Source organism: Lycium ferocissimum, chromosome 8 (genome assembly GCF_029784015.1).
Source record: "Lycium ferocissimum isolate CSIRO_LF1 chromosome 8, AGI_CSIRO_Lferr_CH_V1, whole genome shotgun sequence".
NCBI lineage: Eukaryota > Viridiplantae > Streptophyta > Magnoliopsida > Solanales > Solanaceae > Lycium > Lycium ferocissimum.
The window spans coordinates 51,427,974-51,500,062 of record NC_081349.1 but is presented as its reverse complement, the minus strand read 5'-3'; the positions used below and the strand labels follow the sequence as shown (position 1 = coordinate 51,500,062).

At 38.6% G+C, this 72,089-nt stretch overlaps 2 protein-coding genes across 3 annotated transcripts; both read left to right on the top strand.

The window, feature by feature from the left end:
* The first annotated feature begins 19,642 nt into the window (after positions 1–19,642).
* Positions 19,643–56,366, top strand: LOC132068722 (WD repeat-containing protein 26 homolog). 2 transcript variants are annotated; one of them, XM_059462403.1, is made up of 7 exons: positions 19,643–19,845; positions 22,216–22,317; positions 22,465–23,349; positions 37,173–37,274; positions 38,779–39,408; positions 40,022–40,260; positions 56,101–56,366. In XM_059462403.1, the coding sequence occupies exons 3-6, from the start codon at positions 22,561–22,563 to the stop codon at positions 40,235–40,237; spliced, it is 1,737 nt and encodes a 578-aa protein (XP_059318386.1). In that variant the 5' UTR covers positions 19,643–19,845; positions 22,216–22,317; positions 22,465–22,560; the 3' UTR covers positions 40,238–40,260; positions 56,101–56,366. The 2 variants fall into 2 exon arrangements, with proteins under 2 accessions (XP_059318386.1, XP_059318385.1); XM_059462402.1 differs by lacking the exon at positions 56,101–56,366 and having other exon boundaries at positions 40,022–40,415.
* LOC132066467 (uncharacterized) lies at positions 48,938–49,628 on the top strand. Its single transcript, XM_059459775.1, has one exon. It carries the CDS (start codon positions 48,938–48,940, stop codon positions 49,610–49,612), a length of 675 nt encoding a protein of 224 aa, XP_059315758.1. The 3' UTR covers positions 49,613–49,628.
* Positions 56,367–72,089: the final 15,723 nt, after the last annotated feature.

Below are 72,089 nucleotides of genomic sequence, written 5' to 3'. Positions count from 1 at the left end.
TTTAGATTGTTAATTCTTCATGAGGTTAGGGGATCTTTTCATGGGTGATAGACCTACCAAGTTATAATTCATGATCCACAAGTTATACAATACTCCCAATTTTCATAACGTATTTTTGTTCATGGAGTCATGTTTCTCGACGACTAACAATTCTTAGATTTGTAAAATTTCATTTGTGAATAGATAAAAAAACTCACATTTAAAAATTAGAATTCGTCATTGATTGAAGGTACAAGGAAAGTTAGAGTATGAAAATCCATGATTGTCACATTTTCATGGAAACTTTAATTTTTATTGAGTTTTGCGGCTTGCATGAAACAATATGAAAACCATGGTAGAGATAAGTGCGTTCTTTAAAGATTTGTGTTCTAACACATCGAGAGAAGAGAATCTAGTTCAGATGAATCACAATATTCCTATTATCACTAATTACCTGGAGAAAAAAAAATTCCATGCTGGTTTTTAGTATTAGGGTTTGTCCTGAATTACCTACCTTATTTGAATTTTACCATAATTATGTTTTACTTTAAAAAGATTTTTTGCTGGAAAAAGTTTTCTTTTGTGGAAAAGGATTCTACCATATTTATTCCTTTTCTTGCAAGAGACGTTTTAGACTTTTATAAATAGAATATTTCTCCTTTTCATTCAATAACACAGTAGTATCCATAATGTAATCGTTTAGAGAGTTTTGTATAGGGAGAGATTTTTCTTTCAACAGTTGTTAAGCTTTTATATTTGTTTTTCATATGTAGATCAATTGATCAAACATATTAGATTATTATCTCTTTTAGTATGTTTTTCTTTGTTGTCCGATTTATCGTCGTTCGAGGTTTGCAATTATTAGCTTTTGCATGTCGCCCTGATTATTTCGATCCCAACAAGTGGTATTTGAGCCGATGGTTCAACCAATGATTTAGTGGGTTGAAGACAGATTCAAGACGTGTTCAAATCAAGCTGCTATCAATTTCACGATAATGAAGATTTTGTTCAGAGTACTACATGTGGAGATGAATTTTCAACTATATTTTCAGCATCTCTGCTGCTGAAGTAAAGCAAAATATTTTTAAAGCAATTCTTAAACCATAATGTTTTTAACCATGGCAAGCAGTAGTGAAGAATATTATGTGAAGATGGAAAATCAAGATTGTTTTGCTAGAAAATTCAAGCCAAGGGGAGATTTGTTAGGGTTTGCCCTGAATTTCCTACCTTATTTGAATGTTACCATAATTGTGTTTTACTTAAGGTTTCTTCATGGAAAAAGTTTTCTTTGTGGAAAAGGATTCTACCATATTTATTCCTTTTCTTGCAGGAGAAGTTTTAGACTTCTATAAATAAAAGATTTGTTCTTTGTTCTTCTCATTCAATGACACAGTAGTATCCATAATGTAGTCGTTTAGAGAGTTTTGTTTAGGAAGAGATTTTTCTCTCAACAATTTTTAAGCTTTTATATTAATTTTTCATATGTAGATCAATTGATCAAACCATATTAGATTATTATATCCCTTTTAGTATGTTTTTCTTTGTTGTCCGATTTATCGTCGTTCGAAGTTTGCAATTATTAGTTTCCTATGATGCCCTGATTATTTCGATCCCAACATTTAGATGTGCGGAACATCTCCAATTCACCTCGTACACGATGCACGATTTGGAGGCCCGGTTCAATATAGGTGGATGGATCCTTTCGCGAGTTAATGACCCTAAATCATTAGTTAATTCTTAAAAAAAAAAAATTAAATTCATGTCTAACATGATTATTCAAGACTGTTGAAAATGTAAATTGTTTGCTAAGCAGAGGGCTAAGATTGATGAAGAATCTATATGTGAAGCCTATCTAACTAAGTAAATCACTTAATTATATTCTTATTACTCAAAGAATCTTGTGCCATGTTTGAGAAATAGACCCAATCAACAGATTACGAAGGTGAGAGTGGTTCTTTGACCCCACTAATTTATATCTTTAATAAATCATGTTGAGGTTCTAGAAAACACACAAAAAAGCCTGAACGATATGGAGAAAAAGTCAGTTCTGACACATGTGTTGCTGAATTACCCGAAATTTCAACCATTTCTTAAGTAAGTGTTGAATTATATTATTGACTTACATGGAGGTGTCTTGTGGTTCAAAAACTACCACCTAGTTATTGCTTCATTCTTTGCGCATTCACTAAAAATGTATGTACTCCATATTGGGCCTTTAGCTCTACCGCTCCAGATGGAGTAACACTTACCAATATAAAAGGCAGACCATTTAGATTTTAGCTTTTTAGGGAAAAGCTTCAGTCTTGGGTTAAACAGGAGCATCAATTAGCCTGGATTGATGTGGTGCTTTTGTATACGCTTAGTCGCTTATCGTGTCATCTTTTCATTTTCTCGTTGTACAATTTGGCATTCACATACACGTGCAGCTTGAACTCATCTGCAGCTTGAACTCATCTATCTTATTCAACTGCAACTGCCTCTTTTCTCCAGTAGCTTCCATGTCAACATTCAGTTTCTTCACGCCCAGTATGCTCTATGCTCTAGATATACAGGCAAGTGACATGTCTTCCCATAAATTAATTAGCAGGGAAAGGCACCTATGGACATTTTGTATGCAGTTCTATATGCCTACAAGGCATCATCTAACCTCACAGCCCAATCTTTCTTGTTGCATTGATTGTCTTCTCCAAAATCTACTTTATTCCACTTTTCGACACCTCCGCGTGAATACTAGACTGTGGATGATATGTCATGGACATCTTGTGTCTGACACCATATTAGGAAAGTAATTAGCCATCAAAAATGCATACCTCTATCACTAATCAAGGCTCTCGGAGTTTCGAAATGGGTGAAGATATTTTTCTTTATGAGTTTGATCACCACTTTCGCATCATTATTGGGAACAACCACTACCTCCACCCACTTAGATATGTTGTCAACAGCAACTAGAATGTACCTCTACTTTAATGAGTGAAGGAATGGACCCATAAAGTCATCTCCCACATATCAAAAGATCTCTGCCCGTAGAAAGCTTTTTTGTGGGATATTTTGCTTCCATGTGATGGACCATGTTCTCTGATATTTGTCACAACCTCTTACAGAAGAACCCCTATTGGAGTACGATAGCAGCAGCCTTGCCACCTCCATGGTGACTATCATAGGGTGACGCATGTCATACATAAAGAACTGCCCTAGTCTCATCATCTGGAATGCACCATCTTATCAGCTGATATGCACATTGTTTGAACAGGAAAGGCTCATTCTATTAGTAAAAATGCATGTTATGATAGAACTTGCGCTTTGCATTGTAGGAAAAGTCTCAAACGGTACCCCACTCACAATAAAATTCTCATAGCCAGCATACCATGAGGCTGCTTGTCCAATCATAACAAACAACTGCTCATATGGAAATGTTTTGTTGATAGCCACTTCCTCATCCATGTGATCCATGTTCTCCAATCTGGATAGGTGATCAACAACTTGATTTTTTGTACCTTTACACTCTCAATTCTATATGTCAAGCTCCTGCAACAAAAGAATCTACCGTATCAATCAAGGTTTATCATTTTTCTTATCAAATAAATACCTAATAGCTGTGTGATCTGTATAGGCCACCACTTTAGTTCCCACAAGGTACGCTCGAAGCTTGCCGAACGCCCACACTACTGTGAGCAATTCTTTCTCAAAAACTGTATAGTTCATCTGTGCGAGATTATTAGTAGATAGACTAAAAGACTTTGTTCCTCCTTTGGTCTAGGATTACGTCAACTGTGACATTTCTTACATCACACATAAGCTTAAACAACTCATTTCAATAGGGAGTCACAATAACGGGTATAGTCACTTTCTTGCTTTTCAATTCCTCAGGAGAAGAAATCTTTAAAAAATGTTTGATAAATCACCTATAAGAACCTATATGTCCTAGGAATCGTCGGACTCCTTTTACAGATATAGATGGTGGAAACTTTTCAATTGCCTCCACCTTTTATTTATCAACACCGAATCCCTTCTTGGATCCCCTGTGCCTTAGGACTATACCTTCTCATACCATGGAATGACATTTTTCTCAATTCAAGATCAGATTCGTCTCTTCACATCAGGCCAACACTCTATCCAAATTAATCAAATAATAATTAAAGGATGGCCCAAACACAAAGAAATCATCCACGAAGACCAGAATGAATCGCTCCACCATATCGATGAAATCAACCATCACACATCTATAAAAATATTACACCTCGTAGTTTCATGTTAGAATGTGTCGTAAGTGAATCAATATGAGATGTATAGGTTAAGGACCTTTACAAAGATAACGATATGTTAAAATAAATGTTAAGGAAGCATCGTGAAGGTTAGAGGTTAAGCGAATCGAAGATGTTAGAACCCGTACTTTCAGGGGTAAAACTAGGAGTGCTTAATATTCTAATAAGGTTGTAAATTAAGGTTTTTAAGTTATGTTTTGAAGTCAAGCGAGTTGTAAAACAAATGTCGGCAAAAGTTGTTGCAAGTTACATTCATAAATTAACTTAAATTTGGGTCTGATGTGACTAAGCGTTTCTCCCAATATACTTGGATTTACGGGGAGATCCACCCACCAAATTGAAGGTCTACGAGTCTAGTTTCCAATGCATTAACCGTTCAACGATACGACGTCGAAGTAGAGAGATATTCGCGTTTTCGCGAGACTGCGCAGGCAACCAGTTTAGGACCCACTTGAGGCGGTGCAACTTTTAAAAGATGTATGTATTTAGTGGCTTTAAATTTTAACTTCAATTCTCTCATTTTACAAATCCTAAACACTATTAAACCCTCTCCCAAAGTTCCTATATCACCCAATAGAAAAAACTAAGGCAAACAATGGGAATCAAACGTGGGAATCTCGTGATCCTAGTTCTTTATTTGTTCTTCTTCTTGTTGTTGAATTGAAGATTCCTTGAAGTGGAAGTAAGATGTATCAAGACTAAATCTCTCTGGTTGAGGTAATATTTCTCATCTCTCATAGGTATTTGAGTTAATTCAAGGATAGATTACGTAAATCTTATGCCGATAAGCCCATGGTGCTTGTAGAACACAAGTTCTATTCTTGTGGTTGATTTAGAGGTTTCCTCCTATGAAGTAACCTCAGATTTGAATGGATGCTTGTTGTTTGAGGTAATATTTAACTTCTTCTTCATGTATTTAAGATTTTAGGAGTTATTACTAGCTCATATGATTCCAAACCCATAAGATAAAGGTCGGAAATCGTAGTTTTTTGTCTTTGTTTGTTAAACTGTTTTGAAGACCCCATTATGGTATTTTTTTTTTTTGTCTGGAAATTCATAGAATGAACTAAGTATGTTGTGGTTGCTGTTGTTAACAAGTTCTGGAAGGAAAAGGGAGTTTAAAGTTATAGTTTTGTTAATTGTAAACCGAGCTTGCCGCTCGTCATATTGTTGTGTAAATTAAGGAGCTTGTTATAGGGTTATTAATCATTTGGGTCTGATATGAACTTGAGGGAAGTTAAAGAAATAGGAGAGATGCTGCCCGTTTTGTTATAGAATAAGTTTGTCGTTTGGAATAAGATACATTAGTTATACCGCTTGTAATGTGATGATAGCGTCATTTCATTATTGTAGATTAAGGTACAGCGATTTGAGCTTATCATGGTCGTTGGACATATTATTTCACAAAGATATGTAAATGTTATTCCCTTTCTTGGCATGATTCTAGTTTCGGAGAGGATCCGAACAAGCTTATCAAAAGAAGAACTGAAATCTCTATTCAAGCATTAGTATATCACTAATAGCACTTCATTGTGTGTCCCTTGTTGGGAGTATATTTTAGCCTATATATCATTGTGATATGCTGTTGAGATAGAGAGTACATGCAAATTAGAGTAGTTGCCTTCGAGGCTATATTACTCTTGCCTTCATTCATCATCATATACATTTGCCTTTGGGGCTATACATCCATCATCATATACATATGCCTCTCTGGTTATATAGATATGCGCATTGCCTTTGGGGATATACAAAGATACAGCTTTGTTTCGTGATACATAATCATTATGTATATTTCGCTTGCATTACAGAGATACGCGCATCGCTCTTCTGGGTTATGCATTTGCCTTCGGGGGCTATACATTTTCCTTCTTTGTATATACATATATATGCACACGGGCTATACAGATATATAGTTTGCGTTCGGGGCTATTTACATTTGCCTTCTGGGCTATTTTATAGTTTAGCTATGTACATGCCATACCTAGATAAGGCCGGCTGCTTTTATATTGTTTTACATGTTGTAGGAGTCACAAAAGGGTGGGTTATGCCCAGATTATCCTTGACTCCTCAACTTACTTTCAGTATTACAGCTTTCAGTTATATTATGTTGCCTGACATGCTCGATACACTATTATGTTGCCTGCAAGTTCCGATAGATAGCCGTGCAAGGACCCTTCAAGAGGCGTGCGGCCGACCGGTAAAAGCTCCATTTCATCCGGAGTTGCCATGTTCAGAGTTGGAGTCGTGGTGTATGTACAAACAGCATAGGTAGGCCGGGGCCCTGTCCCGACCACAGTATAGTTGTATTCTCCCTAGAGGCTTGTAGACATGTCTTATGAGTATTGTATGTCAGTATAGAGGCCTTGTCGGCCCTTGGTATATTGTTTTGGGTTTTGCTTCTTACAGATGTACAGATTGGCCTTGCTGGCTTGATTTACTTATTAGGGATATTGAGAGCTATAGAGTGGTACGCTCGGGCAAGTAAGGCACCGAGTGCCGGCCACGCCTCCCAGATTTAGAGCTTGACATAAAAGTTACAAGTGCATTACATAATCTGAAGGGCATCCTCTTGAATGCAAAAGTGTCATACAAACATGTGAATGTGGTTTTCTCTTGATCCTCTGGGATGATAGTAATATGATTGTTGTCAAAGTAACCATCAAGGTAATAATCATGTCCGCCTAGTCTGTCTAACATTTGATCAATGAAGGGAAATAGGGTAATTATAACGACCCGTTAGGTCGTGTTAGTTCTTTTCCTATTTTTTCCTATTTTTCCCTCGTGGACCAGCCCTTTTTCTTATTTTGGGGTGTTTTGTAGTGGGCGTGGTTGGCACAATTCCCGAGGTAGTCAAAATATCTTAAGCATAAAATTTGCTAAGTTGAAGAATCTTTCAGTGTTAGGTTGACTTTAGGCATCATCGGGGCTATTTGTGTCATTTTGATAATTTCTTCAGTTCCATTAGCTCCGAAAAGTCGATTATAGGCTGGGTATATTTTTGGTTCGGCTCCCGACTGAATCGAGGGCATTTTGGTTGTTTTGTTGAAAAATTGATTTTTGACCGTTCGGGGTTGACTCGGTCAATGAGACCTCTTTTGGGAATTCCGAGTGCGCGAGTGAGTTTGTAGCGCGTTTTTACATATGTCTGCATATTTGGTTTGTATCGAGGAGGTTCCGGGAGAGTCTCGTGATTTCGGGGTATGAGAGTCAAAGACCAGATTTTGCTGTTTCTGGTGTATTCTCATCGGGAAGAGGGCCCCGCCTCAGAGAACGCCCCGCCGAAAGGAAGCTCCCGCAGTAAGCGATCGTTTCGTGACCCGGTTTCGCTCCCCTCGCCCCGCGAAGACATTTCCGCAGGAGTAATACCGCTGCGGCGAGTGAGGTTCTGCTGCTGCCGAAGCTTGAGAAATTTATTTAATTAGGTCTCGATGAGGTTTCTTTCGCTGAAGCAGGTGCGTAGGTGCGAGACCTAGTGCGTAAGACGAGACCTAGTGCGTAAGAGCGAGAAGCGCTGAACAGAATGTGCCTTTAGTGTCTTGCTTCCTTAGACAATTCATTTTAAACCCTTAAGTCTTGAGAGGGAATTTGGAGAAGATCAAGAGGATTTCTTTAGAGAAACCATTGGGTAAGTCTTCTAACTTGGTATTTTGATTGTTCCCATGATTTAGGTTCATAACCCATGCTTAGAATGTTTGGATTAAAGAGGAAATAGAAGGGTTTTGTAACCTAACCTAAGAATTGGGGGTTTTGGTAATTGAGCATGAATTAATGATTATTGATGGATGATTTTTGGTATATAAGTTATATTAAGTAGGCTTAAGTCATCGATAGACCCTTGAACTTGTCCGTAAAATTCATTTAGACCCCCAACTGAAACTCTTACCATTTGAACCCTCCAAAAAGACGTTTACTGCGACACATAGACACAAATTTGACAATTATATTGTGCATCTAAGTGTGTTGATGCTACTTGTTGTGACATGGAAACAAACCAATCAAAAAAATACACATCAACAAAGTAAAAAAAAAAAAAAGAGTAATATTTCAAAAAGAAAATGAAAAGCTTAATTTCCATATCCCACCCCTGCCCACCCAACCCTCCCTATTTCTTCTTTCTCCCTTCGATCCACCATTACTGTCCACTATCTTTTCTTCTTCCCCAAAGCCACTATCCATTCTCTTCCCAGATCCTCCCCTCTTCCCTTTATTCTTTCAGCCTTCATAATCCCTTTTATTCTTTCTCCACCTGAGGTCGTCTTTTTCCATTGAAAAAAGAGACTTGGATCCTTAAAAAAATTTCGGTCATCTCCATTTTTTTCGGCAATATGTTTCTTCGAGCAAAGAAATATTTTTTCATATTACGGTATATTGAAAGCTAGTATATTGGAAGAAGAGAAAAAAAAAAAGCATGTTCCAAGGCTGGAAAGAGAGCAAGACAGGGAAAATTCAAATCTAAATCCTTAAAATTTTTCCGGCCATCCCCATTTTTTCCGGCAAAAGATATTTATTTGAGCACAAACTCTTTTTGTCACACCCTAATTTAAATTTAGGGCGTGACACACGCACCCGACCCTTATTTAGGGCCGAGCGAACCGGCCGACTCACATAATACTCGTAAGCACGCCGGCTCTCAAATCATGACACAAATACATAACGAAAATCTTTCAAAGAATAACATGCTTTTTGCCTTTCTTGAATCAAAGAAAATCATAACATATAAAACTTTTAATACAATGCGTAATGATGCATCGGCTTACATAGCCGCTTACATAACTGACATCTTATACCCACGACACTGTCTGCAAAGTCTCTAACATGGAACATGAAACCATATCATAAAGCTCTAGCTCGGAGCACTCCGAGAAAATAGAGCTCGCCAATCCCGTCGGGGAACATCTTCTCTAATATCTTCAACTCATCCGGGTGTACTTCCGCGCGTACGAAACGCAGCCCCCCGAAGAAAGTTGTTGGTCACGACGAATATGTACTGAGTATGTAAACCATGAAATATATTAAGCGGGATCATACTGAAGTAATGAGTACAGAAAATCATAAAACTTGCCCTTAAAAAAAAACGTTTATCATGCATATCAAATCATATAATCATCATGTAAACATATAGCGTGTCCCGGCCCTCTAGTGAGGGACTCGTAGGTAAAATCATCATATACATATTCATATAACGTGCCCCGCCCTTTAACAAGGGACGCGGTAAGTAAAATCATATCATCATCATGCATGCATATACATATACATATACATACCGTACCCGTCCCTCTAGTGAGGGACTCGGTGAATAATAAGTGTCCCCGCCCCCGCTAGCAAGGGACTCCCAAGATGCCATCCGGCCACCATCTCCATATCAACACATCATCATCATATCATATATATATATATATAATACATGCCCTGGCCCGGGACGCAGTGAAGGACATATTGAGGCTGGCACGAGCGGAGTAGTGACAAACCATATGCATATAAAATCATACTCAGAGACTCAATGAAGTAGTCTAAGCGGAATGTCATTTGAAAATCGGACAATAGTTATATCAAATACCTTTCGGAAACATAACATACATCATACGTATTTACAAATCCATAAGGGTCATAGTCATATTCAAACCATAGGGATCGTGGTCATACGTCAAACCAATCCGAGTTCGCCCTCGGAAAGTTACAAACTTTATTCACTTTAGAACATTCTACTTAACAAATCGAAGCGATCCAAGCCTTTTCGAGAAAGTTACGAACGTTCGTAGTTTCGGATTCGTTTAGGAAACAAACTCTTTTTGAAAACAAACTTTTATGCAATCTTTGAAATCCATTCATGCGAAAAACATAAAAACCATAATTTGACTACATTAAGGATATGAGTATCAAGAAACAAATATGGATCATAAACATGCTCGGATCGCAAGAGTGGAATTACCTCGGGGTACGTATCATAACTTACTTTTCAACTAAGACATGCCAAGGAAAGAAGGGTTAAGCTTACATACCTCGATCGCTTCCTAAGCTAATCCAACTCAAGTCTCGACTCTCCAAGGTCTACACAACGTCAATGGATATCGAATATTAGTCATAAACATCGAAGAATCCAATTCCAAACCATTACTTTTTCTACAGAAATTTCGACAGCAATTCCCCTATAAATTGGACATCCCCGAGAATTTAACTCAGCCAAATCATTATCAACAATACCAACAAACATAGTAACAATATCAATAATCAATCCCGAACGCATTCTAACATTAACAACCTCCTTTCACATAATGCGACGACATTCACTTATATTCAATTCAACCGCATATAACCAAATTAATACCAACATTTACACGTTCAATTACTAATCCGAAACCACTCAAATAATATTCGAGGACACTCTAAACAATTCACACAAGACTTTTACCAATCCAACCAAGTTACCATGTCAACCGAAATCCCCCCAAATCCGAGAGCAACCACAACAACATATTCCTCTCCTTCCAATTTCATAAACTATACTAACAATCGACACATTAGCAACATTACACTTACAACACAATAAGCTATATTAGGATTACTTTAGCTCCAATTCAGCCCACATTCGGCCACACTATCAACTCCAATATTTCAGGAGTTTCATTCAATTCTACACATTACAACAACAACTAAATGCCAAGTAGATTTAATTCTTCATTCCTACACAACACTACACCCACACGGCCAAAACCACACATGCACGGTTTCACTCCAACATCCACATTTACATAAATTTCATTCATTTCCACATTCCACAACATGCACAACGATGCATAACATATAGAAATAAAGATTAAATCTCACCTTTTCTCTTCAACTTTTCCTCTCGGCTAGAATTGGTGAATTGCGACCACGAGCGACTTTCTTGTTCCAACAACTACTCCACGTTAAAGAGAGGACCTTCTACTTGGTTGAATTACTTGGAGGAATTATTTTTTTTTCATGAAAATTTTTGAGTTCATTTTTCTTTCCACCATGGCCGAATGCCTTGGTTTCCTTTTCTCCAAGCTTCTTGATTTTTCTTCTAACTTCTAGTGTTGAAGATGACTAATATAATAACTTAGTCATCTTTTTAATTACATATGGTAGCATCCATTTGGCCCTTATTTGCCACACCCATGTGGCCGGCCACATGGCATATTTTTCATGAAATTTCTAGTTTCCAAAACTCACATTTTAGCCCCAAATTTTCATGAAATGGTCCACTTTCCATAGTTCATTTTTGGTCCCATATTTCATGAAATATTAGTTTCCATAATTCCACTTTTAACCCCAAATTTTCCTTAATATTTCCATCCAATGAAATCATAAGTGACTTTGTGCATTAAAACAAAATCGGAAAATAGCCTTGTCCATAACTTCCTGCAATTTACTCGGAATATCCCGACGTACGAAATGCGGGATATAACACTTTTCATATTACTTTATACTGTTAGCTAGTACATTGGAAAAGAAGAGAAAACAAAGCTTGTTGACACTTTACATTCAATGCTTATGCTCTCACTTGAGGTGAAGGAGAAATGGTGAGAGGTGAAGGAGAAATGGTGTTGTTGGTGGAGTAACTGGTGGTGGAGAAGAAGAAGAGGAGAGAGAAAAAAATGTTTATTTTTTTTCCTTTTTTTGTTAACACTTGTCATTTGGGACCCACATCAATAGCATTTTAAATGCTTCTCACGCTCGTTAAAAAAAGTGGGCAACACGCATAGTGACATATCAGCTCGATGTGTCTATACAACACAATAAACGTCTTCTTGGAGGGTTTAGATGGTAGAAGCCTCGGTTGGGGGGTCTAAATGGATTTTACAGATAAGTTTGAGGGTCTGTTGATGACTTAAACCTATTAAGTATGAGGAACATGAGTCTAGGTCCAATTTACTGTTTTGCCCTGTTGGGTTCGGAATCCAAATTTTAGGGCTCAATTTTGGGATTTTGATCTATGTAGCAATATGGGTATTGATAGACTCATATTCTAGCGTATAATCCTTATTTGACTAGACTTTGATCATTCAGAGATCTTTTGGATTGGCGAGAGGGTGTTGTGATTCGATATTTGGCATTCTAAGCAAGTTGAGACCTTGCACTCTTTCTTGAACATGTGGTTGGCTAAAATAAATCTAATAAGAGGGTCATCGGTTAATTAAGGGGGTTCCGATACTCGTGAGGTAACGAGAACCTATATCGGATACCGGTCTTCATGATAAGGGTATTTGCGCACTTTCAATTGTATAGTTGGTCTAAATGCCATACTTTGGGCACTAGCTGATAGAATAGTACGATCCTTTGGATCTGTGATTGGGGTCTGATGCCCGTACTTTATGTCTTTTATTATTATTGCCTATCTTATCTGTTTGTATGCATATTACTCATATATCCTCATTGAAATGAAAAGAAAGTAAAAAGGTGAAGCCTTTATCATATTGAGGACTTAGGGATGGATTTATGCTTATATACTTGTTCTTGACTTGTGGTATGCCATATTCATACTTTACACGTATTTCATGCATACTATTTGAGGATATGATTATGAGTCCGAAGGGATCTAATTTCGGATGAGTGATGATGCATTAGTGCATTCCGTTGACAAATGGGTCTGGTCGGCTAAGAGACAAGTTATTGAGATATGAAGTGTGGAAACTATGATTCGAGGACTTTTCGGAGTGGTGGTATATAGGCCTTATGAGCCCCCCATGGCTCACTATTCGTTGACATTCAAACGTGTGTATATCTAGAAGTGGAATAAAGGCCTTGCATTACATTTACATCATATTCATTCATTCTTTATGTTGTTGATTGTGTATATTTGTATCTGAATTGCCTTATCTTGATTTCTATCTACTATGTGAGTTTAACTGTTAAAAGTATGATTATCATGTATCTTGGACTAATAGCAGACTAGTGTGGTTGTAGTATCATAAACCAACCCTCGTCTCCGTTCTAGACTGGGTCGGTCAACGATGCTGCTGAGTAACCGTTGATTATTGTACTCACGCTACACTTGCTGCTGCACCTTTTGTGTGCAGATTCGGTCCCCAGTACTTGCAGAGCTCGTGACTACCAGGCTGCCCGCTAGAGCCTTTGCTGAGAGATTGGGGTGAGCATCATGATCCTGGACGTCTCCGGACTCTCCTCTATCATTTACCTTTTGTCTTTCTTCATTCCAGACAGTTCTATTTATGCATTTTCAGACTATTTGTACTCCTTAGTAGTCCTTGTATGAGAGTCACATCAGATTTTGGGGATAAGTGTAATAATTTCTAAGTATGTTATTTAAGATTGTTTAAGACTTGAAAATTGACTTGTATGATTTATTTCCGCTTTTATTTTTCCCCTTAATATTGGCATGTTAATGGCTTGTGTTGGCTTATTAGCACAGTGGGGTCAGTGCCATCACGAATTGGGAAATTGGGTCGTGACAGTAATGGTCTTTTTTGGTGGCTTTATTCAACCTTCCAAAATCAATACATATCTGCCTACCTGTGATAGTACATGTGGAAATTAACTAATTATTTTCATTGGTAACCACATACATCCATCCCTTTTAAGGACATACTATTCGGGGCTCGCCCACTTATTATCAGAGATAGGATATACAATACTTATGTCGATCCATTTTATCACCTTTTTCATACCACATAGTTGGCATAAGTGGGATAAGCACGTGTGAGTTTTGATGATTGACAAAGTAAACGAACAAAGTGAATGAACCAGGTCTTTAGACATTTTCTACTTTAGACATTTTCTATCTTAGAGACAGGTGCAGTGAATAGATCAAAGACAGTTGCGAGACAAGAGTGATTGAAACAGGTCTATGGACATGTTCCATCTTTGACACTGAGGCGATTCAGAGATGGATGAGACAGATGCTTGAACTAGGTCCAAGAACGTGCTCCAGCTCAAAGCCCTACTGCGAGTAGCATTTGTGATTTATGCTAAAGACTTGGCAGACAAGTTGCAGGATTTCTTGCCATAATTATCAAGATACTTCAGACTTCTACAAAGACATTGAAGCCGCGTGAATGCAAGAATCCCAAGTCAACTCAAACCCTAACTCTCATAATAGGCCTTACTATATAGGGGTTGAGTTCAGCTAACTTGATGCAAACTTAGTATTATATATATACACGCAAATTAACGCAATGAGGAAGTTTACCTACTAAAATAAAGAGAAATCAGACACTGAAGCCGCGTGAATGCAAGAATCCCAAGTCAACTCAAACCCTAACTCTCATAATGGGCCTTACTATATAGGGGTTGAGTTCGTAGTTTCGATCTTAAACCTAGTATTATATATATATATATATATATATATATATATATATATATATATATATATATATATATATATATATATATATATATATATATATATACAAGTCCTGCAATGAGGAAGTTTACCTACTAAAATAAAGAGAAATCAGAAACTAAGCAAACCCTGGTGAATGCAATACTTGAAGAAGTTCTGATTACTGAAGTGCGGCCTGATACAAAGAAGAAGATTGAAGAACATGTTCTATAGAGTTTATGTTATGAAGCTCTTGAGTCTATATTCATGTATTAGGATTGTTTATCGAGTTGTCCTTATCAGCATTCATAAAAGCAACATTCAATAGGTATAAACGTTAGACAAATTCAACTTCAAGTTGGGATAACTTGATAAGGGATCAATAGTCTAGGGAGATTGTTAATATAGGAATTAGAGTTTAGTTCCTAGGTTACAGAGTTTGTAACTTGAATTTGCAAAGGCTCACTGTTGTAGTGGAGTTGAGAAAAATCCTACAGAGGTGTAGGTCGTGTTTTTTTCACCCTTTATGAACCGGGTGGTTTCCACGTACAAATTGATGTGTCGTTGTTTTCCTGTTATTCCTATTCCGCAGCGCTAGCTTGGAACAGGTAGAGTAACGTAATCTATCCTATAGGCAAAAAATTGGTATACATTAGGATAAATAACTAGTCGTGCAAACTATCACACATCCTTCATGATAGGATTTAGACGATGTTGTTGCTCTACGCTTGATTTATGATCCTCTTCAATCAAAATCCAGTGCATGCAGAAAGTCGGGCTAATACCTTTTATATCAAATATAGTCCACGTGATTGCTCAGGTAGCGCTCTTAACAACTTTTCTTCGTGCAAAATAGATAGCTTCGCAGAAATAGTAATAGGAAGAGTATCAAACTCACCAATGTATGCGTAGAAAAGGTGGGGTGGAAGAGGTTTCAGTTAAAGTTTTGGAGCCTCCCTATAGACAACTTGAGAGGTGGTCCCATTGGTCTATTAAGTGGCTCATATGGTATCCTTCCTTGAACATAATTGTATGACACGTCCATGTGTGATTTATCTCCTCAACTTCCTCATTTTCTGCCATACAGTCATACAACATCAGATCTCCCTCCAAAAGATCATCAAGATAGGCCACGAGGTCCATCTGTTGTGCATAAGAGTTTACCATAATGTTTGCTACAAGGTCCTCATAACGATGAGGGAGCCCCATAGCTTTGTATAGATTTAATGTTATCTCTTCGTTTTCCACTCTAAATGCCTTTTTCCTTCTTTGACCTTTATAATTGTATCTTCAGCCGCTAGCAAAGGTCTCCCCGATTTTAATGGGACTCGTTCATCCGCTTGAAAGTCAAGGATAATGAAGTCAGTTGGAAATATGAGCTCCCAATTTGCATTGGCAGATCTTCGATTATTCCCTTGGGATAAGCCATAAATCTTTCTTTTAACTACAACATTATAGTACTCGACTTTGGCTCTCCTAAAAAAAGGTTCTTGAAAACCAATAGGGACATCAAGTTTATGTTGGCCCCCAAATCACACAAAGCTCGTCCTACTTCGACATTGACAATTCTTATGGGGATAGTGAAACTCCCCGAATCCATCAATGTTTGTGGGAGTTTGTTTTGGGATCTACACCCATCATTAATTGCTATAGTTTCGATGTTAGTCAACCTTCTCTTGTTTGTCACTAGTTTTTTGATGTACTTTGCATACTTTGGTACATCCCTCAAAGCATCCACTAGTGGAATGTTAAGGTGTACTTGGTTTAGAATTTCTAGGAACTTTTTTAATCTCACCTCCTTATGTTTCTGCTTTAATCTATGTGGGAAGAGAGGAGGTGATCTTGCAACTATCTTCTTTTCAAATTTCTCAGGCTCTTTTCGATTTCCTCTACTGGTTGAGGAGTCAATTCTAGTTCACGGATGTCCTCTGCCTTACTCTTGGTAGGTATTTCTTGTAAGTCTTTGCCACTTCTAAGTGTCACACCATTAGCACATTTAGTTGTTTCAAATCAAGCATCATTCACTTTCCTCTCCAGTCTAGCTATTTGTGCTTACATACTCTGGAACATGGCACTCATGCTATCATTAAGCGTCTAAAAAGCTTGTTTTGCATCAGACCCTTGTGAACTCAACTGTTGTGCATTGGTGTGGTCCTACTGAGTCCGCTTCTATTGCTTCAAGACATATAATGTCTCATAAGTTACAACATATACTTTCTAATGCAGTACTAATTCTCGAACTTGTGACATAAGTGCTGATATACTAGCTTTTACTGTAGCTATTTCACATTCAATCTTTTCTATTTCACAGTTTCTGCCCCCTACTTGTTAGTGTCGGTTGTTTGACGAATAGTTGTTTAGAAAATCCTGAAGCTCGTCGAAGCTCTTTATTATAAATTACCCTCCCCAAGCAACATCAAGGAGCATCTTAGTGTCACAATGCAGACCATCTATGAAAGTATGACCCAATATCTGATTTGACTGCCCATAATGTGGGCAATCTCTGAGTAGCTTTTTAAAGCGCTCCCATGTCTCTAATAAACCCTCCCTTTGCTCCTGTTGGAACCCCACAATTTGACTTCTAAGTGCTTCAGTCTTCCAAGTCAAGAATAACCTTATTAGGAATTTTTTAGCTCAGTCATTCGATATAGTGATGGAATTTATGGATTCCTTCTGTAACCACGCTTTGGCGTCCCCAAACAATGAGAATAGGGACAATTTGATATATACTCTGGAGTCATACTTATGAAATTGTATATGTATGTGATCTCCAAGAAGTTCAGTGGGTCTTCGTGTGCTATTCCTATGAAATGTCCCTGTGATTACCAGCAGCACCATATTTTGTTACAGCTCAAAAGGTGTCGTGAGTTCAGGCTTTACGATAACCTATGCCATGCTTACAATGATTGGCCCCATTGCCTCAATCACACCTTTATTTACTTCTTGTGCCATCTTTTTAAAGTTCCTGAGTTAAGACACGCAAAAACAAACACACAGTAAACTTGAACAAAAGATCAATAACCGTCTAATCTAATCAAAAGCTAATTTCAAACTCCCTGACTATAGCGCTAAAAACTTGATGGATTCCAATTAACACACAAGCGTACATGGTCGACAAGTAATATATATGATAAGTAAGATATTGTTCCCAACGAGGACGTGTGATTTAGCAACCGTTTAGATCAAACTATTATCAACTTATTTATTCGAGGATCGTTGACAAAAGTGATGATTTGCTATGAGCTATTGCAACAAAGTAATTTGAAAGTATCGTAACTATGTCTCTGAAACTTTATGAAGAATTCAATAAGAGATAAGATTCCAGGGTTATGCGTGAATGTCAATCCTATCAAGTATCCATTTGAAGTAATGTTTGAGAACTTAGTTTGTTAATCACAAAGTTGATATTACTTCGGAGTTCATTCTTGATAAATCAGAGCCTATTCAAACTACTGAAATGCCTATGTTTCCATGATCTTCTCAAGTAATAAGAACGTAATTGTATCTATTGTATTTGACCAAGCAAGGCATACTAAGTATAAGTCTATAACTAGCTTTGTCACTTAACTAGGTATAAGTTAATCAGAGCCGCCAATCAGTGTTGGACGAATCACTAGATCACCAAACTTGCTCTACATAATCCCCTATGCTATCTAAACCCCCTCTTTCGAGCGCATATCAAGATACGTAGATAGTCGCTCTATATTAACTACTCACGGAGATAATTGATGCATTGACTAAACAAATGAATTAAACCAATAGATGATGATCACATTAAATCAAATTTCTATTACGACATTCATGAATTCCCGCAACCCTAAAAACAAGTAAAGTAGTCACTCATGCTCGTGGCAAACACATCTCTAGAATTCGATAACATAAATTAAAGAAAAGAGATAAAGTAAAGAGTCAGATGAAAAAAAAAAAGACAAATGACTCAAATGATAAACATACATTTAGACCCCTTTTCTTAGTCTTGCATAAGTGTGTGCGCGCACATGCTGTGTGTTAACTTATTTTCTTTACCAGGTTACTTGTGAAGGGGATAAATAATACAAAAAATAAGTTCAAAATCATAGAACCCGCATAGATTACGTGTTTTGAGCTTAATTTTTATTCAGATGGTTCAAAAATATAAGAAATTAAACACACTAAGAAGCCTTATGGGGGGGGGTCAACATCTACTATATATGCATAAAAATTAATTTTAACCTTTTTACATATAGTGTAATTTTTTGCCGAAGGGGTTTGTACCCTTGCCCTTTACCCTCTGTTTGGATGGTTGTTTCCCGTGGTTCATTAATGTACAATATAGTATGGTACAATATGGTGTTGTATTGTATTGTATTGTACTGTATTAATGAACATAATGTTTGGGTAGACTGTATCGTTTGTTGTGATTTAATAACATTTATTGTTTGGTTTGACTGTATAGTACTGTATAATAACTTGTAAGTTTACTAAAATATCCTTTAACTCTAAATTAGAAATTAATTTATATATATATTAATAAAACTCAGGTAAAAAATAAAATAGAAATTTTAAAAAATAAGTAGATAGTGGGTGGGGGTAGTGTGTGGTAGGGTGGGGTGGGGGTTGGGTGGTGGTGAGGAGTAGTGGCTGGGGGTGAGTGGTAGGGTGGAGTAAGGGTGGGGTGGGGGTAAGTGGTAGGGTAGGGGTGGGGTGGATGGTCGAGGGTGGGGTATAATGGATAAGTGAAATACGTAACAACGGAAAAATTATCAAATCTGTGGTTATAAAAGTTAGGACTTTTCATGGTTATATAACCATAAAATGATCCACGGATTTACAACACCATACCACATAATTTTAAGAATAATTAAAGCAAATATAGTTTCATAGAAAACCATACATTAAAAAATCACGAGAAACCACCATCCAAAAAGGGGGGTTAGTGGCTCTACTCCTCGTAGTTTAAGTGTTTAGTTGACAATTTTACCAAATTTTTTAGATGTGTAATATGTAATTAGTAATTTCACGGTAGTTTATATGTATTGCTATGCTTTACCCCAAATGAAAAATTTATTGTAAAAGGTATATGCACATTTTACCTTTAGATTAACCTTTTCCTTGAAGATATGATTTCATTTTGATACCCACAATTCACAAAGGACATAAATAGAAACCGAACCCCTTTCTCCCACCTCTTCACACAGAACCGCCATTAACCAAGACCCCAATTGTGTCTGTCCCTCAGTTTGTTTATCAATCCACTGATTGCTTACCCATTAAGAAGAGAAAAAGAAACCTCACACATCTATTGATACTTTTTTTTTTGTGGTAATTTTATAGTTCTCTTTCTGCCTTTTACTTTTTTCACAGAAATGGGGCTTTTAGTAGTTGGATTGCAAGTTGCCAAACCTGAATTTTGAATATTTATCTGTTTCTTGGATTTATTTGATTGTATTTAAGGATTCTTGGAGTAGTTGTTGTTGTATTTAAGGATTCTTGGAGTTGTTGTTATTATTGTATTTAAGGATTGTTTGTGCAATTTATTTCATTCTGATGGGGTGGCGTTGGGTGATCACTGCAATCTGCTTGTTAACTAAGAGAATTATGCTTTTAAGAATTTGTATTGTTTTTATGCAAATGTTGAACTTTAGGATTGTGGTAACAAAATGTGAATCCTTCGATGAACATAGAATTTACCAAATGTTGCCGGTTTTTATTTGTAGGATGACCAAGTTTAATGAAGCAAAAACTTAACCTTTCTCGTTGGACTGGATTATCGTGTTAGAGACGTGTAGGTCAGTGTGGGATAAGTGTGAGACTTGGGGGGCATTTGGTTTATGGGATATTGGTGGGATAAGGATAATAATCCCGGGATAAAATGTGGAATTATTTTATCCTGCATCTGGTTGTGGAGTTATTTTATCCTGCATCTGGTTGTGGAGTTATTTTATCCTGCATGTGGTTATGAGTATTAATTAGTCCTGGGATTATTTTATCCCACCATTTGAACTAAGATGATGGGATTAGTTATGCCCTAAAGAAGGTGGGATAGCTAATCCCATGGAATATCCCCACCTATGGGATATATTTGTCTATTCCATCCAACCAACCAAACGATCCCTAAATATCTAGTCTTAGAGAACCCCAAATTTTCCTTTAAATCAACAAATAGTGTGTGTTGGAGCGCGATGGGCCTGAAAATGGATATAGAGGATTCATATCCAACTAGTTTGGAAATCCGGTGTTGTTGATTGATTCCATCTTTTCAATCGTATTCTCTTTGATAATGCAATTGGATATTTAAAAAGTATGAATAATGTCAATTACGCTAAACGGCTTATCACTGTCATGGTCATACGTTGCTACAAGAAGTTTATTACTCCAAGCTATTTCAATGGACGCTGATTTGTACTGGAAGTAGACATCACTTGAGGTATACAGCATTGGAGGAGACTGAATGTTTGTAGTCAACTCTTGCAAGGATTTACCTTCTAAGGGGTCGTCTGGTCCGCCAGGGTGTATCTGAATAGTACTGAATATGATGTATTAGTAATGTATATTGGAATTTGTTATGCAAACATTATTTTTTATCGACTGTTTGGTTTGTCGTTATAAATAACATGCATTACATTATTTCTAAATAGTACTGAATGTGGTGTATTAGAGTAGGAATATTACTGGTATTGTTAATGTTATGGTTTACTATGTATAAGAATAGTACTGAATATGGTGTATAAGTAATATTGGTATTAGTTGTGCCTGACTTAAATTTGCAACCAAACATTGTACTAAAATTTAGTACCAATTCTACCTAATACACCCCCTCAAACGACCCCTAACAGTGTGGGATTCTGTTGATAACTCCAGCTTCACTATTGGTATTTGTAGCATCAAGTCATTTGCATAGGTGGGTTAAACTCTTGTAAGTGGTCGGGCAATTATAGATGGAGCTATCAAGTTTGATAATGACTAATGTACTTTGCATGCTTGCTTTGCTAGACTTTCAACATCAAGAGTTTAACATATGGAGGAATTGTGCATTAATATTTACCACAACCTTTGAGCATTGATTACTCATACTAAGAAGATATAGTTGAGGAGGAAATATTAACAGCCGGCTTGACTAATGTAAGAGTATGTGTCTGCATGGCTAACATATGGTTTATGCCACTACATGTTGTCTCTTTTAGGTAGGATTGGAGGGTTTATACTTACATTTATTTTTATACTTTATGCTCTGAGATCATATGGCTTGTAACTCAACGATACTATAAAGAAAACAAACATCATTTGAATTTATATTATCATATTTGGAAAAATAATTTGTACTGAATCTGATTGTCTGATTTAGGCTATCTGTCGATTCAGGTTTTAAATCAGGCCCCTCCTCTTTCCATGAAAATATTCTGGCTCCTCCCCACCCTCTTCCTTTGTCTCACTCTCACACTCTCGTTCAATTAAGAGTCCCATGCTCTTAACCTTATTTGTGGATCCATTTTTGTAGTTTTGCATTTTTCTTCCATTTCAAATAAAAAACAAAGGTCACCTTCTTAGATTGTATTTAGCAAGAAAATTCATTTTCTAATAGATGCAACTTCAGGTTCTCGTATCACTTTCCAAGAAAACTTGATTGCGTCTTTTACTCGAATTTTATTTCAATTCTCCATAATTCAAATCTTCTGTTTTATGTGGTGATAGGGGTTGGTGAGCTCTCTGAATTGGCAGGACATGTGGTTATATTGATACTCTGTCCAAGTAACTAGTACATAATAGATTGAAGATAATTCGTATACGGCCTAGGTACTAATCTTTATGCTTGGTTAATCATAAGTTTTATCAGTCATCTGTCTCTCTATTGACTTTTTCTTAATTCCTTCTATTTTAGCTGTTTTATTTTAATATTTTAATTTTAATTTAAAGGTTATTTCCCTTTGTGATATTATGTAGGGCGCTGATTTTCGTCATTGAAGTACTTAGATTGCAATTTCAACTTGAAGTTCTGTGTTTCCCCCTATTGTTATATATGGGCTGAGGTATATATTTATGGGAGGTGATGAACCACCATCCAAACGTGTGAAAGTATCCTCTGGAAAACCAGGAGATCTTTCAAAAAGTACATTTCTGAGAGATCCTGTAAGTTGCTCACTGAATGACTTGATGGCTCGCCCCCTGGTTTGTCAAGGGGACGATGAGGTCGTTGGTACAAAAGGGGTTGTTAAGAAAGTTGAATTTGTGCGAATCATAGCAGAGGCATTATATTCTCTTGGTTATAACAAAGCTGGGGCACGTCTAGAAGAAGAGTCTAGGATACCTTTGCAATCTGCTGTAGTAAAGTTATTTATGCAGCAAATCCTTGATGGTAAATGGGATGAAAGTGTAACCACATTACATAAAATTGGTCTAATGGATGAAAAGATTGTTAAATTGGCATCATTTGCAATATTGGAACAGAAGTTTTTTGAACTGTTGGATGGAAAAAATGTCATGGATGCTTTAAAGACGTTGAGGACTGAGATTGGACCTCTTTGCATAAACAATGATAGAGTCCGTGAGCTTTCTTTGTGCATTTTATCACCTTCTCAGCGGGTTCTTGCTGGGATGTCAGGTCAAGATGCTGTGAGAGCAAAGTCACGAACAAAGCTACTGGAGGAATTGCAAAAATTGCTTCCCCCGACAGTCATAATTCCTGAACAAAGATTGGTACATCTCGTCGAACAGGCGCTTGACTTGCAACTAAATGCTTGTAGGTTTCACAACTCTTTGGTAGGTGAGATGTCTTTGCTCACTGATCATCAGTGCGGAAGAGATCAGATTCCATCTCAAACTTTGCAGGTTAGATTACATTACTCTTTATACTTTCAACCTGTTCAAGCTTTATCATTCAGTATTTATTGTTAAAAGTGTGCTCCTTATAATCCCCTAATACTTTGATCCATCTGTGTTTTGTTTTTATTTATACAGATGTCAAAAGTTATTGATGGCAAGTATTCATCTAGCTTATATTTTATGTTCGATATTATGTTAATTTGAAGGATTTTTACTTCGTTTATTCTATCACTGTTTGAGTAATGTAGAATTCACTCTGGTAGTGGAAAGCGCTGGTTTATTTGACCCTTGTGTCTTTTAAGTTAAAGACAATTCTTTAACATGCTCTATATGTCAAAGTTATGTCTTGCCAACAATGTCTTAAATCTGTATATGAAGGGTTTGAGAGCTTTTGCTGTAACACTTGGGAGTTATCATCAAGTTTTGTGTTTAAATGTAAGATTATTTAATTGTAGCATGACTAAGGAGTATATAGTCTAATTTGCTATCTGAAATTAGGGTTTTATAAGGGTGGAGATAGTTATAAATATGCGTAGTTCTTTAGTGTACAGTGTACCTAGTTAATTGTTGGGTTGTGCTACTATACTGTTGAAGGTCTTAATAGTGGAATAGTTTTATGATTTATCAATTGGTTTTGAACTAGAGGGTTTTTGAGATTCTGTCTTATCAAGTTCTTGTATTGCCAAGTTTTAATAGTTGGCGTTGTTCGTGTCACGATCGTAACCTGAGTCAAGATTTACAGAAAAAAGATTTACGTTGGATAACTATCCATTCTAGATACCTGCAAGATTAACTTCATCGTACAACTGGCCTAGTGGCTTGATGATCCAAGGTTGGTCAAAACTTATTCTAGTAGCTTTGTAGCTGAGCACTTCAGCAGTGTGGAGCCCGGTGATCGAAAGAGTTGAAAAGCGACTTGCAGGGTGGCAAAAGAGGTACACTTCAAAAGGGGGAAGGAAATACTTGTTAAGAGTATACTTTCAAGTATCTCTACATAATGTATGTCACTAATTAGGCTGCAGCGAGCAGTGAGCAGTGAGTGTGACTGAAAAACTTGAAACTCCAGAGAAGTTTCTTTTGGGATGCTCTGGATGTATCCAAGAATTTCACTTGGTGCGTTGGGAAACTCTAATATGGGAAGGAATTGGAGCGGCATATCTCAGGATTTTCAAGCTCTGCGTCGAAAATGATTATGGAGACTTGGTTTGGAGGAGCAATCATTGTGAAGGGGTGATAGCAAAAAAGTAGGCACAATAGAAGAAGGGTAGAGGACAAGACCTTATGCTTCCATTCAGATGCGGTTGATTGATAAACATCATGAAAGCCTGGGGAGACTCTAGTGGCCAAGAGCCTTCTGAGTAAAAGGTGATGGTAGAAGGATATGCTTTTGGGACCACAAGTAGTGCAGACAAAACATGCTGAGTAATAAGCTCCCTAATATATGCAGAATTGCGAGTCAAACAAAGATGACTGTGTAATTGGTTGATCAATACAAGAGGGCTAGTTGTATGTGATCTGTGTTTTAGAATGAACTTGCATGATTGGGAGATGTGGGAATCCCAAAGCCCAGCGGAAGGGTCTTGCACACGTTGCATGATTCATGGAGATGGGGCACTCAGAGAGATGGGATGTTCTCGGTTAAAGCTTACTACTAGAAACTGTTGTTGGGAAGGAGGTTATTTTTCGACATTTGTCAATGTGGATACCCCAGGGCTCCTAACAAGTATTTTTTTGCATGGCTAATGGCTAGCAGAGTCATCCTTGACAGCCAATAACCCAAAGAAGACACATAGTAGTTGGTGTTTTATGTGTCGGTGTGTGGGAGAAGATGTAAGTCATCCTTCTTTCATTGTGATGACGTAGCATCTTTGTGATAGACTGTCGAATTGGTTTGGAGTGGTAATGCGAAGCATACTAGAGGGGGAGTTGTACAATTGGGCTCTTAGAAAAAGAAAGAGAAAAAACACAAAGAGAAACTTCTGAGGAACTAATGGTTCAATCCTAGATTCTCACTCGGAATTTAAAATTCTCCTTGAAATGATGTACCTTAAAGATCTCCTTCTGAAAAGAAGAAAGCTCATAGCTTCATGTAAGAATGCACAGAATATCTAATGCAAGTTAAGAACCTGGATGGAAAAAGGCTAATCCTAAAAAAAGGCTCCCAGGCACGACTTTCGAGGTCTCTGAGTCAGTAGTCTAGTTTCAGTTTAGTTTCCTCTTCAGGGGTCCTTTCCGGCTACTATGGCTGGATCTTTTTCTCTAAGGGAAAATAGTATGTTTTACAATGCTGGTTTTAAGTGCTACGATATTATTAAATGCAAATCTGGTGCAGAATCTTGGTACGAATGGGTTGAACGCAGCAGGAATTGAATGAGAAGAGTCAAAGTTTGCATTGAAGTCTTAAAGTGGATAGTAGCCATATTTATTGAAGCATCCAAAGTACAGGGGAAGGTGGTTAGATGATGGAATTTGAAGGATCATTTCTCAGAATTTTTCTTCACTCTTAAATACAATGAGAGTGGTAGATACATCAGTTTCATAGCATTACAAGGCCAGAGCAAATATGTCATTATTACACCGGAGACTACATTCAATGGAGGATGGGGGAATATAGCTCACAGAATTGCAAAGTTTACATATGAACCAGAACAAACACAGAAGCTACAGGAAGCTACAACTAAACAGCTGGATAAACCCTTCAAAGAGGCCTGCAACAGCAACAGATGGGTGACGGATGGCATGAAAAAGGCACAAGTTCAGAGTATGAAAGACAATATAAAAATCTCAGGGGGGATTTCAATCTCTGAAAAAGACTTGCTGAGCAGATGCGTAGTTGGGAAGTTTTAGAGCTCAACACAAGAGATAGCCACTCTAAATGATGTAAGAAGAAGGGCATGCAACACTTGGTAGACTGTATTTGGTATAAATGTCCATGCCATGAATGATGGCTACTTACTCTTTGAACTCCCATCAAGGAAAGAAGCAGAGCATGTCATGAACAGAGAATGGACTTGGAAGAAGATGAAGTTGGCGCTCGAATGGTGGAAACCAACTAGGGGTTGCTGGCCGCAGAAATCAAATGAGACTGGGTATGGATCGGACTTCTAGGGTTTCCATTAAGCCTATGGTCACAAGAAATCTTCAAACAAATCGGAGATCAATGCGGAGGGTTTTTAGAAACGGAGGGGATATCACTCAAAAACCATCTACACTGGGCTCGAATCAAGGTGGCAGGAGATGGAAAGGAGGTTTCGAAAGAGGTGGAGGTGTCCAATGAAGGATATACCTACACTATTTCGATATGGTGTGAAGTTTCGGTCGTAGTCAGAGCAAAGGAAGAGAAGAGAGAGGAAGCAACCTTTTGTCCGATGGTTAATAAAGGACAAGGGTTATATCAAAAGTCAGCAGAAAAAAGGGAACCTACGTGGGGACCCTGGGTGAAGGGGAAGGGCCGATGGAGGTAGTTGCGGGCTCAATTAAAAGAATAGAGCATTTGAGCCGAGTTAAAAGAATATAGCATTTGGGCCGAGTCATTGACCCATTTGTTGTAGTAATTCATAAATCAATCCCCGAAGCCTATTTAGAGGACATGGTTAGTATAGAAATACAGGCTAACTTGTCAAAACTTATAACCCAGAACATGTTGGAACCATTGGGCAACATAGATGGAGAAAAGGAGACTCAAGATAATCATTGAGTAGGGGAAATTCATCTTCATCTGAAGAAGGGGGGAACCAAGTAGAAGAAAAAGAAGATGGGGGTCTACATCTACAAATACAGCTGCAAGAACAAGACATGGAGGAGATAAATGTACCCCTCTAAAAATTCAATTACCAGAAGAAACAACCATTCCAGTGAAAATAGCTCCAGTATGGATTCAACAGCATATAACCAGACTTAGCACAGAGTTTGTGGTAAACTTTAGAGGGTGTTAAAAGAAAGCCAAAGAGTTATTCATGAAGATAGACAACAACAAGCAGGAGAATAAGGGGGAACAATCAATCTTCAAGAGAAAGGGGATGAATGAATTGAAGGGGCTAGAATTAGATACTAAATTCATGAGTAATGGTACTAGAAGTATGGGGGATATCTTGCAATAAAATGTCAATGAAGTTGAATATAGTGTCTTGGAATGTTAGGGGTCTGAATTGTACTAAAAAAAGAAGTATGATAAAAAATATTTTACTTACCTGGAAAGCAGATGTGTGTTTCCAGGAAACAAAAATGGAAAGGGATATCACTGATATAGTGAGAGAAGTTTGGGGGAGCATTCGAGTCAATTATGTTCAATTAGAAGCTAGTGGGATAAGAGGGGGAATAGTCATCATGTGGGACAAAAGGGATTGGGAAGGGGTAATCAGTAGTGAGGGCATGTACTCTGTTTCTTGTAGTTTCACCGGAAAGAATCAAGGTTTCAGTTGGAACCTGACTTGGAGTTTTATGCACCAAATGATAGAATGGAGAGGGAGAAAACTTGGGGGGGGGGGAATAGGTGCAACAAGGAGTCTAATTCTAGGGCCCTGGGTCCTTTGTGGTGATTTAACACAGTTAGATATCCTCTAAAAAGAAGAACTGCAAAAGAATCAGCAAGTCAATGACTGATTTTTCTGAATTCATTGAAGACATGGAAGTGGTGGACTTGTCCCTGACAGGAGGGAAGTTTACTTGGAAGAAAGGAGACAAACACGATATTGCAGCAAGACTTGATAGATTCCTGATATCAGAAGAATGAGATGAGCTTTAGGAATATCAGGCAGTCCATATTGCATAGGGTGACCTCTGACCATTCACCTTTGTTACTTCAATGTGGAGAATGGAAGAAAACCAATTCTTATCTTAAATTTGAGAATTGGTGGCTAAAGACAGAAGGCTTCAATGAGAGAGTGAAGACATGGTGGGAATCCTTCAATTACAGTGGAAAATTGGATTTTATACTGGTAGCAAAGTTAAAAGCTTTAAAAGGAAAATTGAAGAATGGAGTAAATCAAGCACGAGGTAACTTGGGAATGCAGAAACAAGTGGTATTGGCTCAGCTTGCTGAACTGGAAGAGATATAAGATCATAGAATCCTGAAGGAGAAGGAGATAGCTTCTAGATTGGCCCTTACCATGGAATTTGAAGACATTGCTAGGCATGAAGAGATTGCTTGGAGACAGAGATCAAAGGCAACTTGGTTGAGAGAGGGAGACAGAAACACAAGTTTCTTTCATTGAACAGCAAATGCACATAGAAGGGCAAACACTATAGACAAGTTAAGAGTAAATGGAGAAGTACTGGAGGATCCTGGAGAAGGGAAAGAAGAAATTGTGTCATATTATGAGAAGCGGTATTCAGAGACAGAAAACTGGAGACTAAAATTTAATATGAGGAATTGTCCTAGGCTGGATGTGGAAGATAATGCTACTCTTATGGCCCCTTTTGAATCTCAACAGATACTGGAATCCATTAGGGCATGTGCAGGGGACAAAGCTCTTGGTCTTTATGGATACTCTATGGCTTTTTTTAATCAGTGTTGGAATATCATATGACAATACTTGTAGCTGCTATACAAAACTTTTACATTGAAGGTTATTTTGAAAAAAGTTTGAATGCCACTTTTGTGGCTCTGATTCCAAAGAAAGCTGGAGCTATAGAGCTTAATGATTTTAGGCCTATTAGCTTGATTGGGGGAGTCTATAAGATCATTGCTAAATAGAGAGGTTGAAAAAGGTAATACATAGACTAGTGGATAGGCAACATATGGCTTTTATTAAAGGAAGACAAATCATGGATGCAATTCTTATAGCTAATGAGTGTGTCGAGTCGAGACGGAGGAGTAAGAAACCTGGTATTCTATGCAAGCTAGACATTCAAAAAGCATATGATCACCTTAAACTGGAGCTTTCTAATCAATATTTTGGAGAGAATAGGGTTTGGAACTAGATGGATCAAATGGTTAAAACATTGCATTAGATTTGTTAAATTCTCAGTTTTGGTTAATAGAACTCTTTGTGGATTTTTTTTTTCCTTATCAAAGGGGATTGAGACAGGGTGATCTTTTGTCCCCTTTCTTATTTATCCTGGCAATGGAGGGCATGAGTAATATGTTTCAGACAGCTAAGGTGAATGGCCAGATTAGGAGATTTCAGGTTGGTGCAAGAAACTCGGAGATTACCCATCTGCAATAAGCAGATGATACTCTTGTTTTTGGTGAAGCAGTGGAAGAGAGCATTTTAATCCTAAGAACTATCTTTATCATCTTTGAAGCAGTTTTAGGATTACACATTAATTGGGGTAAAAGCTTCATTTATCCAATTAATGAGGTTGCAAAGGTGGAAAGCTTGGCATAAAAATTAGGAGGTAAAGTAGGGGAGCTTCCAACTACATATTTGGGCATGCCTTTGGGAGCCAAGAGCAAGTCAAAAGGAATATGGAATGGGATTTTAAAAAAATGTGAGAAGAAGCTGACTAACTAGAAAAGCCAATATCTTTCCCTTGGGAGAAGATTGACCATGGTCAACAGTGTGCTAGATGCCTTACCATCTTACATGATGTCCATATTTCCAATACCTGTCAATGTGATCAAGAGAATTGACACCCTTAGAAGGAACTTTCTACAGCAGAGGAATGAAGATAAGAAGAAATTCCACTTAGTCAAGCGGGAAGAACTGGCTGTGAGCAAGAAAACAAGGGGATTGGGTATCAGTGATTTGAAACTGCAAAACCAAAGTTTGATGATGAAGTAGCTATGGAAATTTGCTACAGAGGAAGACATGCTATGGAAGGAAGTCATTATGCTAAAAATGGTTTGGAGGACAGGTGGATAACAAACATGATTAATATTCCACATGGATGCACTGTTTGGAGGGCAATTAGAAATCACTGGTCAATAATGCTTGCAAGGACTAGATGCAAAGTTAAGAATGGGGTAAAAGTATCCTTTTGGATGTATATGGTTGGATGACATAGCTCTGAAGGTGAAATTCCCTGATTTGTTCATTCTTAGTCAAAAGCAACATGCTACTGTTGCTGAGATGTGGACTGGACAAGGGTGGGATCTGGACCTGAGAAAACACTTGAATGATTGGGAAATGGAGATGGTGGCAGAATTCCTCAATTCAATGGCAACATTCACCAACTTAACAGGGGAAAGATGTAACGACCCGTTTGGTTGTTATAGTGTTTTTGATCGATTTTCACCTGTTGACTTTTCCAAAGTCTTATGATTTCGATTTTGACCCGCGGGGATGGGTGGTATGGTTCCCGAGATGATCGGGTGAGTTTTAGTGTGACTTTTGAAAATTTGAGCTTTTAAGTGAAAAATGTTTGACCCACAGTTGACTTTTGGGTAAACGAACTTTTTTCAGAACTCCGTCGATTTCGAGAGGTCCGGATGGTCGTTTGTGACTTGGTAGGGTATTCGGTTCGGTTCCCAAGGCACACGGGAGTGTTTTGGGTTATTGGTTGGAAAGTTGGTCTTAGGTCATTGGGGGTTGACTTGGTCAAATAGACTTCCGTTGGGAATTTCGAGGTCGCGGGTGAGTTCGTATCGTGTTTTTATGTATGTGTGCATGTTTGTTTTGCATCTGTGAGGCCTCGGGTGATTATCGAATTTCGGGGTGTAGAGTTTGAGACAGATTCCATTTCCACTTCCCCAGACTGATTTTCGAGGCGGACTTGCGAGTATTCTAGGGTGAGCATCTGATGGCCACTACTCAGAGACTCTTCTAATTTCTTGCTTTATTTCTATTCGACAGTTGTTATTTTGAGACTTGTATATTCGAGACATATCATTTAGTGCTTTTGTATTATTCAGACTAGATCTGGGGGTTGTATTTATTGTTTCCGCACGTTACTTATATTTGTATGATCAAGACTTATGATTCCGTTTTTTTTCTTTATTCCTTATTATAACAAGGGTTCGCCTACCGAGGTGAAAAATGGTAGGTGCCCACGCGACTTAGTAAATTGGGTCGTGACAAGTTGGTATTAGAGCCCTAGGTTACCTGGTCTATAAGTACAAGAGCATGTCTTGTAGAGTCTTGCGGATCGGTACGATGAGCTCCGTACTTATCTGCGAGAGGCTATGAGACATTTAGGAAACTTCTAATACTTTCTTTCCTTCGTGCTACTTCATTCAAATTGGTATCTAGTCGATTCCAGTTGGCATCTGAATCTCTTTATCTTAATCACCCACGGAGGGTGGAAACTCTTGCATAAATTCTTATGCGAGCGGTTTCGTTATGATGTGGCTTGGTATGGTACGAGATGTGTCATCCTGATTCGGACGCGTAACTAGGTTCAGTTTCTAGCTATAGCTTGAGGTTTTAGTTGTGTGGCATCGTGGTTAATAATCGTTTATTGTGGGGGTTTCTTAAGAAATGAGAGAGATGGTACAAAGAGTTAAATGATCTCCATGTTTTCAGTGTTGGGTTGCTCGAAAGAGGCAAAAGTGCATTTATGGCTTAACAAGAGTGATTTATTCAATGATATGATTGGTTGTGGGAAATGTTTCAACTTCGTCAGGGAATTATGATGGTTTGCGTGGCACGGGTGTACCAATGGTAGGTCAATGATTCATTAGTGGCAGGGTACTAGATGTCGATATGCGGGGACGAGTGTAAGTTCGGTAAGGATCATCGGATTTGGTAAAAGTATAGTGACTGCGTGTAATAAAAAGGAGAAGTTGAGGATAAGGACATAAAGGACGACTTTTATGGAAAAATGAGTAGCGAAGTAGGATTTCTTAGGATTTATTGGTAAGAGTACGTTGTGTTATGCGACGGAAGAGTAAGGAAGAGAATTGGGATAGATCACTCTCCGCTATTAGGATGGGAACAATTGGCATCTGATGTGCTCATTAGGATAAGGTTGTAATTTGTACGAGGGTGGATTCCGTATTCGGCCATGAAAAATTGAGTTGGGCTTTGTCGTGTCTATATGGTAGTGGTTCGTGGGTTCTTCTAGGGAAGTGTTGTCGGTTCTAAATCGGAAGGCAAGGTTACTTGTGACGAGTGAAGACTTAAGATATTTGGCAGCTGTGGTCCTGGTATTTCAGTATGGGTGTGTTCGCGGGGTCTTTGTGTTTGAGGAATGGTAAAGATATCGTGGAATCAGGAGCTAGTTGATTTTATAGTTATGTTGATAGAATAGACATAAGGGTCAGTATTGTGTTGGTATGTTTGGTTATGCCATGGGCCAGTGGTTGACTAGTAAGAATGGCTCTAGTGTTTGACGAGTGTGAAGTTTTAGTACTTAAGGAGCTATCGGGTGTTGCATCTAGATTAGGGTTAAGAGCCTTGTACCTGTTGTGTAAGTTTCGACTGGTTCCTGCTACTACTGATGTACTAGGTTGAGTTGATCGAATGAAAGGGATAACCGCGTGAATGGTTAGAGGTGTTCTGGTTCGACAATTGGGGCGTTCGAAGTGGTAAATCAATAATGAAGTTTGAATAAATTCGAGTTGTGGAGAATATTTCGAAATTTGAGATAGGGGAATTTGAGCAAAGGCACCTTGATAGAGATATGTGGGGACATTAGTAGGACTATACATGTGATACGCTGGATTTAGAGAGTATTCAGTTTTTGAGTTGAGTGAGTTAAGGGAACTCTAGTGGTTAGAGTGTGTGGTACACTACTATCTCCAGTATTGACTCGGCTAGTTTGCAAGACTTATGATTATGCAGTATTCTATTGTGTGGGTTGGAGAAATGGTTAAACAGTGACGATTATTGTGGTCTGACTGAAATTGAGGAATTGAAGAGTCAAGGAAAGGTATAGTTGATCGAAAATCGGTAAGGACAAGGTACATCTTCGGGATTACTTGGGTCAGTATAGGTTGTGGAGATGTTTTGCATATTTCAGATGAAGTGTGACCGTGAGTACGCCTAAAGAAAAGGACTAAGTGATATGATGAAATTCCGTGAGGTTTCGTGATCGGCAACTAGTGAGAAGAATTTCAAGTAACTGACATGTTAAGGTTTATAGGAAGTGGCTTGAGTGGTATACTGTTGGAGAGTTTCGTAACACTCTACATTGGATAAGTTAGTGTGGTTTTAAGAGAAAGGATTTTGTGAAAATTCCTATCATCTGAAGGCTAGAGTTATATTCTTGAGATGGGACCATATTCGTGGTAAGTGTTTTATGTTATGAGTAATATTGACTGGATATCTTGGGTGAATACTTTTGGATATTAAGGACTCGGAAATAGTTTTGTTAGGTTGGCACAAGAGGTTGCGAGATTTGATGCTTTCAGAAATGTTATGGGCATATCGAGGTATTACAATGGGAGGTTTGATGGTTAAAGGGTTATTATTGAGGCTAATAGGTTTTTGTGTCGAAAAGTTCAGAGTGTATCAGATTTGCGTATCGGGTAAGGGTTGAGAAACTCGAAGGTTGCATTCATAAGGTAGAGTTCTTCGGTACTCAGTTGACAGCTTGGATATGACTCAGCTTTTGGAGTCAAGGGTGACAGACATGATTGATTATGCGTGAGGAATAGATTAGAATTGGTTGCCACAGATGCGTGGTGGGAGTGTGATTGGTTACGGAAATTTGGAGTCAGTTCAAGTGGCTATTGATGGTATTCGGGGGATGTGCATTCATTCGGGTCAGTATTGTTTGATTAGAACTTGATGGACTGTGTTCATATCTCCGGGAGGACTTATGGGTTCCCAGTAAATCACCTTTACGGATTCAATAGGTTTCAGTTCAGATTTGAGGTATGACAGGTCTACCGAGCTTTATTAGGGTTTGCGAGTGGACTTGATTTTATTTTACTGGGGATAGCAATTCAGACAGATATAATGGTTTCGTCGATACTTGGTAATGATTTGAGGAGGTACTATGGTTGCGAGAGGTCTTTAGTGTGATCAGATGGTTTCCTGCGGACTTTGCTCGGCAAGGTATTTAGTGGTATGCTTCGTGTTTGTGGTTCGAAGGTTTAGAAAGACTTGGAACTAGCAAAGTCGGCTATGAGTAAGATCAGTTTTGATGAATTGCGTCTAGTTCTTGGATAAAGCAAGAATTCTTTTCTGGCGAGAGTAAGTCATGGTTTCTGGCGTGTGCTTATGTGTTTTTAAGAAATCGTGGTGAGAAGAACAGCTTTAGAGGGGTGAAAGAAAGGTTAGCGGAAATCAGGATATTTTATCGGTTTAGAGTGGGCGATGATAGTGTATATGTATAAAAGTTTGTGTTGTTTCGAGGATTATTTGTGGGATCTATTGGTCGCTTCAGGGGTATGGTTATATCGAATCAGAGAGTTCCGGTGAAAGCAACTCTTTTATTTGGGGATCAGTTGTGAGAGGAACTTAAGTATGGAATTATGGGAATTGGGTCATTTAGCTACGTCAGAGGAAGTTTGACTGATAAGGTGAGAGGGCAGTGATTGTGGCGTACCTCGTGCTGTGGAGGCTTCTGTATTGTTGTGGTAATAATTCCCTGGTTACCGTCCGCTTTCATACTCTCTTCCTTCGTTCGAGGACGAACGATTATTTAATTGGTATCTGATGTAACAACCTGTTTGGTCGTTATAGTGTTTTTGACTCATTTTCATCCGTTGACTTTTTCCCGAGTCCTATGAGTTCGATTTTGAGAATCAGAGATGTTTTGAGAACAAGCAGAACAATTTACAGAAGTTTAGGATGAATTGTCTAGCTCTTTTTTATTTTTGGTGCAAACAGGAAATTTTAGGTCAGAGAGAAGATATTTTTGATGGGTTAGATCTCTTGTAAGAATAGAAAACAGTAGAGATCAATGCTGTAAATGTAACCTTTCGGAGGGGGACTACATATTTTGATGTAGTGCACCTATGAATAGATAGATTAATTGTTACAAGTCTCACAAAAAAAGAAAAAAAAAGAAAAAAAGAAAAAAAAAGAGAAAACCTAGGGAATGGGATGTGGTGTTGCCCTTTTAGCCCTTGTGTGGGTGATTTTGAAAGGAAGGAATAAGAGAGAGTTTGAAGGGGTAAAGATTGCAAACTTGAGGTATAACCTCGTGTTTTTAGTTTCTTTTGGTGCACCCACAAGGTCCCTATTTGTATAGATGATTGGGTGGTTTTCGTAGAGAATCATGTTTTGATTTAGGTTCTCTGCTTTTCGATATACCTCTAATAATGAATAGAAAGGAATAATGATTTGGGTACAAATAAAGACTCTTTTTTGACATGTAGTAATAGCTCTAGAGATCACAAAAAGGGGATTTGATAGATGTTGCCTTTTAGCAAATGCAAAAGGAGTAGTCTTCCAAACAAAAATAGTAGGAGTAGGAAGAGAGGTGGATATGACAGTTTGATCAAGTTTACTTATAGAGAAATATGGAGAAATCTCGGAACATGTCAATTCTCATGAAGTAAGAAATTGATATGTACTGAAATAAAATTTTCTCGAGGAAGAGTACACAAAAAATGCATTTGATAGATTTTGGTGTAAGTTGTCTTTATCGATGTTGAATACCGAACTAGGAAAATTGATTTTGATCTCGGTAAAGAGCTAAGTCAAGGACACTTGTTGCAAATAAAAAGATGACATTTGATTAAATAACAAGCAGTTAGAACTTCACTTTTTGACAATGAGAACATGGTGATGTGTATGTAATGTGTTAGCTGTTTAATTAAGTGCCTAGGTATTTGTTTAGCAGCTTAGTAGGCGTTTGAAAACAAGTAGTATTTGAAGTTAAGTTGAAAAAGAGCATTTGGAAGTTGAAGTTGTGATTGGACATGAAAATACAGTTAAAATTTTGTGAGTGAAAACTTGAAAAAACTCCTAAAACCTATTTTTCCAAGCTCCAAATTCCATATTTCAAGTTTGAAGTTGAAATAATGAACTGGTTTGATAAACACACGCTTATTTGAAATAATCTCCAAATATTTGAAAGAAAAATCTGTATTGCACAAGAGATAGGAGGTTGGACTTCTCTATAGGATTCTAGTAATTTTCTTTCTGCCGTTTTCAACTGGAACTTATGACGTTTTTCTCAATCACCCCCGAGGTGCTCGATAAAAGACTTGGCCTCTTCAATGGATAGAAAAATTTATTTGGTCAATTGAAACAAGTCAGATGATATAGAAGAAAGTATTTCAGACAATGATGTTTGGTATGACTGGGTTGGAAGAAGGAAGCATTTAGTAAGGAGAATGACCATCAACAGAATAGTTCTTTTCAGGATATGTAATCTATTACACTTTGCATCTATACAGAGAAAATTGTACAGAAAATGAAAATCAATCGAACACTCCTATGACTACTTTTGTTCTTAAAAATACAATGACTTTGGGAGATTCATCACCATTGTGGCAATACATGAGGAACAAGGAAGAGTGATTATTCTCCCACAGATCTTTGCGAACTCAGGGTGGAAGGATGTTGCAACGGTGATTGAAAAATTTACTAGTAAGAGCCTGGTTAATACGGTGGCAGTTCGACCAAAGGTGATCTCTAAATCCTTTTCTAAGGTAAATAGAAGTAGCAGATGGTTCCAAGGAGAGCCCTACAGGCAAAGAACTGAATTGGTGGGTATTAAACCAGCCAATGTGACCAACCGCGCGGTTATTGAACTGCTAGGAGAGAGGGGGAGGTGGATGCAAAGTCAAGAAAATTTTACGTTCTCATTAACATTGAACTTCTGGATTTTCCTTTGTTCCCATTTACTAGCTATATGCATCAATATTTGCTTTTCCGATAACCAACTTTATTCGTTCTCCATTAAAAAACAGTTTCGTCGTTTTCCATGTTTATGATCATTTCTTAACTTTCACTGATATGTGGAGTAACTTGAGTTTAATTTCTGCAGATATATTTCTGTTAACACTTGGATGCCTAATTGTTGCTTCATTGATTGTAATGCACCAGATATTACAAGATCACAGTAATGAAGTATGGTTCTTACAGTTTTCCCATGACGGAAAATACTTAGCCTCGTCAGCTGCTGATTGTTTGGTGATTATATGGGAGGTAAATTTATGTCCTCTTGAAGATTACTTGTCATATCCTCTATTGATATATCATTATTAGATCATTAATCACATTGGTTTCAGCTGAATTTCATTTTGTATCTATTACCATCCTGGTTTGCTATAGGCTTTTACGTTTCTAAGTGCAGAATTAGTATTGGAGGATGGTGAAATAGAAGTGCAGTAGAAGTTTTACGAAATATTTTTGACCTGATTATTTGCTCAAGCTATGGGGATAAAAATTAAAATATAGTTCACAAATACCCTAATTATGGAAATGTACGTATTTACAGTCAGTCTTCTCACTAGTGTGAATAACTTCTTCCTGATCTAAGTCACAGTTAAGAGACTCCTATGCTTGAGGAAATAATCTAGTAAAACTATCTCATGCTTGATTATTCGTCAATCCGAGACTCTCGCAGATTGTAAGGGTGTCTACTATTTAATCATTTGAAAAGAGAAACCTACAAGTGTATCCTGGGCTTAATCTTGTTCTGGTGAAGTGACAGATTATTTCATTGTGTTTTATTCTTTCTTGAAACGTAGATTAATGTTAGTGCAACTTAATTGTATCAAAAAAATAAAAAAGAGAAAAAAAGAAGAAACCTAAGTAGTAACAATTTTCGATTTTTATCTATTTTCCATTTTTATATACAGTTATAAAATCTCATCATTGGTCAAGTTATAATACTGTTGCTGTTTAAAGATATCCAGCTTTGTACGTGGAGATCAGTACTAATCTATGTACTCGTAAAAAGAGTTGGTATTTTTTTATTTTTTTTTGGTTGAGAAAGGTAACATATATTATATATCAGTTGTACAAAGGATATGCAGATCATTTTACACTCCAAAAGAACGCAAAAAAGAGCTCCTTGCTCTCCTTACAAAGATTCTATAATTTCTATAAAGATTCAGCATTATCTAGGAGTGTTCTTCCCACACCAAAAATAAAAGAAGAGCAGACAGTTGATCTTAATTTTCTTTATTGAGTTGCAGGTTCCCAAAAAAAAAAAAAGGGTGTAGGTTTCTTCAAAGTATCTTGTGTTTCTTTGATTCTTTCCTTCCACACAGCCTGCCACACGCGGGCAGGTATTGTTTGCCACCATTTTTTCTGTCTAACTTTTCCAGCAGTGTTATTCCAACATTCCACCAGCTCTCTTGTAGTTGGTACTTGTATTGGCTCTTTTTGGTTAGTGATGTGGTGCATTCATGCGTTCTTGTTGGTGCTTTTATGGATATAATGGAGTTAGTTTTTGACATGTACGATGTGCAAGGATCATTCTCCTCCTTTTGTTGTTTCATATTTGGGAAAAGTTTGAAAGAACTGATTTTATTTTTCGTGCGGGAGCTGCTTTTGGGTTCAGACAGGAAGCACTGGGAATAAGAGAATACAAAGCTGTCTGGAAATGTGATAGTATTATTTATAATCAGAACTTATTAGGAGAGTATTGTGATAAACATAAGTTTAGTGATCTTTTTCATCTCTCAGCTTTCTGTTTTTGTAGGTGAAATTGGATGGTTTGTTCTGCGTGAAGCACCGGTTTTCTGGTCACCAGAAACCTGTCTCCTATATGTCTTGGAGCCCTGATGACCATCAACTTCTCACCTGTGGAGTAGAGGAAGTTGTCAGACGGTGGGATGTTGAATCAGGTGAATGTTTACATGTTTATGAGAAAAATGATCTTGGTTTGATCTCGTGTGGATGGGCTCCTGATGGCAACAGGATATTATGTGGTGTTACAGACAAAAGCATTAGCATGTGGGATCTTGAAGGGAAAGAGTTGGAGTGTTGGAAAGGCCGTCGGACTATTAGAATATCGGACTTGGGGATAACTAGTGATGGGAAGCATATAGTATCTGTTTGTAAAGATAATATGATATTATTATTTGGATGGGAATCAAAAGCAGAGAAAGTAATTCAGGAGGATCAAACAATAACTTCATTTGTATTGTCCACTGACAATAAGTATTTATTGGTTAGCCTTTTGAATCAAGAAATCCATCTGTGGGATATAGAGGGAACTGTCAAACTCGTATCCAAATATAATGGGCATAAACGTTCACGCTTCGTTGTAAGGTCTTGCTTTGGCGGACAGGATCAAGCATTCATTGCCAGTGGAAGTGAGGACTCACAGGTACTCCTCTTGTTGATCAAGAAACACAATCATTGCCAGTATAATCTAACATCTTGTGATATACTTGTGACATATTTATAAATTTACTCGCCATGACATGCCTCATGTTCTAAATATCAAATTTCTAGTTTGCACATTAGAGTGGTAATTGTCAATAGTATTCATTTGCATCCTGTGTGCTGAATGAATGAAAACTACAGATTTACCTGATCACCCAAAAAAAAAAAAAAGTAGTTGGCAATAATACATGAGAGGAAGGTGTGCTATTTTGGGCTCAATCTATTAGCAATAGGGTTCCATTTATTCTAACTCTTACTTAAAAATAAAATAAAATATAAAAAGGTCCCAACTTCCAAGGCGAAAAAAGAAAAAAAAAAAAGAAAAAAAAAAAAAAAACTAAAAAGGTTTCATTGCTCACTTTCAAACGCAAATTCTGCATCAATTCTAAAATCCAAGTCTCTAATTCCCATTGTATCTTTCTATTCCATCATCAGCAGAGGGACTTGTGGCCCCTAAATAATCCCTGCTTTGACTTCTATCTATCTAAATGTGCTGCAATGCATTTATCATATTGAGATTTGCTCTTGCATGTATACCCCTACCATATTTTCAGGTTTATATATGGCACAAAAGCTCAGGAGAACTTGTTGAGACGTTGGCTGGACATTCTGGAACAGTCAACTGTGTTAGCTGGAACCCATCAGATCCTCATATGTTGGCATCTGCAAGTGATGATCATACTATCCGCATATGGGGCTTGAATCAAGTAAACATGAAACACAACGGCACAGTTAGTAATGGTGTACATTACTGCAATGGGGGAACTTAGAAGTCTGGGAGGCAAACTATAGGGTAATGTAAAGTTAACTAGATCCTTTTTCGTAACGATTGCTTTCTATTTGGATTCTTTTATATCAATGTCAAGCTAACATTTATGACAAGCAGGAATATGAAATTTACTTTTAAGTCCAGCAATAAATCCGTGTACTCTAGTTCTTTTATTGATATCTTGTGTGTGTGATTAGATAGAAGATCTTCCCTTCTTGTCTGCTGTACTGGTTACTTCATCGAGTGTGTCGGTTTTCATTTTCAATTACATTGCTATTCAACTGACTCTGTGAGCAGCCTAGGCTTTATACAGGTTACATGTCATGATGCCAGATTGCTATAATATTCTCCACTAGCTCTCATATTAGATTAGCTGATCCAGTTTATCTATATTTGTGGCCAATCCTAGGTCCTTGAAGTGAAAACTCATTAACAAAAGGGAGATATAATTGGATCTATCAACTGTTATCTTCATCCACCCTCTCCCCTTTCTTTCTGTTCGAGACACTTTATACTTAAATATTCCAGTTAGTGTCGTTTGGTTCTCGCACGAAGTTGTGCGAGGATATAAAGATTGTGCTACTGAGATTAATAATCATCGGATTACTTGGTGCATATGCTTTTTTAGCCGGATATTTGGTTCATTGCATTAAAAATGAGATGCATGGAACATGTGTTTGGTTTTTAGATTTGATCGAGTGTTGTTTACATTTTTACGTCTTAGGTAAATAAGAAAAGCAGAAATGAATTGAGTTTATTTTGGTCTTTTAGAGGTGTCTTTGATGAACCTAGTTTCTGTATAAGTTATCCCAAAGGATCCCGTGTAACCAAGTCCTCAATTGAAGTATAAAGTTATCATGATATTACTTTACTATATGTAATAAGCGGCAATGAAATTTTTTTGTCGTCCTTGGTTCGCTTTGAACAATTTGGTTGTGGAGTTTGTTAACCAAAAGGATTTGCTTCTACAAAACTAGCCTTATATTTGATATTTATTGTAACATATACCAAGTATGTTTCCAATGAATCGAAAAATTTCCAAACCTTTTTTGGTAATACATAGCCCTTAGTTCAACCTTTTGATTGTACCATAACTTTTTTCTCGGTCATATATTTAGACTTACTTTATTCCTTTATTACTTAGGTTTTCACATTCAATTTGATAAATATAGCTGTTAGAGGCTGTGCGTCCACCAAAGAGTATATGGAGAGACCTGGTTGTGTACCAGTTCCCTTATGCAGTGCAGTATGTAAATGACAGAGGATGTTACTGTGGAAAACTCCTTGCTTAAGGGATTAAAAATCACAACCTAACCTAGTAGGATTTCAACTCCACTACACGATCAACTTTCAATTACAACCTATTGCAAACTAGGAATTAACTCTCATAATCCCCCACCCTTACGATAGTTGCAACCTAGGAACTAACTCTCATAGTCCCTCCACTCTTACAATACACCGATTGTAAGCACCTCCACTTGACTAACTCTAGCCAAGGAAGTTAATACACCTAGACTAAATCTAGCCTAGTGTACCACTTAAAAGCTTGTGGAGACACTTCCAACAAGCACACTTTGAGAATTTAAATCACCTAAAAATAACTTCTAAACAAGAAGAGTAGGTTTACAGTTTAAGCACAGACGAACAGAGACTCACAACAGTGTAAAGAACTTAGACTAAAACTTGTGTCTGGATCAGGTTCTTCAACTTGTTGGTGACTTTGTTAATGAGAGATCTTGAGAGCTTATGTTGGCAGCTTTGCACGATTTAGATTAGGTTTTCAAGTCTATCAAATATGTTGCCATCATGTTGTATATATAGTGGGAGCATGTGAGGTGAATAGAGACCACTCATTCAATATTAGCCAGCTCAACTGTTGTACTTGTGTGCAGTGAGTAGCTACAGCTGTCTCTGCTTGCCGTGCAAGATGCACAGAGAGCTCACAGACCAGGTCTATATCTGGTTCTGAATTAGTTTGACAATCATCAAAACAAAAAGCACTTGGACATATCAATTTTCCCTTTTTGATGATGACAAACTTATAGACTATGTTCCCCCTGAGGACCAGCTTTCCACTTGTTCCCCCTGCGAAGCAGGCCATCATTGTCAAGGCACCTGCAATATGTTAGCAACATAATACCATTTCCTATGTGAATATAAACAGCACATATCAATCTTTCCCCTTTGATTTTAGCATTTCTTCCCTCTTTGAATCACAGTCACAACAACACATTAGCACATATCACATCAACACATATCTTCCCCCTTTAACAATAAAAAAAAAGAGATAGACCACAACCAATAAGAGGTACGAGCAATAGCGCACGAGAAAAAAAGTAATAGCCCAAAAATAGATAGTAGTTCAAACACTGCAAACATATGTTAAATAAACTACTATTGTGCTAGTCAGAAAGAGAAAAGTCAGACATGGGAGGGGAGGACAAGGACTGGAGGGAAATGTTAGGGACTGATTACTGGGGATAATCCAGGTCGTGAAGAATTTTGTCAATTTTCTCAATGTGTGCATCCTGATCCTTGAGCAGTTGGTTCCTAAGATCTTCCACCTTAACTTTCAACTGATCCTTCAGAAAAGCGTTCTCAGCCTTCAGCTACTGGATTTCTGCATTGGCTGCCTTTAGTATTTCGGTTAGAATAGGAATGGTGGAATCCGCTCCTTCAGCCACACACTTACAGTTTTTCAGAGTAACTCTGGAGAGCAAATTCTCTTTTGTTCCTAAGATAGCTTTTCTAGTTCTTGCATTGAAATGCCCAAGCACCTTTGTCAAGAGAAAGCCATAAGGAAGACTAGGCTCATCTTCCCCCGTGCTCACTGCATTGATCATATGTTTGATCATGATAGCTGGCAGATTGATTGGTTCAAAGGTTGATAGTGCTTCCATGAGCACCAGATGTGCTGTAGTGACACTGCCATTCGCTCCAACTCTCGGTATGAGTACCTTGTCCACAAATTAAAAAATCAGTTGGTAGGTAGGCGCAAGCTCCTTTTTGGAGAGTTTTCCTGGGAAGACTGACATTCCATCCTTGACGATCGCATTTTTGAAGGAGGTGGACATCCTTCCAGTCACATCCCTCAGCCCCTTAAGCTTTTACTCCTAAGATTTCGGATATTACTAATTCGGTCAAAACAAACTCTGTTATGTTCACTGTTAGAATCAGAGTATTGTCATCAAGATGACGTAGATTTGTAAACAGTTCAATCACTTCAGCTTCAAACATGCATGGAGCTGACGGAGTAAGAAGATGAGTCGAATCTTGAAATTCCACTATTTCCAACAGTTCTTTCATCCCATTCTCCTCTCCCAGGTTTATATCAATCATTATTCCAAAGAGAATCTTTTGTGTTTGGAGATGTCCCTCTCTCAGTCCACTTCCAAGTCTCTTAGAGGCACTTGGTACTTTACTTGTACTTATCCTCCTCTTCTTTTGAGAAGTAGACTCTCCTCCGATCTCCTTCTCTCCTCCTGTCTTTCTCTTTGATTTCCTTTTCTTGTTTTCTCTTGAGGCACCTGGTGCTTCAGCACAGATGGGGCACCAGGTTTTCTTCTCAGGGTGGGAGACGGGTAAGACATCAGCAGGATTTTCTTCCCTGTTAAGATTTTCGATCTGTTGTCCTGCAAGGCTGTCGATGTTGGCTGTTTTCACTTTAACCTCTTCACTTCTGTCATCTGATTCTCTCGAAGAAGAGTCTGGCGATAGCAGGTATACATCTGCATCACTTCTCATGAGGTCGAAAAGTTTTCTTTGGTCAAGGAAACCAGATAGGGATGTAGATTTTCTTAAAACTAGGTCTACTAGTTTCTGGAGGGACGAGTATGGGGGTTTTTGGAATTGGTTCAGTGGTACTTTGGTTAGAGGAGATTGAGTGCTCTGAGGATGATGGTTTGGAGACCATTTTGATTTGGTTTGAAAAGGGTTTTGTGATGCTTGTACTTGAGTTGGTTCAGACAACCTTTTACGGTATCCGAGATGGCGTTTTAGGACATGTGTAATAGGAGGGACAGATTGGTTTAGAAGTGAAGCGTCAATTGGAAGGTTTAAGGTTTGAATTTTGAATTAGGAGACGCTTGACTGACTTGGCACTTAAGTAGCTCAGAACATATAAAAATACTGAAAGGACTACTAACTCCGAGTCACGGAGACCGGTCTCTGGACAATTTTGATGGTGTCGAGCAACAATTCTGAAAACTTGTTCACATGCTGTCCTGTACCGTGTATATACCCCTTCTCCTGTCACATCCACCTTTTAATCCAGCATTTGCATTTTCTGCTTCATCATTCTATTCATCTTCCTTTCTTACTTTTGCCTGGAGTAACTTTGAATTCTGAACTGTAGCATCTGACATTGAGGTGTGTCCTTTCCTTTAGATACCAAGGGCACACATCTTGTTCTGAAGGCCTTGAAGAGAGACCTCTTTGACTAACCCATGAGATTTTTCCTGTCCCTGTTTGTCAACATAATTGACAGCTTCCTTTCTTCTATCTCTCCTCAGCCTGCACACGATGTCAGTGATTGGATTTGAGAATCCAAACCAGCTTAGGTCCCTGTAGTTATAAAAGGGATGAATCAAGCTCCTTTTAGCTCATGTGGGTAGCACTTCTTTTCTCCCTTCTCGAGATCCTCTTTTTTAAGGACCTGTTCCTTTCGTTCCCTTTTTAGAACCTTTTTTCTGAGGACCAGTTCCTCCTATTTTGACTCCCTTTTTGACAAAGTCTTTGTTCCTTTGAAAAACCTCAATCCCTGCTTTACATCCCTCCATGTAGTGTCCTGGTTTCCCACAGTGAGTGCACAACCAATTTTCAGTTGTGGAGACATACTTGTTGTGTGGATTATAGGTCATTTTCTTTATGTTAAAACCAATCCCTTCCTTCTCATCTCCTTTACTCCTGTACATGGAGGCAATCACATCAGAGCACCAGGTCCAAGTGAGAGCTTTGTCGAGATCAAACTTGACCCTATTCAAATCCTTTTCTAGTAACTCATTCTTCTCAATCTCAAAGAATGAGGCTTAGTTTTGCTATCTTTAACTTCTTTTCAAGCACGTTTCATTTGCTTCACCTTTTCCCTTGAACGACATTTTCACCCCGTCTTTCACTTGGCTTTCCAACAAAATGATTTGTTGGTTTGTCTTAAGGATTTGTTTCTTCATTTCTCCAGAGGATATATGCAGGTCATCCCTTTCTTGCTCTATGTAACGACCTGTTTGGTCGTTATAGTTCTTTTGGCACTTTCGCCCGCTCCCGAGCATTGATTAGCTCCCTTTTGACCTAATAGGACCGTTGACACGCTTCTCGAGGTGTCTAGATTGGATTCGGGCAACTTTGGAAAAAATATAGACTTGAAATGAAAAAGGGTTGACCCGAAGTTGACTTTTGGACAAACGAACCTTTTTCGAAATTCGGTCAATTTCGAGAGGTCCGGATAGTCGTTTAGAACTTGTGTGTGCGTTTGGTTCGGTTCCCAATACATTCGGATGCATTTCGGGACGTTGGATGGGAAATGGGAATTAAGGCATCGGTGGTTGACTCGATCAACGAGAACTCTGTTGGAAATTCCGAGGCCACAGGTGCGTTTGTAGCGCGTTTTTATGTGGGAATAAGTATCTGGTATGAGATCAGATGGTCTCGGGAGTTAGTCAAAAAATCGGATCGAAGGAAAATATTGGGATAAAGTTTCTGGTGTCTGCTTTGGCGGCACCAGCACCGTAACGGAGGCATCGCTGGGGCGGTGGTGTGATATAGAAGCGGTACGAGGCATTTAGGGTTGATCGCTAAAGCGGTCGGTGTACGCCGGGGGCGGCATCCGTGTGGCACGGTCCTCCGCATAGCGGGTGACGGGTAGTTAAATCCATTAAATGAGTCTTAGACCTTCATTATTTCATATCTCGATATTGGAGCTTGGGAAAGCTGTTCTTGGAGACAAATTGAAGGAATTTTTGAAGGTAAAACTTTGTCTAATCCTTTACTCCTCTTTAATCACAATCATTTTAGATTTTCGCCTTCCCTTTTCAATCCCTTAGAAATGGAATTTGAAGGAGGGTTTTGGGAGATTTTTCCCTAAGATTATACTTGATAAATTGATGATGTTAATGTTAAAATATGATGAATCTAAGCTTAGTAACCTCATATATTCCACTTTTAACATTGAATTTCGGATTTGGAGAATTAGGGTTCATACCCAATTTGGGGTTTTTACTTGAAATCAGATTTGGGACAATTCTTGAGTTAAATCAACAATTAATGATTGGGTTATGATTCCTTAGTACTTAATTTGGTATTTTACCCACCAATTTCCCTTTTCGCCCTTGTAGGCCCGTTTCCCCAATTTCTAGGGTTAAAATGGACCTAATTGATATCATAGCAATATTAGTATCATTCTCCATGCTTTCTAATTTGAAATTCGATTATCCTTAGACTACTTTGGTTCTGAGCTTCAGAGGAAGGGCAAGGCGATAGAGTGACTTGTTGGTGTTGCGGTTCGGCAGTCCAGGTAGGTTATGACTTACCTCTAGTGAGACTATGTATAGCGAATCACATATTTAGAAAAAATGTCGGAGACAGGATGCGAACCTTCGGGTATGAAGTTGGGTTGGATATTACCTGAGGTTGGGTCCTATTGTGTGTTGGGACTAGCCACCCCGTTATGTGTGTTTGTTGTTCCATTTGATGGTTTGGTGCTACGAGTAGTGGTAAATATCAGAATTTGTGTTACTATCTTGACTGAGATATGGTTGACGTACTTGTTGTTAGTACTAGTAATATTGATATATTGTTGGCATACCCTTGATGGTATTGTGATATGATACATAAATGGTATATCCCTTCGTGGTACTTGTGATATTGAACTTGATTGTTGATACTTGATGTACGCATTGCACTCATTCTCACACATTCATGATGCATGGCCGATACCCGGTGACGATCCGGTATCGTTGATTGAGAGAACTGATATTGATAAACTCCTTACTTAAGTGATTGTAAAAGGCCGATGTCCGAAGATCCATTCCGGAATCGTTGATTGTATGAAACTGATATTTGATAAACTCTTTTACTTGAGTGATTGTGAGAAGGCCGATGTCTGAGGTTCAATTCCGGAATCGTTGATAAGTGCATTGCATACATTCCCTCATATTCATGATGCATGGCCGATAGCCTGTAATTATCCGGTATCGTTGATTGAGCGACTCTTTACTTGAGTGATTGTGAGAGGCTGATGATCGATGATCTATGATCTATGCCGGCATCGTTGTTGCATGGCCGATTCCGGCGTTATCTCAGAATCGTTGTTAGTGCATGGATTCCGCGGGTCCCCCAAGGTGGTGCCGGTGAGGTTCCCCCTGTGAGCAATTAGTCGTGGTCCCGTCATTTGTCCGTTGGGCAAAGATCGGGACGAGTGGCACTTAGACTTATATATATACATGAGTCACGTGGGGTTGTGCTACCGAGACGTCGATATTTCGTCCGAGGATTCATGTGTACACCTCATTTGCATGACATTACATCTCATCCATTCCATTATTGCAGCATTGCATTGGCTTGATTGCGATTCGTGGTGATTGATTGTGATTATTGACTTGTATATATATATATATATATATATATTTCGGACTTGGTGTATTTGGGTTTAGTGGCTTTACGTAGGCGATGATGAACACTTGGTTTGTGATCTTATTATCTTATACTTGTTGAATTCCTTGTTATCTATGTTATCTATGCTTGGTGTGCCTACCAAGATCGTTGATTTGTATTGACTGCACTTGTTGAGTTAAGGGTCTCGCTGATAGGTGGAAAAGGTAGGTGCCCGCATGACTTAGTTTTCTAGAAATGTCGTGACAAGTGGTATCGCTAGCCCTAGGTTACCCTTATGTCTTTTCCATAGACAAGATTTGAGTCTATTTATGTATTATTATTCGAGTATTTCGATTTAGATGTCTTATATGACCATACCGAGATACGTACTTATTTCGCGGACTATGGGACATTTAGGAAATCTCAGACTTACTTTCTTTCCATCGTGCTACTATTATTCAAATTGGTATCGCCCGACTTGGGACCGGAAAAGACCAAATTAGTATCGACTCTTATCTCTTCTCTCACAATACAAGAGCGGTCTAGGACTCGAACTCTCGTATCGGACTTTTACCTTCGAGGTCGGAGGCTGCCGAAACCTTACTTTCGGCTTTCTTTCCGTCGTGCACCAAATTGGTATTTGGAAGGATCAAATCGGATCACTCCTATCTCTTCTTTCACGAGTCGAGAGGACTGGCGAGCGACCGAGATCGACGCGCGCCCCACGCGGCCATTACAGGGGTAGAGCTCCGACGGTGGCCCAGCGACGAGAGCGTTCTCCATCTCCCGAGCTCGAGTATCAGTCGGGTAGAGACCAAACCATAGAGGATGGCGTGGCCCCAGCACGGCCACAGCCTGAGGTTACTTCGACCCGGGCCGTGCATGACACTATGGCCGGGATCTACTTCACCTTGATGCCCGGCGCGGCCATCGTGTTACTTCACCGGCGGAGGTTCATAGACTAGGGTTGGGGCGCAGACCCCTGAGCAGGGACCCACGCGGGTAGCACATCCCGCCGCAGCTATGGCTCCCTGCATTGATGCTATACCCGCCCTTGGTGAGAATATTAGATCCATGGATGGCGCTGTTATGACTATTGCCGATCGGGACACCGATGGGGAGGTTCAGGAAGTTAGAGCTACCGAGGTTCTCTAGTACTTCGTCTGAGGATGCCTATGAGTTTATTCTTGATATGCATGAGTTGTTGCACCGTATGGGGATAGTGGAGACCCACGGCGTTGATTATGTGTCCTACCAGTTTCGCGGCGACGCGAAGACGTGGTGGAGGTATTTCGTGGCGTGCAGACCTGAGGGTTCTCCTCCATTGACTTGGACTCAGTTCTACCGGGCCTTCCTTGAGAAGTATGTGCCCCGATCTTTGAGAGAGGCTCGTAGGGAGCAGTTTTTACACCTTGAGCAGAGGGGCATGTCCTTGGAGTCTTATGTGACCCGTTTTCTCTATTTGGCCCGATATTCTACTCCGTTGATCCCTACCGAGGCCGATAGGATCAGACGCTTTGTTGGAGGACTAGTGGGCTCTCTACAGATTCCTTGTCTTCAGATGGAGTCTATGGGGGCTTCCTTCCAGTCCATTATTGAGCATGCTTCTATGGTTGAGGGCGCCAAGGCCCGTGCTTTTAGTGGTGGTGACAAGAGGCCACGTCAGACTGGCAGTTTTGGGGGTTCTAGTACGAGGGGCGCCGGTCAGTTTTCGAGGCCACCTCAGCCTTATTCCGATCGTCCTGTGTATTTAGTATTACCGGCTTCCTCTAGTGAGCCACCTAGATAGAGAGCTCTTGAGAGTTCGTTCTTTAGACCAGTGGACAGGGCTGCTTCATCCGGGTCTTCAGTTTTCGTGTTTCAGCATTCGACTCCTCTTACTTGTTTCTCTTGTGGAGAGGTTGGGCATGTTGCCAGGAGATGTCCCCGACCTAGGCGGGATTATCAGCCGCCGAGGACTCCTGTATCATCCGGTGGCCGAGGAGGGACTTCTCATAGAGGCGGTGCTCAGTCAGGCCGCGGTACTTCCCATGGTTCTAGAGGTGGGTCCCGGCCAGCTAGAGGTGGTACTCAGAGTGTGAGAGGAGGATCCTAGACTGGGCGTGGTGGAGCCCATTGTTACTCATTTCTTGGTAGGCCCGAGGCAGAGGCCTCAGATGCTGTGATCTCAGGTACCATTTATGTCCGTCATAGAGCAACATCTGTGTTATTTGATCCTGGATCCACTTATTCGTATGTATCTGCATTTCATGCCGTTGGTTGGGATTTACCATGTGATAGCATAGATATACATGTTCATGTGTCTACTCCGGTCGGAGATTCTGTGGTTGTTGATCGAGTCTACCGGTCTTGTTTAGTTACTTTTATGGGGTATGACACTTGGGTAGATTTGATGATTCTGGATATGGTGGACTTTGATATTATATTGGGTATGTCCTGGCTTTCTCCTTATCATGCGATCTTGGACTGTCACGCCAAGACAGTCACTTTAGCCATGCCGGGCATCCCTAGGCTTGAGTGGAGAGGTACTCCTAGTCCCGCTCCGAAGAAGATTATTTCCTTCCTTCGGGCGAAGAAGTTAGTAAGTAAGGGGTGTTTAGCGTATTTGGCGCATGTTCGTGATACGACTATTGCATCTCCATCCCTTGAGTCTATTCCTATTGTGAGCGAGTTCGCGGAGGTATTTTTATCAGATTTGCCGGGTATGCCACCCGATCGTGACATTGATTTCTGTATCGACGTGGACTCAGGTACTCGTCCTATTTCCATCCCACCATATCGGATGGCACCTTCCGAGTTGAGAGAGCTTAAGGAACAATTGCAGGATTTATTGAGCAAGGGGTTCATTAGACCGAGCGTCTCCCCTTGGGGTGCTCCAGTGTTATTTGTGAAGAAGAAAGATGGGACCATGAGGATGTGCATTGATTACCGCCAGTTGAACAAGGTCACTATCCGGAACAATTGCCCTATGCCTCGTATTGATGATCTATTTGACCAGATTTAGGGTGCTTCGGTGTTTTCTAAGATTGATTTGCGTTCCGGCTATCACCAATTGAAGATTAGGGCGGAGGATATTCCGAAAATAGCATTTCGGACGAGATATGGCCACTATGAGTTTCTAGTGATGTCTTTCGGGCTTACCAATGCCCCAACTGCATTTATGACCTTGATGAATGGCATCTTTAGGCCGTTCCTTGATTCTTTTGTGATTGTGTTTATTGATGACATCTTGGTGTATTCCAAGAGTAGAGTGGAGCATGAGAGCCATCTTCGTACCGTCCTTGGGTTGTTGAAGAAACATAGCCTATTTGTGAAATTTTCTAAGTGTGAGTTCTGGTTAGAGTCTGTGGCATTCTTGGGTCATGTGGTGTCCAAAGAGGGGATTATGGTTGACCCACAAAAGATTGAGGTTGTGAGGGGTTGGGCGAGGCCCACTACTGTTACCGAGATTCGTAGTTTTGTGGGTTTGGCCTGTTATTACCGTCTCTTTGTGAAGGGTTTTGCTGCCATTGCTTCGTCCTTGACCAGATTGACTCAAAAGGATGTTCCCTTCCAGTGGACGGATGATTGTGAGAGAGCTTTCAAAAGCTCAAGCTTCTTTTGACCACAGCCCCGATCCTAGCCTTACCTGTGGAGGGCAAGGACTTCGCGGTCTATTGTGATGCTTCCCGTATGGGTTTGGGTGCGGTGTTGATGCAGGAGGGTAGAGTGATAGCTTATGCTTCCGTCAGTTGAAAGTTCACGAGAAGAATTACCCTACCCATGATTTGGAGTTGTTGGTCGTAGTCTTCGCCTTGAAGCTTTGGAGGCATTACTTGTACGGTGTCCATTGTGAGGTTTTTACCGATCACCGTAGCCTTCAGCATGTGTTTACCCAGAGAGATCTTAATTCCAGGCAGCGCCGATGGATGGAGCTCCTGAAGGACTATGACATCTCTATTCTGTATCACCCTGGTAAAGCCAATGTGGTGGCTGATGCCTTGAGTCGCAAGGCAGTGAGTATGGGGAGTTTAGCTCGATTGATTGTTTTCGAGCGTCCGTTGGCCATGGAGGTTCAGACTCTGGCCAACAGTTTCGTCCGTCTCGACATCTCGACCCCGGGCAGGATTTTGGCTTGTATAGAGGCGAGATCATCGTTATTGGATCGGATCAAGGCTCATCAGTTTGAGGATTCTCAGTTGAGCAAGATCCGAGATAGGGTGTCGAGAGGGGAGGCCAAGGAGGCCGTGATTGATTCTGAGGGCATTCTGAGGATTAGAGGACGCGTATGCGTTCCTCGTGTTGGTGATCTGATTCAGTTGATCTTATCTGAGGCCCATAGCTCTCGCTATTCCATTCATCCGGGAGTGACTAAGATGTACCGTGACTTGAGACAGCACTATTGGTGGCGCCGTATGAAGAGGGATATAGTTGATTTTGTGGCTAAGTGTGAAAATTGTCAACAGGTAAAGTATGAGCACCAGCGACCGGTGGGGTGTTTCAGAGGATGCCCATTCCCGAGTGGAAGTGGGAGAGGATTACCATGGATTTTGTCACGGGTCTTCCGAAGACCCTTGGCAAGTTTGATTCTATTTGGGTGATAGTGGATCGATTGACTAAGTCCGCTCACTTTGTTCCGGTTCAGGTTTCTTATACCGCGGAGAAGTTAGCCAAGATGTATATTCGGGATATTGTGAGATTACATGGGATCCCTATTTCTGTTGTATCTGATCGGGGTACTATCTTCACTTCCCGATTCTGGAGAGCATTTCATGACGAGTTGGGTACCCGATTGGACTTTAGTACAACTTTCCATCCCCAGACCGATGGCCAGTCCGAGCGGACCATTCAGGTGCTCGAGGACATGTTGAGAGCGTGTGTTATTGACTTTGGTGGTCATTGGGATCAACACTTGCCCTTGGTGGAGTTTGCATACAACAACAATTATCATTCGAGTATTGGTATGGCGCCTTTTGAGGCCTTATATGGTAGGAGGTGTAGATCTCCGATTGGTTGGTTCGATGGGTTCGAGGCTCGACTTGGGAGCACGGATCTATTGAGAGAGTCCCTTGATAGAGTGAGAGTTATTCAGGCCAGACTCGTGGCGGCTCAGAGCCGGCAGAAGATGTATGCGGACCGGAAGGTTCGGGATTTGAAGTTTGCTATTGGTGATCAGGTTCTATTGAAGGTTTCACCCATGAAGGGTGTTATGAGGTTTGGTAAGAGGGGCAAGTTGAGCCCTAGATACATTGGCCCGTTTGAGATCGTGGATTGTATAGGTGATGTAGCTTATGAGTTAGCATTGCCGCCAGGCTTGGCGGGAGTTCACCCGATTTTCCATGTTTCGATGCTGAAGAGATACCATGCCGACGGTACCTACATTGTCCGTTGGGATTCTATATTGCTTGATGAGAATTTGACTTATGAGGAGGAGCCTATCGCGATCTTGGATAGGCAGGTTCGAAAGTTGAGGTCCAAGGAGATTGCTTCTGTGAAAGTGCAATGGAAGCACCGTCCTGTGGAAGAGGCTACTTGGGAGACTGAGTCTGATATGCGTAGCCGATATCCCCAGTTGTTCACTGATTCAGGTATTTTCCTACTTTCCTTCTTTTCTTTGCTCGAGGACGAGCAACGGTTCAATTGGTATCTGATGTAACGACCCGTTTGGTCGTTATAGTTCTTTTGGCACTTTTGCCCGTTCCCGAGCATTGATTGGCTCACTTTTGACCCGAGGGGACCGTTGACACGCTTCCCGAGGTGTCTAGACTGGATTCAGGCAACTTTGGTGAAAATATAGGCTTAAATGTGAAAGTGGTTGACCCGAAGTTGACTTTTGGGCAAACGAACCTTTTTTAAAATTTCATCAATTTTGAGAGGTCCGGATAGTCGTTTAGAACTTGTGTGTGCATTTGGTTCGGTTCCCAATGCATTCGGATGCATTTCGGGACGTTGGATGGGAAATGGGAATTAAGGCATCGGTGGTTGACTCGGTCAACGAGACCTCCGTTGGAAATTTTGAGGCCACAGGTGCGTTCATAGCGCGTTTTTATATGGGACTAGGTATCTGGTATGTGAGCAGATGGCCTCGGGAGTTAGTCAAAAAATCGGATCGAAAAGAAAAACTTAGGCCAAGTTCTGGTGTCTGGTGTCCGCTTTGGCGGCACCAGCACCAACGCGAGCGGCGGCCCGCCAGGGCGGTGGACCTACCGTTTAAGGGTCCCGACCATTTAGGCTTGACCGCTAAAGCGGTCAGGTGGCCGCTAGGGCGGTCACAGTACCGCTATAGTGGGTGACGGGCAGTTAAATCCATTAAATGAGTCTTAGACCCTCATTATTTCATATCTCGATATTGGAGCTTGGGAAAGCTGTTCTTGGAGACAAATTGAAGGAATTCTTGGAGGTAAAACTTTGTCTAATCCTTTACTCCTCTTTAATCACAATCATCTTAGATTTTCCCTTCCCTTTTCAATCCCTTAGAAATGGAATTTGAAGGAGGGTTTTGGGAGACTTTTCCCTAAGATTATACTTGATAAATTGATGATGTTAATGTTAAAATGTGATGAATCTAAGCTTAGTAAGCCCATATCTTCCACTTTTAACGTTGAATTTCGGATTTGGAGAATTAGGGTTCATACCCAATTTGGGGTTTTTTACTTGAAATAAGATTTAGACAAGTTCTTGAGTTAAATCAACAATTAATGATTGGGTTATGATTACCTAGTACTTAATTTGGTATTTTACCTGTGAATTTCCCGTTTTGCCTTTGTGGGCCCGTTTTCCCAATTTCTAGGGTTAAAATGGACCTAATTGATATCATAGCAATATTAGTATCATTCTCCATGATTTCTAATTTAGAATTCGATTATGCTTAGACTACTTTGGTTCTGAGCTTCAGAGGAAGGGCAAGGCGATAGAGTGACTTGTTGGTGTTGCGGTTCGGCAGTCCAGGTAGGTTATGGCTTACCTCTAGTGAGACTATGCATAGCGAATCACATATTTAGAATATAATGTCGGAGACAGCATGCGAACCTTCGGGTATGAAGTTGGGTTGGATATTGCCTTAGGTTGGGCCCTGATATGTGTTGGGACTAGCGACCCCGTTATGTGTGTGTTATTGTTCCATTTTGATGGTTGATGCTACGAGAGTAGTGGTAAATATCGAATCGTGTTACTATCTTGATTAATATGGTTGACATACCGTTGTTGGTATTTGCATTGTGATACATTGTTGACGTACCCGTTGTTGGTACTAGTAATATTGATATATTGTTGGCATACCCTTGATGGTATTGTGATATGATACATTGATGGCGTACCCCTTCGTGGTACTTGTGATATTGAACTTGATTGTTGATACTTGATGTACGCATTGCACTCATTCTCACACATTCATGATGCATGGCCGATACCCGGTGATGATCCGGTATCGTTGATTGAGTAAATTGATATTTGATAAACTCCTTATTTGAGTGATTGTAAAGGCCGATGTCCGAAGATCCATTCCGGAATCGTTGATTGTATGAAACTGATGTTTGATAAACTCTTTTACTTGAGTGATTGTGAGAAGGCCGATGTCCGAGGTTCAATTCCGGAATCGTTGATAAGTGCATTGCATACATTCCCTCATATTCATGATGCATGGCCGATAGCCGGTAATTATCCGGTATCGTTGATTGAGCGACTCTTTTACTTGAGTGATTGTGAGAGGCCGATGACCGACGATCTATTCCGGCATCGTTGTTGCATGGCCGATTCTGATGTTATTCTGGAATCGTTGTTAGTGCATGGGCTCCGCGGGTCCCCCAGGGTGGTGCCGGTGAGACTCCCCCTGTGAGCAATTAGCTAGGTCCCGTCTATCTGTTGGGCAAAGATCCGGGACGGGTGGCACTTAGACTTCGCGAGTCACACTGGGTTGTGCTACCGAGACGTCGATATTTTCGTCCGGAGTACATGTGTACACCTCATTTGCATGGCATTACATCTCATCCATTCCATTATTGCATTGCATTGCTTGATTGCGATTCGATTTGTGATGATTGTGATTGTGATGATGATGATTGTGATGATATATATATATATATATATATATATATATATATATATATATAACTTGGGTTTAGAGGCTTTACGTAGGCGATGACGAACACTTGGTTGTGATCTTATTATCTTATACTTGTTGGATTCCTTGCTATCTACTTATTTTCTGAATTGTGTTATCTATGCTTGGTCGGCCGATGATGCCTACCAGTACTGTTGTTTGTACTGACCTGCACTTGCTGCATTCTTTTATGAATGCAGAGTATCAGGTCGGATCTACTTCTCTGACTCGTGGTTGATCGACTCTTCAGCTTCCACTTGAGTTTTCCAGGGTGAGCATGGCGTCCGCTGACCTCGGAGACTCTTCTATTACTTATGTCTTGCTTTCCATTCAAAGACATGATTTGAGACTACTTATGTATTATTATTCAGACCTTTAGTATTCGGATTTAGATGCTCTTGTATGACCAGACCAGATACTGGGGTGGATTTCATTTACTTCCGCACTTGTTAACATTATATTATTATTGTGAGACTTACGTTATTTGTTTACGAATGGGTCATCAATTCTTTGATAGTAGAATGTCAAGAAACTTTCAAGTTTTCTTTATTATCCTCATCATCCGTGTCAGACTTAGCCATGAGCACACTTATTGACCCATTTTCAGTTGCTTCATCTTCAATGGCCATCATTGATGTGTCCCATTGCTCATTTTCATCTTCAGATTCACTAAAGGAATTTCCTCATGCAGCAAGCGCTTGCTTTACCAGCTCGTTAGGAACTTCTCTTCTTTTCAATCTTCTGTCGGGGATTTGGTTCCTCCTGATTGTCCTGCTTGTTTTGAGGACAATCCTTTATGAAGTGGCCAGGTTTCTCACCTTTGTGACAGCAGTTGTCGTTTCCTCTGAAGTTTCTGCTAGAGCTCCCTATCTCGGTGAATTCACCATTATTCTTGATTATCTTACGAAACCTCCGAGTAAGATAGGCTATTTCAGATTACCGTTACTTGAATCCCCTCTTGCAGCTTAAGAACGAGATTTCTCTCTTGCTTTACTTCATTCTTTTTTGCCTTCTTCAAGGCCATCTTCATCTTATATGTCTTGAGATTTCCTATTAGTTCATTAACAGTCAGCTTAGCGAGATCTTTGGATTCATAAATGGCATTTACTTTGCTGTTTCAAGAATCAGGCAAAACTCCGAGTAGCTTCTTTACTAGTTTGATAGATGTGAGGACCTCTTTTAGAGAGCTAAGTTCATTGATTATAGAGGTGAATCTAGTATGTATGTCATGGATAGATTCGTCCTCTTTCATTTTGAACAACTCATACTTTGTAGTGAGCATGTCAATCTTGGAGTTTTTTACTTGAGTTGTTCCTTCATAGGCAGTTTGCAGAGCTTCCCAGATCTCTTTAGTAGTTGTACATGATGAAATTCGATTGTACTCATCACCTTATATTCCACAGACAAGAATCTTCTTTACTTTGTAGTTCTTCTCCACAGCCTTCCTGTCTGCTTCATTATATTCTTGCCTCGTTTTTGGAGTGGTTGCCATGCTAGCTTCATCTTTGTTTACAGGAACATGAGGACCATCACAAATAATGTCCCACAGTTTTGAGTCCTAAGCCATAATGAAGTCATGCATCCTAGCCTTCCACCACCCATAATAATTTTTTCGTTGAATCTTGTGTGGTCTGCTAAATGATTGACCTTCTTCCAGGTTTGGTGGGGCTGCCATTTCACAGATTCTTTCTAGGTGTTAACCTTTTAGAAAGCACCTGCTCTTATACTACTTGTTAGAGGTTGTGTGTTCACCAAACAGTATATGGAGGGACCTGGTTGTGTACTAGTTCCCTTATGCAAGACGAGTGTGTAAAAGGGCACTTTGATGTTACCATGGAAAACTCCTTGCTCAAGGGATTAAAAATCACGACCTACCCCAGTAGGATTTCAACTCCACTACACAAGCAACTTCCGATTACAACTTATTGCAAATTAGGAATTAACTCCCATAATTTTTAATCGCTTGAGCAAGGAGTTTTTCACGGTAACATGCTGTGTCCTTTACATACTCCACTGCATAAGGGAACTGGTACACAACCAGGTCCCTCCATATATTGTTTGGTGGACGCACAATCTCTAACAAGAAGAGTAGGTTTACTATTTAAGCACAAACGAACAAAGACTCACAACAGTGTAAAGAACTTAGACTAAAACCTGTGTCTGGATCTGGTTCTTCAACTTGTAGGTGACTTTGTTCTTGAGAGATCTTGAGAACTTGTGTCGGCAGCTTTGCACGATTTAGATTAGGTTTTCAAGTCTACTAAATATGTTGTCATCATGTTGTATATATAGTGGGAGTATGTGGGGTGAACATATACCACTCATTCAATATTTGAACTAAAGCATGGGCCGCTCAATGCTTTGTACTTGTGTGCGATGGTAACCTTACATGGCTCTCTACTTGCCGTGCAAATGCGGAAGAGCGAGATCACGGACCGTGTCTCTATGGTTTTTGAATCAGTTTGACAATCTTCAAAACAAAAAGCACTTGGGCGTATCAATAGCAAAGTTTGAGACCTTTTAAAATGTTTAAAAAGTGGTGAATGATGATGATGTCATCTAATGAGAATACCTATGCGCAAAGGTAAGAGAATAATAAATTTGAAGAACTCATTTGATATTAGAAAGTACTTTGTAGATGATATTTTCATTTTGTACATTCTAAAATTATAGTTAAAATTCTCCTGATCTTATATCTTAATAATCATTTTATTTTAAACATATAAATTTAAGTACAATATTTTAACATAATTTTGTATAATAGAAAACAAATTTCAAAATCGATCCTTAAAAAAAAAGCGGGAAGGAACGAAATTATTAGGTACGTCGTTGCATTGAGACTTGATTTAATTATTTAAATTTAGTAGACTTTAACTACTTGAGACTGATACCATAATTATAATATTATTATGATGTAAATTTTACAAATAATATTTCACTTAGACTAATGAAAAGGAAGAAATATCTTACATTCATTTTTTTGAAAGGAAAAAGAAAGTCGAAAATAAGAAAAGTAGTTATTTTTCATTTTTTTAAATATATTTTGTATGATTTGACTAGAATTAACATATACTAATATCAGTTTAAACTGTCAATTTTTTATTTTATTTTATTTATAAGTAAATTCACTAATTTCTCAACAAGAATAAATGTAAAATGTAGTTTGATTTTTTTTTTTACTTGAAAAAAATTATATAATTATTTTGCAAAAAGTAATTTATAATTTGGTTGTTATTAATCAAGCATATGAAACCACAAGTCCTTCTAACAACTTTTCTTTTTCAGATTTTATGTTGAATCTTAGGTTTTTTGGGTGCACTAACTTTAAGTACATTACGGTATAACACTTTTTAAGAATTAATATATTCAGATCTTTGGAAATAAAAGAAAAAGAACTTTTAAATTTTATCCAATCAGTTTAATTAAGTGGGTGTTTGGGGGGGGGGGGGGGGTGAGCAAAAGAGAAACGGATGTAACTGTGCTTACTAAGTAATCAGCTTCTCAATCTCACCTTTACATTTGTTTTTTATAACATTTAACTTTTTAAATATTTTTGTAACTTTTAAAGTTAATTTTGTTATTTATCTTTTCTACTCTCGAAGGTTTTTTAGTTTAGCTAAATAGAAGCTTTTACAGTGATATGATATATTTTCAGAAAACGATGCAACAATTCGTGGTGAAGAAATAAAGGAATTCTTTTATTATCGAAATCTTAGTTAAAAAATAATAGAAAAAATTCTGAAATCACCGTAGAGAAGAAGCAAAACAGAAGTCGACTACTGTTATAGTCAGTTTGAAGTTATTTTAAATACTTCAAACTATTTTGGTTTACAAAGTATCAAGTTATTTATTGTAAATTTTACTTGGCATAGCTTACTATGTTACATATTTATGGAACATAACTATACTTTTTAATAATTAAGTTTAGTAGCTATAATATTATATTTTTACAACTTATAGCTGCCCACTTTTCTACCAATTAACTTACCACTCCCCACACCTATTTTTTAGCCGCACACTTTCTCTCTCTCCTTTTTTCTAAATATACGTTTCTAACTCCCATCTCCCTAATTTCATGATTTTCAAATCGGTCGATTTCTTTCACTTCCTTTTTTTACTCGTATTAACCGCTCATTAATTTTAACCTTTTACCTTAAAATTCAACTCTATTTCCTAAAATATGTAAGATTCTCTCTGTTATTTTTGTGTTCTCCCTCTCATCATCTTTGTTTCTTTTTGGGCTTTACTAAGCCATAGATTTCATCTTCCCTGTATTCAGTGGAAGTTTAAAGGTTTTTTTGTTTTGTTTTGAGGGATCTATGTATCATTTATCCTCATGTCGTTTTAGACCACCGTCTTCTTCGGCGTGATCTGACCGGCGTCGATCGTCTTCTCTTCCCGGTAAGATGCGTAGCAATTGCATGGTGACCGTAGCAATTACAAAGACCAAAATATTTGACACGGTGAGGATACGTAGCAATTAAAAGATCGGCCCTATTTGAACGAGAAAATATTAAAGACCAAATCATTTAACGAAACCATGATTGTTCCTAGATGCCCTCCGGCTAGCAGCCACCGAATTTTTGAATACGGATCGAAGTTTTTGTTATTGGACAAGAGTAAAATGTTAAGTATTCTCCAAGAGGTATTTTTTTCTTATTAATGACCCTATTTTTCACTTCACCGGATATGTATTTTACTTGCATTTTAAGTATATTTTTATCGTATTTTTTGATGAACTTGATTAATTCGTTTTTCAATTCACCAAATCTATATTTTGCGTACATTTTAAGTATATTTTTGTCGTATTTTTTATTATTTCAATTAGTTTGTGTTTTTAATTGTGTGTTATATATTTTTTCTACCTAATTTGTTACTTGTAAATTTATCTGACTTTGAATTTGTGTTTAGTTTTTATCAAAGTATATTTCGTAGTATATATTTAGTGTATTTGAAGTTTATTTTTACAGCACAGTCACATACTGTTGTAGTGACAACCACAGTGCATTTGACTTTGATATATTTGCATTATATTTCTAGTATATTTTTCAGTATATCTTGAATGTGTTGTTATTTATTGTGGTTAATTTGTTACTTTTCATGTTTTGTTAATGTAAAGTTTCAGTATATCTTGACGCATTCCAGCTGAAATTGATGCAAAGTTTCTCCGTATGAGATACGACGTAAATCGACAAGGCAACCCTGAATGCATTTATTGATAACATTAACGAGCAACCACCAATACCTGTCAAGGCTACCATTGATTATGATGCAGTGATTTTAGTAGATGTTCAGGAGTAGATTTGTAGACAGAACAGTTTATGTTTTAAGTTTTTTTTTTTTTTTTTCCTCCAACTTTTTTTTTGATGTATAACATCACTGTTGCGACATTATTTTTATGAAGAATTTAGAAGAAGTTTTATGCATTTTGGTAATGATCCCGCTTGTTGTATAGTCTAATCGTAGATTTGAATTACATTTTTATTACATTTATATTTTTCTTGTATAGTTCTTTACTGCTAAAAATTACAAAGTACATTTCAATATCAAGTTTGTATTTCCTACATGTTTTCACTATATTTTATTGATGAACCCGGGAAGAGTTCTATGCATTTTCTCTATATATTCATGGTACACTTGAATTCATTATTGAACCATAAAATCCATTTTCCGTACAATATACTTCAAAAATTAAAGAACAATTTTAATACTTCTAAAATACATACAAAATAAAAGTGAAATATATTGTAAATATATTCATTACGATTCAAATCTTACGGATCAATTAGAATACACTAAAAAATACAATCATAATACAGATAAAATACAGTGAATCAAAAGCCACCCTTAGGGATTAAAGTTTTTTTATGGAGTCAAGTTTTCCCATCTTATTGAAGTTACTAAATAATATTCAATATCAGCTTATTGCACTCAATAACTAATATTTTTTGTAACGAACATTTTGATTGTTAATAATGTAATTTCATTGAATATTTTTAATAACGAACACAAAAGCCATGGTCATAGCATCGGAGACAATCTCAACTTGTCACTATGCAATTCGGTTGATGAACAAATCAAGCTTTGCGTGATTTATGAAACATTAAAGAGATTTTTTTAGTTATATTTTGGGAAAAAATATGAAGAGAGTTTTTTAATTCAAATTTTATGTGAATGATTAGATGTTGAATGAGATATGTGATTAGATATGGAAGAGAATGAGATTTGCGTGATTTATGGAACATTAAAAAGCAGTTATGTTTAGTTTGAAAAAGATTTTTCCCCTTAAATAGAGGCATTATTTGCTCAACAGTTCCGTGTATTTAGTCTGTATTTTGGCTATATTTATGTGACGCGTCCAGGACCTAAATATAGGAAAAACCAGCTACGAATTATAAATAATGAACTTGTAGTTATAGCTTGTTAGAAGCAGCTAAAAGGTAGCTATTTGTGAAAATTTTACTTATTTATTTTCTAATTTAAACTATTATGAAATTTTCTATCTTGATCTTGGGCCCAGGCTCAGCACGGGCTTCCCCAGACTAGTTGCTTATATAGCTTAAATAGAAATGTCAACTAAACGTAGTAGAAATTAATTTTAGATTTTATACTGGGATATTATTCCAACACTGATGAAAAAACGACCACTGAAGGTTTTTAAAGAAAATTCGGGTAGGTGATCTGTGGACAGTGGCGAAGCTAGGAATTCAAACAAGGGGATTCAGAAAAACATCCAGGGATTCAATAATATATATATATATATATATATATATATATATATTACGAAGGGGATTTAATTGGACCTCCTTGCCTCCCTCTACCTCCACCCCTGTTTGTGAAAGTTAAGTTAAAAGACCAATTAGACGTAAACTTCAAATTATGAGTAATTGAATATAAACGATATAGAGCCCGTTTGGATTAGCTTATAGTAAATAATTGAAGTCTTAAGTGCTGAAAAATATTTTTAAGTTCTGAAACTAATTTTATAATAAGCTATTACTTGTGATTAATATGTTAGAACAAATAAGGTGGACCTTGCAGGTACTTGTCTTTTTGGATGACAGTGATGTCTGGGCCTACTCAACACATCTCGACCAAATCCAGCGAATACTTTTCACCTTTTCTTGATATCGGTGTACAACTTTCTAGTCGTATAAAAAATGTTACGCAATAAGCACAAACCCAATAATTGAAAAACTCAGAATGGAATAGTTTTTGTAGCGATGAATGCTTCCATATGAATTTTGAAAAAGAGAACAAATTTTTTCTCTATGTTGCCAGCTGAGTACTTAACATAATTAGAATTTTTTTTGAGGTGGGAGGGGGGAGGGGGGACGGGGGAGGGGGGTTCGCATAGAAAAGGCATGGAGGAGAAAAAGAGTGAAATGGTGGAGGCTGTAACTTGTTGCTGAGGTATGATGAGGTTTTGTAACTTGTTGCTGAGGTATGATGAGGTTTTGAGTCACAACATCAGTGTATCTAATCTATTTTTAATCCCTTCGAAAAAAAATAAAAAATAATCTTGTTTTAATTCTTTGTCTAAAAATGATTTAAATAAACGATAACTATAAATAAATATTAAAAATTTTCAAAACTATTCAAAATGGTTATAGTTTAAAAGAAAAGAATAATAAGATTACAAAACAGGATCACGAGAATATCACTTTTTTGAAAAAGTTCTTAACGTTGCACTATGCACCTATGAGCCATAATTTACGACAGTAGCCCGCCAGTACTACTCCACACTATTTAAATTGTTGATGGAAAGTAATTACGAGTTGCTCTATTTTGTAATTTTGATGGTACTTGTCACAGAGATGAATTTATTTTGTCTTAAATAAATCATCCCCTTCACCAAGCAGTGAAAGTAATATCTCTTTTTGATTAATTTTTTGTATAACAGTTGCCCACGAGTTCGCCACATTGTAAATGGTTAAATGTAAAGTAATTACGAGTTGTTCCATTGTCCATTTTTGTGCTACTCGTAAGAGAGGTGAATTCATATTAAATACTTTGCCTTAAATAAATCATCATCTTCATCAACTGTTGAAACTAATTTTTTCTTTTATATAATTAAATATTTTTTAGTAGCAAAAGTTAATATTATAACAAAGGAAATTGAAAATAGAACAACTTTAATATTGTCTTGCATAATTGTTTTTAGCAATAATTAAGATTTGGTATCCATTTTCGCAGCCGAGAGCTCAATTCTAGAAATTGGAGCTGCCTCCTCTGACCTCACTAAGTTCGACAATCCAATGAGGTGGGTCGAATTGCTTGAAGCAACATACTTTGAGGAAATGTTAAGCTAATTTAAATGGAATATCCAAATGAATCAAAACACTAAGTACTACAAATTTACCTGTCTTATAAGGAATGGAACAACTCATGATTATTTTCAAAGTATCTACTGCACTCTACGCTCGTGACTTGTGAGCCATAATTTACAATAGAGGCCCACTAGTGCTCCAAATATCCAGCCAGTGCAACATTTTTTTTTTTTTCCCAGAAACTAGCGAAAGGGTCAAAATTCATATATGGTCACTGAACATGGACCTGGTTCCTCTCCAGTGAGCCATCTCTCCATTTCCTTCAACTGACCCTTGAATGCCTTACACGTGTCCTCTCTTCGCAATTCAGGGGAAAAGATTTATTTAGTTAATTACTATCTTTAACCAAGGTTAAAAATCATTCTCTCTTCTTCACTCTTTCCCATTTGGCTGTCAGACAATAGTTCCGCTCTTATTTTCACTTCCAGACGAACACATCTCCTAAATCATCCAAGCGGGAGTCTCTGATGGCAAGAATTAGTTTCTTCTTCTTCAAAGTTACAACAGCAAGTCGAGAGAAAGTAATTATTTTTGACCTGTGATTTCTCCAGTACTATGAAAGCTTATGATTTAATTACACGAAATATCATAGATAAGTGTAACGACCGATGGGTCATTTTGAGCTTTTAGGAGTTTTACATCTTTTCCCCAAATTACCCTTCCCGTAGTTTCTTCTCGGTGACTATGACTTGCGGGGATAGGTAGCGCGGTTCCCGAGAAAATCGAGCGAGTTTTGAATTGGTTTTAGTGAAATTAGAGTTTTCTAAGTTACGGAAACGAAGATGTTTGACCAAAGTCAACATCAGAGGTAAATGCGTCATTATTGGAGTTTTGTCGATTCCATTACGTTTGAAATGAGATTTTTGACTTAGTCGAGCCTTCGGTTCTGGTGTCGAGGCATTCGGGTGTGATTTGGGTCATTGGTTGGAAAGTTAGGATTTTGAGGTTTCGGAGTTGACCATGGTTAACCCCGGGCCAAGATGACCTCTTTTGGAAATTCTGAGTGCGCGAGCAAGTTCGTATTGTCATTTATACTCAATTTGCATATTTGATTTGTGCCCGGAAGGTTCCGAGTGAGTTTCAGGTATCCATTCCAAGTTCGGGGGACACCATAATTTTCTAGTGTCCGATTTCTGATTTTCTTCTTCGCGTTCGCGAGGGAGGTACCGCGATCGCGGGGGCCGCATTCATGAAGTGGAAGTAGGTTGGGGCGGCCAAGGCGAAAAGCCTCGCGTTCGCGAAGGCCAAATTCTTTGGTCGGGTCGCTGAAATCACTATCGCGATGGGCTCCCGTGATCGGGATGAAGGGATTTTCATTGAGCAGTGACTTATCCCGAAAATCGATGCGAAACCTTCATTTTCAAGATTCGTCAATGGGGTAAGTTTCTAACTTTCATCTAGGCTTTATTTCATGATTTCGTCTACTAGTTTCCAATTCAATCCATGATTCTAGGTATGGGGATAAGGGTTTTCCATAAATTGGGGTTCTGAGTAAATAGTGGAATTGAAGGCTTAATTATGAATAGATTTCCATGAAACTTAGGACTATGACTATTTAGACTATAGGTAAACTATTTCCACCCTAAAATTCTAGCTTTACCCTTGGGGCTTGGGTTTGATTATTTTGGGTTCATTTTTTAGATCCGGACTGTAGTATAACAATATGGGAATTGTTGAATTCGTGTGACCTTGTAGAATACTAATTTGACTAAGTTGAACTCGATTTAATGATAAATTATCGTTTTCACCTTAAGGGTTTAGGACAGGGTTTTGGGTTGACTTTTTGGACCCGAATTCTTTTTATGGCACTATGGATATCTGTAGAATCATATTTTGACATAGACTGCATATTTGATAGACTTTGACTGTTCAGAAGCAGTTTGGAAGGAAAAGACATTGGCTTGAGGGTTCGTGGCTCCTGTTCGTCCTCGAGGTAGGTTACAGTTTATTCTTTAGACTTTGATTGGAGGGCATATATAGTTTATAAATATTGAAGGGGTATTGGGCGTGATGGGGGTCCCACCTTAGTGGTTGCGATGAGCACTTGGGTGGGTACCGGTGTATATTATTGGTAGTTAGAAAGATGGGGAAAGCATGTTGGGACTTCGGGCGTGGTTGTGGTGATACATCCACTTAGGTTGGTATGATTGTTGTTTATGTGGGCTATGATAACCGTGATTTGACTTATAGCTGCGTGAATGAATTGTTTACCTCATCGCTCCATATCTCGTATAATTGTGAAAAAGAAATTGTTCTGGATTTATGAGCTGACAGATGTAACTAGTGTGATGACGCATATTCATTCTTGCAATTCATAATGTTGCTGACATAAGATATTATGCTTTTGCATTCATTTCCCATTTATATGCACATTTGGATAAGTTATGAAAAAGAGAGGATACGAGATGTTATAAGGATCGGAATGAGGTAAGGATATTGTTCTCACAGTTCGGCGATAAAGTCGGGTGGTACAATGAGTGTCTCAGTTGGGCGGTAAAGTTGGGCGGGTACAATGAGTGGTCACAGTCTGAAGGTAAAGGACCTCGGGTGGTACAGTGACAGGTATATAGACCTCGCGAGTCCCTCGTAGGTCATGACTAGACGGAATGACCGCTAGCATGTGGGTACAAGGTTTGATATTAGCCAATGTGTTGCATCCATGCATTCATATTTCCATTTGTCTCTTATTTTCCTTATGTGGTTTGTGCTTACATGTCTTAGTGTACGTGCTTACCCGTCTTAGTGTGAACTATGCTCTAAGGGGCATAGGTGGTGAAACTTGAATTGACGTATTGAGTGATTAACTTCAAACTTTACATTCTGTATATGTGTTTCCCTTCGTTGTCGGCCTATGATATCTACGATACTAGTGGTTATACTCATACTATACTTGTTGCACTTTCTTTGGGTGTAGGTACTGATCCTTGTTCCAATTCTAGGCCTCGTTGCTGATTCCGGAGGTGTTTCCTTGGAGTTACCAGGGTGAGCCATCAGTTCTATCAGCAACCCTAGATCTCCCTCCATCTTACTTTCCGCTTTTGTTTCTTTCAAGACAGTTGTATTATTTGGTATTCAAATACTTGTATAGTATTTAGATGCTCTTGTACAAGTTGGACCAGGTTTGGGGGACTTGTAAAGACTAAGTATTTTCACCACTTATGTATATTATTAAGGATGTTTAATAGTATTCTTGAAGTATTTAACTTTCCGTATTTCCTTTCTTTAAATGATGATTAATATGGGATGGTTTGCCTATTATGGGGATAGTGTAGGTGCCATCATGATCCGTGAAATGGTCATGACAAATTGGTATTGGAGCTCTAGATTCACTGGTCTCATGAGTACAAGAGCAATGTCTAGTAGAGTCTTGCGGATCGGTACGATGAGCTCCGTACTTATCTTCGACAGTCTGTAGGACATTTAGGAAGCTTTCATTCCTTCATTCCTTATTGTGCGTATGTGATTTGGTCTAAGGTATAAACTTCTTTGTTTCAATCTCTCACTGATGGTGAGCACACATTTTTGGGTTCACACATGAGCGGCTGGATGTGACATCGCGTGGTACGGTACGAGATGCGTCACTGTGATAAGGACGTGAGATCAAGTTCAAATTGCAGCTATGATTTGAAGACTCAATGGAGTTGGGTTGTGATTTTAGACTTTTTAGTTCAGCGATATCCCTAGGAAATGGGAGTGATGGTATGGAGGACTGCATGATCGCCACGTATTCAACAATTAGTTTCTCGAAGGTTGAAGAGGTGCATTTATGGTATAACAGGTGATGGAAAAAGAGTTAGCGATTTAAATTAGTATGGTTAGTGAAATAACTGAGTAATAAGCGTCACGACTTTAAAGACTGCACTTGAGGAGGTTTGACATACCAAGGATGCTTTACTTGAGGTGCGATTGGTGTGGGAATGCTTTAATGTCATCCATATTTATTACGACAGTCTTATAACACGGGTGTATCAATGACAAGTCAACGATTCAGTAATGGAAAGGTACATATATTGGCATCTTAAAGACCAGTTTGAACTTAGGAGGATCAATTGGTCATATGAGAGGATAATGACCATGGTAAGGCAGTGAAAAGAGGTTGATAAAGGACAAAGGCAAGAAAAGTGATCTTTGGTGATGAGATTCGAGGTGGTAAGACTTGCTATGGGGTTCATTTGAAGAGTTTTCTTTCTACTTACAGAGTTGAGTTGTACTGAAGAGAATTTGAATAGTTCAAGTTTGGCGACACGACAGTTAATACCAAAGTATTCATCTGATGGGAGCACAGGGTGTGCTAATTTTGATAATACAAGGGAGCATGAGAAGCTAAGAAGAGTTTCGACAGGATGACATTATGGTGGTGGAGTAAGGATAATTGGTTTGAGGGTATCTAAGGGAATGGCTATTGGCTTTAGGCCAAGTGGGAGGAGTTTCTTATGGTAATTTAACCAATACGGGAATAGGCAGTTATGACCTTTTGATAAAGGGCGGGTTTGTAGGTTCGCTTGATATTTCAAGGTTAGCACTGAAAGGGATCATTTTGGACTGAGAGCTTGTTGATTGGTGATATACGAGGCAATTGTTTGTTGTGCAAGTATGATAGGTGATACTAGAATGGAATATTTCAAAGGTTATGGTGTCATACGTGGGATGAATTCATTAAGTTATCATGAGACGAGGATACCCTATTTAGGAAGTGAATGTTAGGGAATATGGATTGGTCAGTATGTTGGCTACGTTATAGGCTACTTTGGGGTGGGGGTGGGGGGGGGGGGACAACGATTGACTAATGGAGATGATTCTAGCGATGGACAACTGTGAAGATTTATTACATAAGGAGTTATCGGCTGTGCGCCTAGTGTTGGTGAAGGGATGTGGGCATTGTACCTATTGCTTAGGACTCAACAAATTTCTACAATTGCTGGTGGTATGACTCTGTGGAGATGACGAAATGAGAAAGATAATCACATGATTACTGGAGGCATTCTGTTTTGGCGAAACAACGAAAGAGGTGGTTTTTCTTGGGCAAACATTGTCTTAGGAACCTTGGGCAAGGTGTCAGTCTATAAGGACATTTAAAGTGGTAGATCAATGGTAGATGTTAACTAACTCAAATTTTCAAGTGCATTTTGGAAATTGAAGTAAGGATCAGTAATACCGTTGAAACCAAGATAAGTGAATTCACTATAGTACATTTGTGTATTAACATCGGGTTGGCAGACTCGTATGGCAAGATAGAAGATAAATTCTTCATTTAAAGTATTTTTGGCAAGGATACTTGTGTGAAGATATATGAGGACCTTAGTAGGAAACTGTGTACAATAATGAAGGACCACTCTACAGATTATGGACTAGTACAGTGGTGGTTTGGGATATTACATCTGCAATAATTTATTTTTGTTACAATAACCAGGGTTGGTTGGTATTTCTAAAGGCTTCGTGGAGGACATTATCAGTGATGTGATTGACTTGGATGAGTTTTCAGTTTTGATGTTCAAGCGAGGCGAGGGAAACTCTTAGTTGTTCAAGTTTGTGGATTACTACTGTGTCTCTATGAATTGGCTTAGATAATCAACAAGAGTTGTGATATTTTGATATCCCTTGAGTGGGTTTGAGTGATTTTCAGTTGATAATGAGCGTGATTGTAAATGGGATATAAATTAATTTTTTTTTTGAAGAATCAGGGTAAAGGCACTTGTGTTCTCGATTTGAGAGGATCAAGGTCTTCAGGCAAAGGATTTGAATTTGAAGCGACGGGATTACTTAAGTCAAAAATGAATTATGGTGGCGTTATCTTGCATCTTTCAGATGGGGTGTAATTCTTAAGTATGCTTGGTGTTGACATTAACTAGACTAATGCATATATGAATTTTGATGATTGACAAAAGATGAACAAAGATTTACCATGATACCATGAAGAAGACAAACCAGGTATGAACAAAGCTAGACCTCTGGCTGATTGATTGAAGCAGATGTTTCAAACACTGAGCAATGGCTGAATGAGCAAGATTGCAATGCACATGGAACTAATACAAATACCTGATCAATCGCAAAAGACAGTTGTAAGCAATGCACATGAATCAGGTCCACAAACATGTTCCATCAAATACAGACAAGCAAACAAGCACAGTCAAAGAGGAGCAGTTCATTGAAGAAATAGAGAAATAATGCAAAACATGTTCTATATCAAAGAGTCATCAGATACAGAGGAGGAATGATCACAGATCATCAGGTGCCGTAGATGAATGACTTAGAAGCAAAGACATTGTATGAAGAAAAGCTTAAAGTGATCAGGGGTAAAGTGACTCTGACACAGAAAATAATATTAAAGTGACCAGAGGTGAAGTGACTCAGACTCAGAAGACAATGTTCGGAAGCAAGAAATTGTTCAGCTAAAGTGTTTGCAGACAAAGCATGTGAATCAGGTCAACAGAAGAACCAAGTCTGCAAACATGTTCCATCACAGAGCAAGACCAAAATCTGAAGTCAAAGAGTGAGTCAAGGTTGAAGGCATGATTTATTCCAGCAAGGAATAAATGCATGTGAAGAAGACAGACACAGAGCTACACATGATCAATGAAACGAGTCTGTCAACTTGTTCCATCATCCATACCAAAAGTAGACTCAAGAACAAGTCAGAAGTATGAACGTGAAAGGGATGATAAAACATGTATAAGAACAGTCAGCATGTTCCAGCCAATATCTCAGAAATAGTTTAACAGCAGATGAAGAATGAAAGAGATTGGTTGAACAGGTACATGAACATGTTCTATCTCAGACAGTGCATAGATTCAGAGCCAGACGGACTAGGTGGATAAAACAGGTTCGTGAACATGCTCCAGGGCAAGTCCTATAACAAGTAGGATTTGCAGAACTATGGAAAGAACTTGGCGGTCAAGTATGAAAGATTCCTTGTCATATTTGTAGGGATTAGTAAGCCTCATACACGTACAAGGAGCAGACTCAACAAGGCAAGAATCCAATTACTACACAAACCTTACGTGCGTGTCATTGGCCGACTAAGAAAAGGTGTTGTATTTGCCGACTTGCGGAGCTTCAACGTTATAAATACCCAGTTCTTTCCTAGAAGAAGTTTGCTCACCCACAACGAGAGAGAGTTCAAAATATTGTGCTGTCAAAAGATATGTCCAACATTTACATAAAGAAGGATCGATGAAGCTGTTTTACTGAATAATGTTTCCAAGTTCTAAAGTTTAGTTTTGTGTATTAGGTTTGGTTTATCGAGTTGTATCTTTATCAGCTTAGTTAGAAGCATTAAAGTAGATAAAAACATTGTAACTCCAAGTAGGAAGTTTACTACTTGGGGAAAACTTGCTAGTCAGAGGCTGGGTAGCAAGGTTGGGATTTAAGGATTAGGTTACAGAGGTTGTATTTGTAACTTGAAGTTGGCTCATTGTTGTAGTGAAGTTGTTGGGGAAATCCTACAGGTCTGTTGGTCGTGATTTTTATCACCTTTGGAGCCAGGTGGTTTCCACGTAAAAATACTGTGTCCTTTACCTTCTTGTTGATTCTTATTCTGCAAACTTGTTCATAGAACAGGTTAGGTAACGTGTTATGTCCACAGGAAAAAGTAAGTATAGATTAGGACAGACAAGTAGGTCGTACAAACTAACAAGTGGTATCAGAGCGGGTTCTCCTCAAAGGGTTAACACCTTGGAAAAGATCATGATGAATGTTGCACCTCCTACAGGACACTCAGAGGGTCAATCCACTAGAAGGCCATCATTATTCAATGGACAATATTATCAATAATGGAAGGCATGAATAGAAGATCACTTGCAAGTAGAAGATTATGAATTATGGGACAGGGTGATCGAAAGACCTAAATATCCCACAAAGAA

What these genes read in the sequence shown, in the direction of transcription:
- LOC132066467 (XM_059459775.1), top strand. Translation starts at nt 48,938, where the DNA reads ATGGGGAGGTTCAGGAAGTTAGAGCTACCGAGGTTCTCTAGTACTTCG.
- LOC132068722 (XM_059462403.1), top strand. Translation starts at nt 22,561, where the DNA reads ATGGGAGGTGATGAACCACCATCCAAACGTGTGAAAGTATCCTCTGGA. An exon ending in TTCCATCTCAAACTTTGCAG is followed by an intron (nt 23,350 to 37,172) that starts GTTAGATTACAT and finishes GTAATGCACCAG; the next exon opens with ATATTACAAGATCACAGTAA. An exon ending in GTGGAAGTGAGGACTCACAG is followed by an intron (nt 39,409 to 40,021) that starts GTACTCCTCTTG and finishes CCATATTTTCAG; the next exon opens with GTTTATATATGGCACAAAAG.